The sequence below is a fragment of the Dendrobates tinctorius genome, unplaced genomic scaffold (genome assembly GCF_039654945.1).
Source record: "Dendrobates tinctorius isolate UK_male_01 unplaced genomic scaffold, ASM3965494v1 ptg000158l, whole genome shotgun sequence".
In the NCBI taxonomy this organism is placed as follows: domain Eukaryota; kingdom Metazoa; phylum Chordata; class Amphibia; order Anura; family Dendrobatidae; genus Dendrobates; species Dendrobates tinctorius.
In genome coordinates, this window is record NW_027361825.1 from 6913688 (window position 1) to 6985776 (window position 72089).

Sequence of the window (72089 nt, forward strand, 5' to 3'; positions counted from 1 at the left end):
CATATATATAGTGCTGAGCAGCCCACCTGCTAATACTATGGGCGTCATTAATAGGCTGTTCAGATGCTTTGCACTGCACTTATCTGTGTGACTGATGTCCTATGCAAGCCCTATTTGTGTGCACTTTTTCCACTAGGCAGCCAGACCCTTTTGGGTTACTGGCTGTTCTCATCAGTGGTTTGCACCTGTGCTGCCCCAGCCTTTATCAATGGAAGTCAGCTGCATCCTGCTAGTGCATTAGTCAGAGTTTTGGTGAGTCAACCTTTCAAATGTGTTTTTTTCACAGTGAGATTTACACTGTGTGAGAGAGAATTAGGCCGGGGTCACACTAACCGACGCAAAATACGGGCTGTATTTTACATGCGTAATACGGATGACAGACCCCTTAATAGTGCTCCGTATGTCATCCGTAATCAAGGTGTGGTCGCGTATTTTGTGCATGTCAGCATCCGTATGTAATCCGTATGTAATCCGTATGGTGAGATTTTCTCGCAGGCTTGCAAAATGGACATATAATGGAGCCCTATGACAGGGTTTATAACAGAAACCAAAGAATAGATATAGACACACAGAATGCATATATATATATATATATATATATATATACATATGTGTGTATTCTATGAGTATATATCTATTCTTTTGTTTCTTTATTAAACCTGTCAGTGTGAGTTTACTGTATAGCGCACTGAATTGCCGGCTTTGCTAAAAGACACCGGGTGCGTATTTCTCGCAAGTCACATGTGTGTTCCGTGTGTAATCTGTATTTTTTGCGCACCCATAGACTTGCATTGGTGTATTACGGGCGTAGTACGCTGACAATCGCAGCATGCTACGACTGGCACGGAGCGTAGAATACGGATGAGAAATATACGGCTGTTGGGAGCTGCCCCATAGAGAATCATTGGTCGGTGTGTAATGCGTGCTTTTAGCGCCTCTCACTCGGCCGTATTCCTCGCCAGTGTGACCCCGGCCTTAAAAGGGTTATCCAGGCTTCGGATTCAAGTCGGCAGTCATATAGTGACGTGTGAATTCTCAAAGCGCGCACACTACGAGCTGTCAGGATTTTCTGACGCCGGCGCCGGGATCCAACAGACATGTGTCCTCGAGTATGCAATTTGCATAATTTCAGTCTCATTCTGATTAGACATGTCTGACCTCGCACAATTCACTTGTGTATATCTGGTCTGCAAGAGACCACATTTATGCAAATCACATACCTGCGTTCACGCACCAACCCGCTGTTGAAGCCAGACAATCCAGGCAGCACGCACATAGATTGAACACCAACTTGTACCCAAAGCCTTAACAATTCCTTTAAAGCTGAATATGAGAGTTCAGCAACATGGTAGTGGATTTAGGTAATAAATAGGAGCTTGCTGGAAAAATTCCTGTAGTTTATCAATAGTGAGTTCTCAGAGAGATATAGGGGAGTGGAATTGTTGGGTCGCAATGTGTGTGTGTGGAAGGGAGCAGAATCAGAGGTAGCATTAAAGAAACTAGATTATAGAAGTGATTGATATGTTCCCAATCATGGCTGGAACATCACTGATGCCATGAAAAGTGGATCAGAGAGGAAGGAGGGTTCAGCTGCATTGGGTAAGGGTACGAGAGCCCAGGAAGGTATATATGTGGGTTTGTGGACTCTAAGACAGCAAAGGAAAAGACTGGGGCTGAAGTTATGTGCAGACCAGATCTGGAAGCATTCATGAAAGAATACTGGACTTGCTAGGCTGGGGCAGGAATACTGCTCAGAAGAAGGCTGTGGGCTTGTAGGAGGATGAACTGAGATGACATCAGGAGAGCATTAGGACTCTGCTGCTGCATGTCTGGGCTGAGAGTGAAAGACTGGGAAACTGTGTGTGCTGGGGGGGTGGGGCCTAGTGTCTTCTGTATAGGACCCTGGGAAGTGATGCTTCCAGAAGGAGAGAGACTGCCATGTGAGACACTGTGTGTGAGGCAGCTGATGAGGAGCAAGGAGACTGGACTGTATGCTTCCAGTGTGTTTGTGAGAGTGTTAACCCCTTCCTCTTGTGAACCTGTGGTTCTGCTGTGGAACAAGTACAGAGTAGTCTTGACCACTGTATAACTGTGGAGCTCTGTGGAGTCCCTGCTGTGCTGAGCTGAAAAGCAACAGAAAACATTTATGCTGTGCAGATACACGCAGTTTGCTGTCAGGAGAATTTGTGAGTGACTGCTGGAGGGAGAGGGTATCCTGTACCATCTGTACTGAGAGGGATCCCGACAAGCCCCGTTGAAGTGCTATTCCGGACCGTATCCCGAGGCTTCAGAACTGTAAGCCACCGCGTGTGGGATTGGTATCTGCCAACAAGACGCTTAACCTTGTTTTCCTGTGGTTGTTTTGGCGCCGAAGATTTTAGGACTGGCTGCAGCCGATGCAAATTATATGCCTGAGTAGAGACTCACCTCAGGCTAACGGTACCATAGTAAAAGATACCTGGGTATCCCCAGATTAAGTGTTTAAGAACTTCTGTTATATTTATATGTATTGTTATTGTGGGTATTTTGAACGGTTTATACTCAGTGTGCCATCCCTGGGGGTTCCATAATACCACCTCATCCGATTTATACCTGTTTTCTTAGTATCTGGTTGGACCATTTGGACAGGTATATTTATTCCAAATCTGTTTAACACACTCAAAGCGGGAACTTTGGGATTGGCATATTGATTTCAGGTCTGGCTGATTGAGTGTAATTAATCAGGGAATTTCAGCCTGTTTTCTTCAATACTAGATCTCACTCCAACTGTCATTTTAATAAAGACAGTATTGTTATTTCTGCCTCAGTCTTGGTTTGCGACCCACTGGATCTTATTAGGACCTCTGGTCATTACAGGCTGAAGACTAGAATGATGCCGAATTGTATGGAGGACTCAGATCAGCTATGCCCTATATTTGAAATGTTGCTAAGGCTGGATTCACATTTGCGGTTGTGTCCGCAGCGTTTATGCCGCATTCATTCGCATGCGTCGTGTTTTCCTATCTATAACGTTGTGGACGCAGGTATATGGGCTCGTATGCTTTCAGCCACTTTTCACTATGCATGCGTCGTTTTGTGTTTTGCGGCAGGGCACGGCTAACGCAACATGTTGCTATTTTAGGGGTGGCAAATTGCCATATGCATACGGCCACTTGTGGAAGGAATATGTCGAAACAATGCATTACAGTCTATGAGAACACATGTTAACGCTAGTACCCACGTTCGCTAGCGTTTCCGTACATATGTGTTTTTCCTGATTAAACCTGTCTAGACACTGGTTAGCCACCCCCACACCTAGATAGATAAAAAGAGGGACTGAGCAGTCATTGTCCATTACTCTCAAGACACTGGAGACAGCAAGACTAAAGAAATTCAAGACTTTACATCACTGAATTCCAGGCAAATGTAAGTATGCAACCTAATGTCTGTGTCTTTTGTAATTTTGCTCTCTGCTGTCTGTAATGTTCTGTCTCTTTCTTGCAGCATTCTTCAGCATGACCTCTAGCTCTGAGCAGACAGGACAGGATTCAGAAGTGACTACCTTTGCAACTATGGTTGGTAAGTATCACTGAACATATGTGCCAAAATCATGTTTTTTGTTTTACAGAACAGTTCATCAAGTGTCCAGGATCCAGGCCAGCAGGAGCAGGACCAGCAGAGGGAGGCACAAGGACCAATGGGCAGAAGGACTGTATTTTTTTTTTTTCTTGGAGTGTTGCTAGTTTTTCTGCCTTTTTTTTAGGGGGGGATTTTCCTTGTTTTATCTTGACAACAGTAATGTTTTTTTTCATTTCTAGGTTCCACAATGGGAGGAGGACTACATTGATAATGACATCCTCATCTCCCTCGTTGAGGAGGGAGTCACCCTGTGGGACACCCGGCATCGTGACCACTCGGACATGGTGGTGCTTCGGCGGCAGTGGAATGAGGTGGCCAAAGAGCTGATGGATGACTGGGACAGCGCTACGCCAAGAGCCAGAAAGGACTTTTGTAAGTATTGCAATGTTGTCTGACGCGGCAGTGAACCAGTAAAGGCCGGGATCACACAACCGTGTGTGATGCGATAAACTCCTGCTAGTTTCTCGCATCACACATGGTTGTGTGCTCACGGCATAAAGTGCATTGTTTAACCCTTTTTGTTATCCCCCTTCACAGTGACCAAAGTCAGAACCCGATGGCGTTCAATGAAGGATCGCTTCAATAAGGACCTCAGGGAGGAGAACCAGGCTCGCAGTGGTGGTGGTGGTATAGCAAGGCTCAGGAAGTACAAGTATCACCGTATGCTGGCTTTCCTAAGGCCCGTCCTTGCTCAGAGAACGTAAGTATTTTTGTGTTACATTCCATTGTGTTGTGTTCCCTAATCTGATTTTTTTTCTATTCCACAGGAGATGGCGCTTGTACAATTTATTGTTTTGTGGTACTAATGTTTAGCTTTTCTTTTCACAGCAACTGGAGCAGGAACCTGGTTCGTCCTCTGGAGCGGTCCTTCAACGAACAGCCTCAGAGCAGTCCCAGCCATCTACCAGCGACGCAACAAGTAGGTCGGTATCACAAGCTGAAGAACAGTCAGCTGGCTCATCAGGTCTTCCCCTGTCCCAGGCCTCCTCCGTCTCTTTTTTTAATGTTGGGTCTTCCCAACAGCGGCAGAAGGCCTCGGACAGGACAGTCATGCCCGAGTTTCTACACTTGAGCTCGGTTTTCCATGATGGCATGAAGTCGATGGTAGATAGACTGGAAAGTGTTAGGAGCCATGTTGACACACTTTTCCAGTCTGTCTTCCAGTGACTTTACCATCTGGAATCCAACATACAGAGGACAGCACATCATTTTTTTACGGCCATTGAACAGGGCATGGCGGAAAACCTTACGCCGTGAACTTCAGCTGAATGTGATGCAGGCCTGCAATGCTGCATGCATTCAGGCTATGCAGCAGACTCAGTTGTACCCGCTGGCACTCGTATTTCCCACTGTGCCACCAGTTATCCAGTTCACAGCTCTACCGAGTTCTGCTGCATACCCCTGTATGGCCACCACCATGCCCAATCCTGCTGCAATCCACTACAGCGCCTCCACCATGTCGAGTGGAGCTGAGAGCCACTCCACCATCATGCCTAGTCCTGCTCCTGCGTGGATTCCCACTGCCACCATCACCCGGAGTCCTGATCCTGCCCAGCCATCCATCGCCACAAGCACGCAGGTTCCAGTTACATCTAGGCAGTCCACCAGCTCACACATACCAAGTCCTGCTTCGTCCACTGCCACCACGCCTTCACATCCCACCACTCTAAGGAGAAGAAGGACAAGCAGCCACCCAACACATGGGAGACAGAAAAAAAAGAAAAGGGAACCGAGGTAGGAAAAGACGGTGGTGCTCCCTCCACCACCCTCACCTCCCAATGTGTCTGTTAAGTTCAATCTGTCCCTTCCTTCTAATGTGTCTCTCCGGTCCCATGTTTCCACTCCTAATGTGTCCACCTCCATCCGTAATCTTCCAGACCCCACACATCTATTAGCCCCTTCCCCTGGAATCCCTTCAGCATCCACCCCAAGCCAATCCTCCCATCTGCACACCCCCCTGGTTCGTAACATTTCCCCCTCAGTGTGTGAAAAAAATAATTTTTTATTTTTGTAAATAAAAATGTTTGTTTGCTCCATACCACTGTTTGTTCTTTGTCTCTTTCTTCGCCGGCAACATACACCGTGCCCCGTCAACACACAAATCGCCATATACACACACTCTGCTTTTTTTTCCACCTCATAGCTCTATGAAACACATTTTTTTTTTTTGGTATTGTCTCTGTCATGTAAAAGCTATGAGGTGAGAAAAAAAACCAAGAAGGCCTTATACTCCTCACCCCCCAAAAAAGGTAAACAACAGAAATGGTCAAGGGTTTGCAGTACTCACCTGCCCAGGTGTAAACACTATTACAGTCAGGATGCTGTATTTTTTGGCATCCTGATTGCAGTAGTTCTGACACACGGGCTGGTGAGTAAAGATATGAGGTACATTTCCTCCATCATCACCAAGTAAACACGTGTTGTTCAATTTTTTTTTTTTATGTAACATAAAACATTTAAAATACAGGTAAACATTCAAAAAGCCCTAACATTACATACAATTTAAATATTAAACCATTACATCTTGCCATGCCACGCATCCAACATCAGAAACAAAGTAGTCCGCGAATGTATCCCTCATTTCAGCAACTTCCCTTGTTGTTATCAGAGGGTGATGCTGGTAATCTGGCAATGAGTTAGCAACTGGTTCGTCTAGTTCAAAGGATGGTCGCCCTTTAGCTATTATATACCGCATTTTCCGCTTTGTAAGACGCACTTTTTTTCCCCAAAATTTGGGGGGAAAACGGGGGTGCGTCTTACAAAGCGGACATGCCTTACCTAGGCTGTGATCGGGGACATCCGGCGGTTGCTGGCCGGTGCTGCGGGTGTCTCCGGTGCCGCGTTGTGTGCCCGTCGATGCCCGGGGCTCTGCCGACATTGTGCGACAGGCCAGAGCCCGGCATTTCCTCGGTTCCCTGTGTGCCGGTAAAAAAATGCCGCCGCGCATGCGCAGATGGGATCTCGGGACCCAGTTCTCGAGAGATGAGATCTGAAATCTCATCTCTCGAGAGCTGGGTCCTGAGATCCCATCTGCGCACACGCCGGCGGCCATTTTCCCTGGGTTCCCTGTGTGCGCACGTTGGTGCAAGTAAAAAAATGCCGCCGCGCATGCGCAGATGGGATCTTGGGACCCAGCTCTCGAGAGATGAGATTTCAGATCTCATCTCTCGAGAACTGGGTCCCGAGATTCCATCTGCGCATGCGCTGGCGGCCATTTTTTTTACCGGCACCACAGCGTGCGCACACAGGAAATGCCGGGTGCTCTGGCCTGTCGCACAATGTCGGCAGAGCCCCGGGCATCGACGGGCACACAACGCCGCACCGCTGGGCACCGGAGATACCCGCAGCACCGGCCAGCAACCGCCGGACAAGCGGAGGAACCCGGCAGCAGCACAAGACCCTGCAGCAGCAACAGCACACATTGGAGCCCCCCTCATCCCTGAATGCGGCCTGCAGCATCACTCCTCACCTGCCTCCTCCAGCAGCGAGCCTGGGACCCCGTTACACCGCAGCCACCAACCCCGGTAAGCAATAAGATACAAGGATTATAAGAGGCACCACCATTTTATTAAAAAATATTTTTTTCTTATCTTTCTCCTCTAAATTTGTGGTGCGTCTTATAATCCGGAGTGTCTTATAAAGCGATAAATAAGGTAATTGTGGAGAACCACACTGTCACGCCACCGTCAGACGCGAGGCCTGCTGTTCCACCCTCAGCCACCAGGAGGCGACGGACTGTCACGCCGCCCTCGGGCTCGGGGCATGCTGTCCCAGCCTCGGCCACCAGGAGGTGCCGGACTGACACATCACTGTCGAACTCAGGGCCTGCTGTTCCTGCCTCGGTCACTGAGAGGCGCCGTGGTTCACGCCTGAGTGATGGCGGCAACAGTGAAAGGGCTTCTGCGCGAACGTCTAGTGGACGCAGACGTCTATTATTTAAGCCTAAAAAAAATCACAATCTCCAAATAATAAAAAAAAAATTTTCTCTACTCCATATAGTCTCCAGTATAACAACATAGTTTCTATTATAAAGAAATATATTCCTGTGTTAAGCCAGGATCCAAAACTAAAACAAATTATTGCAGAAAACCAAATCACTTATGTAGCAAAAAAAGCACCTACTTTGCAGGATAAACTATCGCCCAGTCTGTATTTGAATTCCTCGCTGGAAACCAGTGACACCTGGCTGAATTTAAAGGGGTTTTTTAAATGTGGAAATAAGAGATGTACTTGTTGTCAATATGCACATAAAATCAACAAATTTTCCTCATTCCATAGCAATAAAGAATATTCTATTAACAGTTTTTTGAACTGTAATTCCACCTATGTAGTATATTTGATTGATTGTACACTATGTTGTAAACAGTATATAGGTTGTACAACGGGAAAACTGAGGAAAAGAATTAGAAGACACATCTCTGATGCTATTAACCCCTCCAGCTTCAATCCATCAGCGGTCTCCAGGCATTTTTCACAACATCATTCTGGCAATTTTGATAGCTTCAGGTTTAAAGCAATAGAATTAGTAACACGGTCTACCAGAGGGGGCGATAGAAAACGTAAACTACTTAACAGAGAATCTGCTTGGATTTTTACCTTGGAAACTAGGATGCCAATAGGCTTAAATAATAGACAAGATTTAATTAGAATATATTAAAAATCCTAAAATTATGATTCTTATGCTAACAATTATAACCTGCTCTGTCTGAAGTTCATAAATATATGTTTTTTTGAGTAAAAATCATATTATGGAAGTATTGTGGAGGATAACATGAAAAAAATCTCTGTATACATATTCTGTTATATCATGTATTGTAAAATATTTGTAAAATGTTTGGAAAAATTACTGCTAGCGTATTAGCTTCAGTTAGGGTTAACACTTGTTTTTAAATAGTTAATCTTATAGGTGGATGCTCACAAGTGTGATCTATTAACGCTTAATCAACTATAGCACCACCTATCTTAGGATCTTTTCCTTCATATATCCCAGAAAAACAGCAATGTGTATTATGGCAATGATAAAGGTTTAGCCGAAACGCGTCTTGCCGTGCGCTTTACAGCAGTAATTTTTCCCATCTCTGCCTATATTTATAATATGCTGCTATGGATAAATATTTTTAATCTACGTTTGAAATAAAGAAAAAGATTTTTTACGTACTTCAAACCTGGCTCGCTGGATTCATCTCTTTTTCGGATATATTCTTGGTTCCCCTGCATGCTACTTTGTGATTTACTATAGTTGATTCTGACCTTTGCCTGGATTTCTGACTCTGCTACTGCCTAACGATTCTGTACCTCTGCCGTCCTGGTGGTTTATGATTCTGACTTCGGCCTGAATTTGACTTCGCTATTGCCTGCCGCTTTTGTACTTTTCCTGCCCGCCTGGTTAAGATTCGGATACCTGACTTCGCTTTTGGTCCGTTTTTAACCCCTCTCTGGCGACCGTCCTGCTCTGGCCGCTGCTAATATTCAGACAGCGCCTCCTGGGCTCTGCTGTAAATCCAGATCCCTGTATAGGGGTAAAGGGTATCGGGGTTGCTCGGAGTGCTGTCTTACTGCAGCCCAGACTTGCAGACGGACGTCAAACACACACCCCTTGACCACCTCATCGACTGAATTTAAAGATTAATTGCTGTCCCTAGAATGCGCCATTTTGAGACAAGAATACCAAAGGCACACTCAACAGTTCTGCGGGCCCTGGTCAGTCGGTAATTAAAAATCCTTTTTGTGTGGTTCTGTTAGAATCTGTTCAGTTTGTGACTATCTGCCATTTTCTTCTAGTGTTCTGGCTGCTGGCCTTTTTCCCCTGGTGCTGGGTTTGTTTTTGGTCAGGTGATTGTATCACCCTTTATTAACCTGCACCTGTCTCCCATTCCTTTCTGGATAACAGTGTTAATCCGTATGAAGTCTGGCTTGGAGCCTTGCTTTGCTTTCTGTGTGTTTAATTAGTGCAGTTCTGGGACCTCTGGTTCTGCTAGTCTTAGTTTCTGTTTCCAGTTTGTTTCTGCAGCCTTCTCTTTGTTTTCTATTAGGATGTGACCCGTTTTTGTACGCAGTCCTCTTTCAGGGACCCCCTTCTCCCTATCCATAGGTCTTTGCTTGAGATTAACCTAGGATCGTCGGTTGGTCTAGTCACAAGGAATGGGTTGCCAACTCTATCGTAGGGTATCAGCCTAGTCGCAGTGCAGGGTCAGTTTTCCCCCCTCCTACCCTAGTCCTGTGCTGCAGAACTGTAACAGTTTGTCCAGCCCGAGAAAGTTAAAAAAAAACAAAAAAAAAAACAAAACCCCTCCTGGATTTCTGCAATATGAACAGCGTTCAGGATCTTGATCAACACATGCAACGGTTAACGTTGGAAGTTGCCAGCTTGCCTGAATGTTTTTCTGGTAAACGGCACTTTTAAATGAAAAAAGAATCGTGCATGTTTACTTTATTTTCGGCTTAGACCCAGGTCTTCAGGAGCTGAATTACAGAGTGTGGGGATTATTATGTCCTTATTGCGAAGGGAGCCGCAAGTTTGGGCATTTTCATTGCATCCAGATGACACTTGTTTGTCAGTAGAAGCGTTTTTTTTCTGCTATGGGGTTAATATATGATAATCCAGATCGTGTCGCTGATCCAGCATTCAAAAGTCAGTTTTTAGCAGGTTTGAATGACAGGGTTAAATATTTACTCATTGTATACCCTGCACCTGCTACACTTGAGGCTGCAATGCAGTTAGCCATCAGGGTGGATAGAATATTGAGAGACAGGCAGAATGAGGAGAAGGTTTCAATTCTGCTGGATCTTGTCCCTCAAGAGAAACCGTGGACTATGGGGAACCGATGCAACTTGGCGCGATGTCCTCTCGTTCCCAGGAAAGGGCGAGAAGGTTCTCTGAGGGGCTATGCGTTTATTGTGGTAAGACTGGCCATTTTATCAAGCAATGTGAAGGTCGCATAAATCAGGAAAAGAAAAAAAAAAAAGGGGGTCAGAGTAACTCTCCCGTTCGTATTGCATTTTTTACGGTCCGCAGGAGTTTTTTTTTCTGGCAGTTCTATCTGTCATGGTCATACTATGGATTTTCAAGTGATGGTGAACTGTGGGTCTACACTGAATTTGATCGATCAACAATTTCTAGACAAGTACAGTATAAGATTGAGTCTGTATCTTTATCATTCCCTTTTCCTGTAGTGGCGATTGACAACACTCCGCTAGAGCATGGGTGCGTTTCCCGAAAGGTCACCGGATTTCCACTCACTGTGAATATGGAGCACGAGGAATCTTTAGATTTGTTTGTACTTGATAACTTGCCTTTTCCAGTGGTTCTGGGGTTACCTTAGTTAAAAGTGCACAATCTTGTACTGGACTGGTCGTCAAATACTATAAGATCCTGGGGTCAGGGGTGTTATGGGAAATGTTGTGATGTACACATCGCTGCTGTGGTGAAAAATGAGCTACCTGAAGCCATTCAGGAATTCTGGAAAGTATTGAAGTTGAGTCACAAGCGCTACCAAGCGCTACCACCGCATAGAGATTATGATTGCGCTATTGAGTTTGTCCCAGGTGCTATTCTCCCTAAGAGTCGTTTATTTAATCTGACGATTCCCAAAGGAATACCTGCAGACTAGTCTTGCTGCAGGTTATATAAGACCCTCCAAGTCCCCTGTGGCTGTGGGTTTATTTTTTGTTATAAAGAAAGATAGGGGTCTTAGGCTGTGTTTGGATTTCAGGGAGATTAACAAGATCACTGTGCGCAATCCTTACCCCTTGCCGCTTATTCCGGATTTGTTTAACCAATTAGTTGGAGCCAAGTGGTTCTCTAAGATTGATTTCCGTGGGGCATATAATTTGCTGCAAATTAAAGAAGGCGATGAATGGAAGGCAGCCCACGGGCATGCTCAGTAGGCAAAATACAGGACTTAGTCCCTAGAGCATCTGCTTGCTGCTGACTCAAGCATGGTGTTACAGCAGAGCCTGAAGGAGCAATAAGACGCCTAGCATTAGCCTGGGCAAGACGCCTGGACCGACGCCTCTGCTGAGCTGGAATCTCTGCGGCTGCAGAGGAAAGGGAGACCGCAGAGGACATGGCTTGAGATTCCCCCTGTGCAGTAGGGGAAACTTGATGCCTAACATTACCCCCCCGAGCCTCGCTACGCTCAAAGGCCGCAATGAGTAGTGGAGCACGGATGTTCTGCACTGTTCTCCACTGGCCCCCAGGTCCGATCCTCTGGGCCATGACCCCTCCAATCCACTAGATAATACTTTTTTCCACGTACCACCTTGCAGCCCACAATGGCATTCACCTCAAACTCATCCGAGGACAAGCTTGATGTCCCGGCGGATGACTCGGAGAACCGTGACATGTGAACGGGCTTAAGGAGGGAAACGTGGAAGGTACAGTATCAGTGAAACCCAAGCGTGGGGGAAGGGCCAGCCTGTAGACTACAGGGTTGACCTGTTCCAGGACCTTGAAAGGACCAATGTAGTGAGGTGCGAACTTAGTGGACTCTACCCGCAGCCTGATGTTACGGGCGGAGAGCCACACTAAGTCGCCAGGGGAGAAGGTCGGAGCTGGGTGCCAGTGTGCATCGGCGGAGGCCCTCATTCTCTCCTTGGAGGCCCGGATGGCATCCTGGGTGCAGTCCCAAATGTCACGTGCATCCACCACCCAGTCTGCCACCCTAGAATCGGTGGAAGACACAGGCATGGGAACAGGGGGGCGAGGATGCTGGCCATAGTTGAGGAGAAATGGGGTCTGACAGGTGGAATCGGCCACAGCGTTGTTCAACGCAAACTCCGCCCATGGTAGCAGAGGTGCCCAGACATCCTGCCTTGCCGAGACAAAGTGTCCTAGCTATGTGACCAGGGTCTGGTTGGCCCTCTCTGCCAACCCGTTCATCTCGGGATGATAGACCGTGGAGAGATTCAGCTCAATGCTGAGGAGACTACAGAGTTCTCTCCAGAACCGAGATGCAAACTGGGGACCCCGGTCACTGACTACCTTATCCGGCATACCATGAAGGCGAAAGACATGTTTAATAAACAGCGCTGCCAGACCCCGTGCAGATGGTAACCTCACAAGAGGCACCAGATGCACCATTTTGGAGAAATGGTCCGTGATAACCCAGATAACCGTGCTGCCCCTGGACTTGGACAGCGCACATAGGAAAAAATTCCCAAAAATTAAAAAAAACACATTTGAAAGGTAGACTCACCAAACCCTGACTAATGCACTAGCAGGATGCAGCAGACCTCCATTGATAAAGGCTGGGGCAGCACAGGTACAAACCACTGATGAAAACAGCCAGTAACCCAAAAGGGTCTGGCTGCCTAGTGGAAAAAATGCACACAAATAGGGCTTGCATAGGACATCAGTCACACAGATAAGTGTGGTGCAAAGTGTCTGAACAGCCTATTAATGATGCTCCTTTATCAATGGAGGTCTGCTGCATCCTGCTAGTGTGGCGCCCCCAGGAGTATGGTCGCCACAGTGGCATTGCCTTCCTCCTAGGGAGTGTGATGTCATGCTTGGATGCAATAAAGGATCTCTCTAGCAGTTAATCACAACACACAACACCGTTTCCTTTCCAGGTCAGCAGAGGGAACTCTGAACCAAAACTGGGGGAGGAGCTACTCTCTGGGGGCCAGGAGGGAAAATTGGAGGAGTTCGTGTGAGGAGGGCAACGTGTGTGGATGTGGAGAAGAGCTGGGAGATTGAGCAGGGAGTTCAGGCTCATTCCCAGCTCTAGCGCATGATCTGGAGCCCGGTCTCCAAGGCTATACGGACACTGATGGTCCTGCAATAGAAACCGGAGGAATAGGAAGCTGTAAATGCTCTATTCCCACCTAAGACTCAGAGGCACAACAGCAACGTGTGAGCCAGAAGAGGAAGGCTACAGCTGTCTGCCATACGAGGGAGTTCTAAAGAGAATAAGCAGGAGGAACTCCAGTGTAACTCAGTACTGTGAGTACTTCACCACAAGCGCTAGGACGGAGACTACACAACCCATCTGCTTAGAGAGATTCCTAAATTGCTTCCAGGCTAGCCAGCTCCTGTGCCATCTGTTATCTGGACCCTGGACTGCATTTGCCAAGCAAAGTAAAGGTAAAGAAACTGCACCCTGTTGTGTCCTTGCCTTCTTCCTGCGCCAACACTCTCAGCACTGCTACATCTCTGTACCTGACACTGCACCATCTACGTCTTTCCCCTATCTCTTTATCTACACTGCCCTGGGACTACTGCCCTACCTGTGGAGGGCCACAACATCATTGCTGCACCACACCATCTGTCCCAGAGGATCTGTCTGAAGCGTTGGCTTAATATCTTCATTGCCGATCACCACAGGTGGCGTCATGAATCATTCACTCATAAACTTTATTCCATCACTTAACCCCTTTTACATGGGCGCCCAGGGCCACGGACTGGGTCACTGCTGCTGTGACATTTCCCCTTGAGAGACTGGCCCGGTACAGGGTACCCCACAGTCCTGGAGAGCGACCCACTAGTGCATTAGTCAGGGTTTGGTGAGTCTACCTTTCAAATGTGTTTTTTTTTTTTTTTGCCAGGAGACGCACGCCCGAATGTAGTCTCCGACGTCCCGGGCCATATGCGGCCACCAGTACGATGTCGCCAGGAGCTCAGTTTTCCGCTTCATCCCGAAGTGGCCACCCACCCTGGACGAATGAGCCCAAGAGAGGACCTCAGGTTGCAGACGGGCAAGGACAAAAATCTTGCCCGGGGTACAGACTCAAGGGCGACAAGTGCCATGGTCCTCAGGCTTTCAGATGGGACTATCAGCCGAGGCTCCTCCTCCTCGGGTGACACCATGGAGCGGGAGAGAGCATCGGCCCAGACGTTCTTATCCCCGGAGAGAAAATGCAGGGTGAAGTGGAACTGAGAGAAGAACAAGGACCATCTGGCCTGGCGAGAATTTAACCTCTGGGCTGTTGGTAGATAAACCAAGTTCTTGCGGTCGGTGAACACCTGGAAAGGGTGGCGAGCCCCTTCCAGGAGGTGTCTCCACTCCGAGAAGGCCAACTTCATTACTAGCTACTCCCTGTCCCCGATGGAATAATTCCTCTCCGTCGGTGTGAAGGTCGTGGAGAAGAAGAAGCATGGGTGCTTCCGACCTTGCGAGTCCTTCTGGAACAGGACCGCTCCAGCACCGAAGGAAGTGGCATCCACCTCCAGAATGAAGGGTTTATCCACATCGGGGCAATGTAGAATGGGAGCACTAGCGAAATGGGACTTAATAGAAGAGAAGTCCTTGGAGACAGGTTCCGACCACAACTTGGGGTTTGCACCCTTCTTTATGAGGGCTACTGGGTCTCCCGCCAGGGCCGTGGGGTACTCGGTACCGGGCCCGTGGGTTTCAATGGGAGTTGTCACAGCGCCGGTGACCCGGTCAGTGGTCAATTCAGAGATTCTTGGGGTTTGCTAATTACTACAGATTTTTCTGTTATCGCCAAACCCCCTACTGATCTGACTAAGAAGGGTGATAATACTATCCAATGGTCCACTGAGGCTGTTAAGGCCTTTGAGCATCCCAAGGAGAAGTTTAGCTCTGCTCCTGTGTTGTTCCAGACAGATGAGACTAAGCCCTTTCTGGTAGAGGTGGATGCCTCATCAGTAGGTGTGGGGGCTGTTCTGTCACAGGAGGGAGAGGATGGGGTACATCCCTGTGCGTTCAGTTAGGTCGCCCTCCCAGGGCTGGCGGGGTACTCGGTACCGGGCCCGATGAGCTTCAATGGGAGATGTCACGGTAGCTGGGACCCGGCCCGTGGCCCTGGGCGCCCATTGTAAAAGGGGAATGTTCAGTGTGCTTATGATGATTAGAGTTTGTGAATGAATGAGTCGTGACGCCACCTGTGGTGTTCGGCAATGAAGATGTTAAGCCAACGCTGCAGACAGATCCTCTGGGATTGATGGTGTGGTGCAGCGATGATGTTATAGCCCTCCACAGGCAGGGCTGTAGTCCCAGGGCAGAGTAGGTGACGTAACACGTAGATGGTGTAGTGTCAGGCGCAGGGGATGTAGCAGTGGCTGGCAGGTTGATGCAGTAATAAGCGGAGGACACAAGGGCATGTAGTTCCAAAGCTTTACGCAGTCTTTTGTGGCACAAGAGCCCGCATCCGTGCCGTGTCCTCCGGGTCAGGAGCTCAGTCAACTTCCAGGCAAGATGAAGTACTCCTTTTCAACACTACACCAACATATGTGCCTTTTCTGAACGTCTCCCTCTTAGCGCCTTTAGTGAAGTACTCACAGTACTGAGTTACACTGGAGTTCCTCCTGTCAGATGTTCCTATGAACTCTACTTGTACGGCAGACAGCTATAGCCTGCTTCGGGGACTCCTTACTACCTAGTCCCGGCTCATTCACGTTGCTGTTGTGCCCCCAAGTCTTGTGTAGGAATAAAGTGGTGACAACTTCTATTCCTCCGGTGTCTGCTACAGGACCATTAGTATCCATACAACCTCGGGGACCGGACCCCGGCCTTGTGCTTAGAACTTGGGAAGGGTTGTCCTCTAACCCTAATCCCTAGTCCTCTTCTTCTCCTTACGTTCCGTACTAATCTTTTCCTTCTTATGGAGAGTCAGGCTTCCTATCAATGTTCCTTTCCTGTGCCAGCGGACCCAGGTCACTGAGGTCGGCTGCAGCACTTCCTTCCATCCATCCCACTCCGGGGATCTCCTCTCACAGACTGACCTCGTCAGACTCCTGAGACAAAACTGACTACAATCCTACACTCTTCCCGCTCTTTTTGGGTGCAAAACTAAACTCCACCCGCCTCCCAGCACGCTTCGTGTTCCAAGCAGGGAGCCACCAAAGGGTGCTTTGCTACACTACTATGTTGTGTGGGATGCAGGTGTTGGAGCGTGGTCAGGTGTCTCCACCCTACCTGGATGGTGGGGTACCACACCTCAGGAGGAGGTGCAGTACCTCTGTGGCGACTGAACCCTCAGGGGCGCCACACTTTTCTAAGAAATTTTCAGAGGCGGAGCTCAACTACGATGTTGGGAACCGATAATTGCTGGCTATTAAGCGTGCATTTGAGCATCTTTTAGAGGCCGCTAGACATCCTATACAAGTCTTTACTGATCATAAGAATTTGATCTATCTGGATGCTGCTAAACGTTTGAATGCTCATCAAGCTAGGTGGGCAATGTTTTTTGCCCTGTTCCATTTCTCTGGACATATATCCCTAGGACAAGGAATGTTAAAGCTGATGCTTTGTCTCGAAGTTTCTCCTCAGAGGTTAATACTGAAAAGGAGAAATCTATTCTGCAGAAAGGAGTGGTAGTGGCAGCTTTAGGTTCTGAGTTGAAAAATAGCATTCTTAAAGCCCAGGATGCAGCAACAACCATCACTCTGTATGGCAAATTATATTTGTGCCTAAAACCTTGAGGAGAGCTTTGTTTATGGAATGTCATGAGTCTTCTTTGGTGGGTCATCCAAGGATTGCCGAAACTAGAAAGTCGTTTGGTCGGAATTTCTGGTGGCCGGGGTGGCTGAGAGAAATCGTCAAGTGGGTGCATCAGTGTACCATGTGTGCTAGGTCTAAAGCATCTCATGCTCCAGCGGCAGGGTTGCTGTGCCCATTAGAGGTTCCTGGTTCCCCATGGACGCATCTTGCAATGGATTTTATCACCGACCTGCCGGTCTCTGAGGGTTTTTCTGTCATCTGGGTTGTGGTAGACCGGTTTAGTAAGATGTGTCATCTGGTCCAGTTCAATAAATTACCCTGCATTAAGACACTTGCCAGGGCATTTGTGAAAGAGATTGTCAGACTCCATGGTGTCCCCACGGACATTGTCTCCGATAGGGGACCACAGTTTGTGGCTCGATTTTTGGCGTGCCTTTTGTGACAGACTTAAGGTTCATTTCTCATTTTCGTTGGGTTATCATCCGGAGTCCAATGGACAGACCGAGAGGAAGAATCAGGACGTTGAGCAGTTTTTGAGATGTTTTGTAGCAGACAATCAGGAGATGTGGTCGGAATATCTACCATTAGCTGAATTTGCTCTCAATAATCATACGTCTTCTTTGGCTGGATGCTCTCCTTTTTTTTTTGTTGTACTGGGAAGCATCCATCTTTCAGTCTTTTCTCTAGGATTAGGGCAGCAGTGCCTGAGGAGGAAAGTTTTTCTGGAAATTTGGAAAGGGTTTGGACCAGTGTGCGCCATAATCTGAATCAGGCTAATAGGAGGTCTAAGAAATATTTTGACAAGAAAAGAAGGCAGGCTAGGTTTGTTGTTGGGGACATGGTTTGGTTGTCCTCTAAGAATCTGCGTTTAAAGATCCCTGGTTCAGATTGTCACCTCGGCAGCGGTCAGATTGGACATTCCTTCGTCCTGGAAAATTAATTCAGTTTTTCATGTATCTTTGCTAAAGGAAGTTGACATGCCTGATAAGGTGGCTATGCCATCTGCTTCTCCAATTAATGAGGACTGTGAGTTTCAGATTTCACGCATTCTTGATTCCAGGTGGCACAGAGGCGGCTTACAGTATCTCATGTCCTGGAAGGGTTTCAGTCCCGAGGACAATTCCTGGGTAAAAGCTGTGGATGTCTCAGCCTCAAGATTAATTAAGGCTTTTCACAGGAGATTTACGAATAAGGCTCGGCCTAGAGGATCTGGGGGATCCTGGTTAAAGGGGAGGAACTGTTAGAATCTGTTCAGTTTGTGACTATCCGCCATTTTCTTGTAGTGTTCTGGCTGCTGGTCTTTTCCCCCTGGTGCTGGGTTTGTTTTTGGTCAGGTGATTGTATCACCCTTTATTAACCTGCACCTGTCTCCCATTCCTTGCTGGACAACAGTGTTAATCCACATGAAGTCGTCGGTGGGTCTATTCATCGTAGGGTATCAGCCTAGTCGCAGTGCAGGGTCAGTTTTCCCCCCTCCTACCCTAGTCCTGTGCTGCAGAACCGTAACAGGTTCAAGTCCCGACTGTAGTATGGCTTGAGTAGGTTTCCACACATCTGAAAAGCCTCATCACCAACCACAACAAATGGCATTGGCGGGCCTTGAGTGTTGTGAAGAGGTCGTGGGAGGGGGAAATTAAAAGTATTGGTATACAAGCGTTAGCCCATGTCCGAGTTTTTAAAGGTTTGGGACTAGTCATTTCCACGGCCAATAGAACCAATGTCGACAGCAATGAAACTACAGTCTGCAGCTACTATGGCCATGAGCACTATAGAGAAGCATTTTTTATAGTTAAAGTACTCGGATCCACTTCGAGCCGGTTTTGTTATCCTATTATGTTTCCCATCCACTGCTCCCACACACTTGGGGAAATTACAAGTTTCCCAGAATTTTTCAGCTTTTGCCAGCCAGATTTCCGTGTTGGGTAGGGGGATAAATTAATGATGAAGCACATCCCACAAAGCCCGGCAAGTGTCCGCAACAATCCCAGAAAGGGTGGAAAGGCCTATCCGGAACTGGAAATGGAGTGATTATAGGCTCTCTCCGGTAGCCAGGAATCTGCCAAACAGAGAAAGAAAGTTTTTAATGAATAATAATATTAACGCCAAGGGGTTTTGCCCCCCCAAAAGAGGGACATTGCAGAACAATACTAATTATGATGGGCGTGCGTTTATTTTTAAGTATTACGTACCTTAGTGTCACCAGCAGACGTTCCTCAGCTCTACGGAGTTGGGTGTCCTGTCTGCTGATGGTTTCTTGTACACGACCCACCAATTCCTGGAAGTTTTCTTGAGACATCCTCGTGTAATCAAAATATTTGTCCGGGTTTTCACGGAGCTCACTGAATAAGGAGTGGTAGGCTCCAAGGCTCTCCCGGACTTCAAGAATGGGATGTTGCCAAAAGCGCTGACGCCGTCTTCTTCTCCTTCTTTCTCTTTCCCTTTCTTGCTCATAAGGCAAGAACCAATTTGATATCCAAATCCAGTTTAAACAAGAAACTCTCCTTGGAAATATCCATCTTGACGCAGGATACAGCCTCAAAATAGTCTGTTTTGTGCGGGGACTTACTCAATACATGGAATGAAGTAAGGTTGGACACATATAGTTGGAGTGTGGCTGGACCATGCAAATCGCACAATCACATGAGCTCTCCCTCTAAACAGCAGCACCAAAGAATCCTGACAGAGAGAACACTCATATGGTGGGAGTGCACAAGTATAAAAGCACACTAATCCCACATCAAAAAACTTTCACATATAATATAAAAAGTTAAGGTGGCAATTGTTACCCAAATTCTGTTTTTAAACATCTTGCCTACTTCCAATTTTTTCACTCAAAATGTAAAAATGTGAAATCTATATTGCAAGTGTTCTGGGCTTCTTCAACCTCCACCGCTCAGCCTTTGACTCCTGGCTTCTGCTTGGATAGAAGAAATCTTCCATTTGAGGACTCTAAATTCAAGAGGATGTGGCAAACATAGAGAAACTTGTGCAATAACCTCCCTGACAGCATTTATTGAGACCACCCACTCCCTAGAATGAATTTACATAAACTACTTGCCTATATTTTCCTACATTTAAGGAAACCTATTCCGAAAAATTTTAGCCCTGATTGCATGCTTTTAAGTAAGAAAAAAAATATGGTTGCCAAAGGTCAGCAAACCCTTTAAAAGGTTTTTTCCCACCAACAAAAGTTGATTTTAATCAATAGTTCTTGTAATATTCATAATTTCCACAATTGAATCTTATAAAAGTGTCCCTGCTGTGTAATGGTCGTGTCTGACCGTACAGGAACATGGTCTGATCATAACACATCTCCTGGGCAGGAGGGCAAGCAAAAGAGTATACAGACAGGACAGCATGGGATCACAGTTGATTCATTCTTCTGAGGTAAAACAATTCCCTGTCTGTTTTCAAACAATGTTTTACTTCAAAGAAAAATTTAGCTGTGATCCCATACTGTCCTGTCTGTATACTCTTTTGCTCCCCTGTGATCCCGTGCAGTAATGTCTGTATACTCTTTTGTTCCCCCTGCGATCCTGTGCGGTAATGCCTGTATACTCTTTTGCTCCCCCCTGTGATCCTGTACTGTAATGCCTGTATACTCTTTTGTTCCCCCTGCGATCCCGTGCTGTAATGTCTGTATACTCTTTTGCTCCCCCCTGTGATCCTGTGCTGTAATGCCTGTATACTCTTTTGCTCCCCCCGTGTTCCCATGCTGTCCCCTCTGTATACACTTTTACTCCCCCTGCGATCCCGTGCTGTAATGTTTGTATACTCTTTTGCTCCCCCCTGAGATCCTGTGCTGTAATGTCTGTATACTCTTTTGCTCCCCCCTGCAATCCCGTGCTGTAATGCCTGTATACTCTTTTGCTCCCCCCTGCGATCCCGTGCTGTAATGTCTGTATACTCTTTTGCTCCCCCCTGCGATCCCGTGCTGTAATGCCTGTATACTCTTTTGCTCCCCCCTGCAATCCCGTGCTGTAATGTCTGTATACTCTTTTGCTCCCCCCTGCAATCCCGTGCTGTAATGTCTGTTTACTCTTTTGCTTCCCGTGCTGTAATGCCTGTATAATCTTTTGCTCCTCCTGCAATCCCATGCTGTAATGCCTGTATACTCTTTTGCTCCCCCCTGCGATCCCGTGCTGTAATGTCTATATAATCTTTTGCTCCCCGCTGCGATCCTGTGCTGTCCTGTCTGTGTACTCTTTTGCTTCTCCCTGCTCAGGAGCTGAGGTATGATAAGACCATGTTCCTGCACAGACACAGCCATTACACAGTACACAGCAGGGGCACATTTTTAAGATTATCTCAGCAGAGGAACATTTTATTTAAACGCATTCAGTTGTGGAAGTTATTATTATTCCAAGATCTGTTGATATAAATCAACTTTTTTTCATGGAAAAAATCCTTTAAGGTTAAGGTCTTCTGTATTTGTAAATTATTGGATAGCAAAGAATCTAAATAGATGATAAGCAATGCATTTTAGAGACTGGGGCGTAGCAATTATTCTGTAAATGCCAATTTCCTTGTGCTTTATGACATGGATCATTACATGTCAGATTCACTAATATTTACTCATTCTGCTTACATTATACTCAGGCAATGGAGTGAAGAATGGAACAATCTGCAATCCTCTACTGGACCACAAGAGTGCCTGCTAACACTACAAACTATAAGGTATAGCTCCCAGGTACAACTGTCAATCCTCCCTGGTTCTTTTAACAAGGTCATGACTGTGCTATTTACCCCTCTCCATGACCAGGCACATTTTCAGATTTTATCGTGCATGCGCTTGTAATGCCACTGTAATTTTTCATGTTCAGATATTAACCTCCTCATGACCGGAGCTTTTTTCGGATTTGCGTTTTTGTTTTTCACCCCTTCTTCCCAGAGCCATAACTTTTTTTATTTTTCCGTCAATATGGTCATGTGAGGGCTTATGCTTTGCAGGAAAAGTTGTACTTTTGACGACACCATTGGTTTTACCATGTCGTGTACTAGAAAATGGGAAAAAAGTTCCTAGTGCGGTGAAATTGCAAAAAAAGTGCAATCCCACACTTGTTTTTTGTTTGGCTTTTTTGCTAGGTTCATTAAATGCTAAAACTAACCTGCCACTGGGATTCTCCAGATCATTACGAGTTTATAGACACCAAACATGTCTAGGTTCTTTATCTACGTGGTGAAAAAAAATTCCAAAGTTTGCTAAAAAAAAAAAAAGAATTGCGCCATTTTCCGAGACCCGTAGCGTCTCTAATTTTTCATGATCTTGGGTTGGGTGAGGGCTTATTTTTTGAATGACGAGCTGATGTTTTTAATGATACCATTTTGGTGCAGATACAATCTTTTGGTCACCTGTTATTACATTTTAATGCAATTTCGTGGCGACTAAAAAACGTAATTCTGGCATTTTGATTTTTTTTCCCGCTACGCCATTTAGCGATCAGGATAATCCTATTTTTTATTGATACATTGGGCGATTCTGAACGCGGCGATACCAAATATGAGTAGGTTTGATTTTTTTTTTATTGTTTTATTTTGAATGGGGCGAAAGGGGGGTGATTTGAACTTTTATGTTTTTTTATTTTTTATATTTTTAAAACTATTTTTCTTTTACTTTTGGCATGCTTCAATAGCCTCCATTGGAGGCTAGAAGCTGCTATAGCCCGATCGGCTCTGCTACATAGAGGTGATGCTCAGATTGCTTCTATGCAACAGAATTACAGACTTGCTATGAGCGCCAACCACCGGGTGCTGCTCATAGCAATCCGGCATCAGCAACCATAGAGGTCTCAGGGAAACCTCTGGCTGTCATGCCGACACACCCGCGATCATGTGGCGAGGGTCACCCGTCACCTGTGAGCGTATTTCCGGCTTGATAGCCGGAAGCGCTTGTTAAATGCTGCTGTCAGAGTTTGACAGTGGTATTTACCTAGTTAATAGCCACAGGAGGATCGCGATTCCGCCCACGGCTATTGTGGGCACATGTCAGCTGTTCAAAACAGCTGACATGTCCCGGCTTTGAGGTGGGCTTACTGCCGGAGCACACATCAAAGAGGGTGATACTGCCATCGGACGTACTGTACTGTCCGATGGCAGTAAGGGGTTAAAAAAAGTTTGCTTCTTTTTTTGTGTTTTTGTGACACATGGGACTTCATTTTTAGATTTTTTTTTTAGCTGATAACAAACAGGCAATCTCTGCATGTGTTGCGGCTGTCGAACAGCCATGAGACAAGCAGCCGCCGGGACTCAAATATATTTTTCGATCACGCTGTAATCATTTGGTTAGCACCCAAGCAGGCTTGGATAACACCTTATCTGAGCACATTGGCTCATCACTATTATATATGTATATTTTTGCTTTACTCTCTTATATAGCTCCATTATTTCCACAGCGCTTTACATACATTATCATCACTGTCCCTATTGGGGCTCACAATTTAGATTCCTTATCAGTATGTATTTTGTAGTGTGGGAGGAAGCCCACGTGTGGCGCCCCTGAGGCTTCAGTCGCCACAGAGGTACTGCACCTTCTCCTAAGGTGTGGTACTCCACCATCCAGGTAAGGTGGGAAATCCTGACCACGCTCCACACCTGCATCCCACACACAGGATAGTTCAGTGGGGCCACCTAGCAGCTTCAGGCTGGGGGTAGCAGAGCACCCCTCGTGGAACCCTGCTTCGTAACACGAGATGTGCTGGGAGGCGGGTGGAGTAAAATGATACAAAAGAGTGGGAAGAGTGAGGATTGCATTTAGTGAGTAGTAGTCGGTTAGAGAGAGAAGATGGATGTTTGAAGGATGTGCTGCAGCAGGTCCCAGTGATCTGGGCTGCTGGCATGGGAAAGGAAGAGAAGGAGACTGACAAGACTGATAACCTAACCTTCCAGAAGAAAGAACAGATCGGAACGAAGGAGAATAGAAGGACGGTGGGAAGCGGGTTGAAGAAAGATAGATAACCCTTCCAGTCCAGAGCGCAAAGGCCGGGGCCCAGTCCCCGAGGTTGATCGGATCCTTAATATCCAGCAACAGACACCGGTGGAGTAGTGAGCCGCTAACGCCTTGCTCCCATCATAGACTTGGGACACAACAGCACTTGGATAATGAGCCGGGACTCTGGAACCAGAGTTCCCCGAAGCAGGCTACAGCTGTCTGTCATACAAGTGGAGACTAGGAACACCTAGAGAGAGGCATTCCAGGGTAACTAAGTACTGGAGTGCTTCGCACCTAAAGGCGCATTGGAGGAGTCGTTCAGAAAGGTACATGTTGGCGGAGTGTGGAAAGGAGAATCCCATCTTGCCTGGAGGTTGGCTGGAGAACACGGAGCGGAGGCAGGCATTTGTGTGAACTGTAAACAGTGAGTAAAGCTTTGGAACCGCACACTCTGGTGTCCTCCAGTTATTCCAGCACCGCTACACCTGCGTACCTGCACCTATACCATCTGCGCCTCCCCGCCATTATTTCATCTACACTGCCCTGTCACTACAGCTCCGCCTGTGGGGAGCTTTACCACCTTAGCTGCGCACACCATCAGTCCCAGAGGATCTGCACGCAGCGTCGGCCTAACACCACACTTGCCGAGCACCACAGGTGGCGTCACGAACTATTCCTATAACTGTAATATAAACTTCCACCATTACTTGGGCGCCCAGGGCCATGGACCAGGTCATCGCTGCTGTGACACATTCCCCTGACACCGGCCCGGTACCGAGTACCCCACAGCCTTGGGAGGGCGACCCACACGCAACCTGGGAAGAACATGCAGACTCTTTGCAGATGTTATTCTTGGTGAGATTTGAATCCAGGACTCCAGCGCTGCAAAGCTGCAGTGTAGAATGGAAGACCGGGCTGCTACGGCTACTGAAGCGTCGGGTCCGGAACTGCTGGTGCCGAACCTCCTGTTTCTGGGGGAACGAGATTGCAGCCGGCGTGAGCCAGTAACCAGGATGAAGGGGGCATGGCCAGTCAGTGTGAAGTAAAATGGGTTGAGTGGGAATTGAAGTGGTCTTCCCGCCAGAATGTCAATGAGGGGCAGACCGCAACCGCTGTGAAGGGAGCGACAGGCCGTGGCGTGAAAAGAAAGGGCGACATAGTGAGGAACTCACCGAAACTCACCGATCGACAGTGTATCACAGTACGAACATCTGGGTGTTGGCTGATATCCAGAGAGGTGCATGCCAAGTAAAGCATTGCAGCGCAGCCCTTCAGGTCATGGGGGCTGCTCAAGAAGACCCGCGCCAAGAGGAATCTTTGCGGAGAAGTCTACTCTCTTACTCCACAAATATATGGACTAGGGCAGGGGTCTCAAACTCGGCAGAGTAAATGGGCTGCGCATAAAGAAAAAATTGAGCTGGCGAGCCGCATTCTTTTTAAACTTAATACACCTCGCACACACACGGCTCTGCTCCATCCACCTCATAAACACACAGCTCCACTCCATACAAACACAGCTCCTCTCCATACACACCGCTCCATACACATGCGGCTCCGCTCTGTATACTTGAAGTGATGGCCGGGGGACCATCACAATGCAGGGAGACTACGGTACACAAGATGAGGTGCAAACAACACAGGGTTAATTTATTTACAGGCAAGGAATGCAGTGTTTATGAAAATGCAGAAATGGGGGTATGCTATGGAAACAGACAAGGACAATATATTCACTAGCTGGGGCGTCAAACAGCACGGAGCACCAACTATCACAGCTCAGTGTATTTATCCAACTGGCAAGACAACACAGTAAAGGAATATATGATGCTACACTAACTATAACCTATCTGGCCTTTGCTGACCTGGCCACACGGCTGCCATGCTCTATCTATTGCAGACTATTCAAAACCCTAGCATGTGCACAGAAGAGGTTAACACTCACAGTATTGTTGATATCTCAGTCCATTCCTGGGGGCCTGCAGCTTTGCAAGATGGTGCGCACATCTTCCGGGAAGCTCTGGCAAATGTGGTCTTTTCCTTGTGTGCAGGTCCTGTGATGCTCCTAGAGACAGTAGATTCCCTCCACTGGATTCCTTTCTTGTCTTTTCTTTGTGGCTCCTCAAGGCAACATAGGAAAGCCACCTTGTTATCCCCAAAATAGTTTACAAAGTCTTTCCTTCACAGCTCAGGCACTTCTCGTTCCTGCAGAAATCTCTGCTCTCTCCCACACACAGAAAAGCAGCCCCTCCCTTCTCCAGTGCTGGCAGAAGAGACCGAAACAGTCTTTACAGCAGTGAAGCGCAGAATGTCCCACTGCTCTAACCAAGGGGGTGCTGTCTTTTAAAGTGGCAGCTTGTCTCTACGGGCCATAGCAACTCCACCCCCTTACACCCACAAGGCTCCTCTCCATACACCCTGCTCCATACACTTCATACACACACGACTCTGCTCTGCACACCTCGTACACACACGGCTCCGCTCCGTACACCTCGTACACATGCGGCTCCACTCCGTACACCTCGTACACATGCGGCTCCCCGTTCGTACACCTCGTACACACGCGGCTCCGCTCCGTACACCTCGTACACACGCGGCTCTGCTCCATACACACGCAGCTCCGCTCCGTACACCTCGTACACACGTGGCTCTGCTCCATACACACACAGCTCCTCTCCGTACACCTCGTACACACACGGCTCGGCTTCGTACAGTCCGCTCCGTACACTTCATACACACACGGCTCCGCTCTGCACACACACAGCTCTGCTACATCCACCCTGTAAACCCTTCCTGAGCCCACACATAAACTTACCTTCATCCAGCACCATGACAACCAGCAGACAGCAGCGTCCTGCATACACTGAGGCCCCTGATCATGTGACCCCTGACTCCTCCCCCTCCTGTGACCTTATCCCAGGTCCTGTGCATACAGAACAGCCATTGCGCACTCCTGAATGCGTGCCTTCCACCTGCCTCAGGGAGTGAGACATGTGGTGCACCGCAGGCCGTAGATGCCTGCCTCAGGGGCCGTATGCGGCCTGCAGGCCACGTGTTTGAGTCCTCTGGACTAGGGGCTCAGCGGGCAAAACTGGAGACCATCCGCTCAATGCCGACTTTTATTGCCCATTGACTTGCATTGGGGTCGGGTTTCGGACGAAACTCAGACTTTTTTTGCCCTAGTCGGACCAGTTTCATCCGACTCAAATTTTGTTTCATTCGGGTTTCATGAAACCTGATCCGACCAAAGTTGCTCAACTCTACCAAGTTGTATTGAGAGCAGGCTTCAGCTCGTCTGCATTGTTGGGTGTGGTGTCTTATCTTCCTCTTGGCAATACTCCATAGATTCTCTATTGGGTTAAGGTCAGGCGAGTTTGCTGGACAATCAAGCACAGTGATACTGTTGTTTTTAAACCAGGTATTGGTACTTTTGGCAGTGTGGACAGGTGCCAAGTCCTGCTGGAGAATGAAATTTCCATTTCCGAAAAGCTTGTTGGCAGATGGAAGCATGGAATGCTCTAAAATTTCCTGTTAGATAGCTGCTTTGACTTTGATCTTGATAAAACACAGTGGACCTACATCAGCAGATAACATGGCTCCCCAAACCATCACTGATTGTGGAAACTTCACACTAGACCTCCAGCAGCTTGGATTGTAGCCTCTCCACTCTTCCTCTAGACTCTGGGACCTTGATTTCCAAATGAAATGCAAAATTTATTTTCATCTGAAAACAACACCTTGGACCACTGACAACAGTCCAGTTCTTTTTCTCCTTGGCCCAGGTAAGACGCTTCTGGCGTTGTCTATTGGTCATGAGTGGCTTGACACAAGCAATTTGACACTTGTAGCCCATGTCTTGGATATGATTGTGTGTGGTGGCTCTTGAAGCAATGACTCCAGCAGCAGTCCACTCCTTGTAAATATCCCCCAAATATTTGAATGGCCTTTCCTTGACAATCCTTTCAAGGCTGCGGTTATCCCGTTGCTTGTGCACCTTTTTCTACCACACTTTTCCTTCCACAGAACTTTCCATTAATATGCTTGTATACAGCACTCTGTGAACAGCCAGCTTCATTACCAATGACCTTTTGTGGCTTCCCCTCCTTGTGGAGTGTGTCAATGACTGCCTTCTGGACATGTCAAGTCAGCAGTCTTCCCCATGATTGTGAAGCTACTGAAACAGACTAAGGGACCTTTATAAACGCTTAGGAAGCCTTTGCAGGTGTTTTTTGTTAATTATTCTAATTTACTGACATAATGACCTTTGGGTTTTCAATGGCTGTAAGCCATAATTATCAACATTAACAGAAACACTTGAAATAGATCAATCTGTATGTAATGACTAGAGTTGAGCGAAACAGGTCGGTCAAATTCATAAGTCGCCGACTATCGCTAAAGTCGGGTTTCATGAAACGAAACCCGATCATAGCGTGAGGTCGGCCATGAGGTCGGCGACCAGAGCGCCAAAGTCTCGTTTCAAATGATGCTTCCAGTGCCCTTTTTCAGCCAATGATGGAGGACGCACACTGTGGGCAACGCGATGACATGGGCAGCGGTCACCACCATCTTTGAGAAGGGCATGCAAGTGATTGGCTTGCTTTGTGTGGCATCACAGGGGCTATAAAAGGGCGTGCACGCCGACCGCCATCTTACTTCTGCCGATCTTAGCATAGGGAGAGGTTGCTGCTGCTGATTCTGAATAGGGGAGAGCGTTAGGCAGGGAAGAAGAAAAAAAAACTGCTTCTGCTGGTAGCGATTTTCACTGTACAACATACCAGTTTGTGTGCAGTGACAGGGGAGGATATATTTTTGTGCATCAGCTCTGTTTGTTATTAGGCTGCCTTATAAGGCTCCCTGATAGCTGCATTGCTGTTTGCACACTGCTGTGCAAACTGCTTTTTTAAAAGCAAAAATACTTTTCTTCCTCTTTTCTGCACAGTTACCAAGCGTTCATTTTTCCACACTTTTGTGTGCAGCAGTCCTGCTTATTAGGCTGCCTGCTGCCATACTGAGAGCATTATTGTCAGCCTCCTAAAATCTCTAGGGAGATTCAAATTCTCCCCAATACTATATACACCTTGTACCTTGTCATACACCAGCCAATTTCAGCCTGTTAAATTGAGGTGTAATCTATAGTGGGCCTGAGATAATAGTTCAGCCTCCTAAAATCCCTAGGGAGATTCAGATTCTCCCCAATACTATAAACACCTTGCACCTTGTCATACACCAGCCAATTTCAGCCTGTTAAATTGAGGTGTAATCTATAGTGGGCCTGAGATAATTGTTCAGCCTCCTAAAATCTCTAGGGAGATTCAAATTCTCCCCAATACTATATACACCTTGTACCTTGTTTTACAGTACCATATAGCTGGTGGTATTTTGGGTACATTTTCCCAAAAATGAGGAAGTATGGTGTAAGAGGTCGTAGACGTGGGCGGGAGTTGCCAGCTGGTACTAATGGTGGTGGTGGTGGTGCATCTGCTGGTAGTGGCAAAAGCACAGTAGCACCTAAGGCAGGAGGTGTTGAGCCTGCGTCATCGTCTGGCTCCACAAGGCCATGAAGGCTCCCTTTTCTGGGAGTAGGTAAACCGCTTTTAAAGCCGGAGCTTCAGGAACAAGTTTTGGCTTACATTGCTGACACAGCCTCCAGCTCTATCGCCTCCTCTTCTGAAGTTTCAAAAAATAAAAGCACTAAGTCATCAGTGGAGGCTCCTGGTCAGGAACATCACCTTTCCTTGTGTCCTTCACCCCTACCAAAAGTGAAGGATGCGGCAGGCCACACTACAGATTACTCCATTGAGCTCTTTTCACATACCATGCCTGGGTTATCAAGTCAAATCGTGAATTCCCCAGTCCAAGATGAAGCTGACATGGAGTGCACTGATGCCCAGCCACTGCTAGATGATTCTGCTGGTACATTGACCCAGACCACTACATTCCCCTCGCAGTCTACACAGCCAGAATCTGACCTTGATGAAATTCAGGTTCTCCTTCCCGCATACTACACCACCTTACATGGTGACAAAGAGGAAGGTGCAGATGAAAGTGCAGGTTCCTTGAGCAGGTGGGGGGGCATACTCATGGGCGACGGCACTGGCACAGGGCCCCTCATAGTACGCAAAAGTGTCTCTGCCGGTGGGAGGGCCCACCCGCTGTCAGACATACCGCCGTACTATGAGGGGCCCTGTGCCAGTGCCGTCGCCAACGAGTGGGCCCCCCCCGCTTGCTCAGGATCACAGCACTTGTAAAGTTGAAATACCTCTCCCTGCTCCACCGCCGTGACGTTTTCCGCGTTTCCTGACAGAGACATTCTGGTCAGAGAGCGCAATGACATCAGGTCTGTACGCCCTCTGCCTAAACGGTCCAAGTGCAGAGAGATGGAAGATGGGGACGACGAGGAGTCCAGAGTACAGGGATTCCCTAGCAAGGAGACTTATTTAATTCTTTTAAAGGTTGGGGGCAATTTTTGGGGAGCACTATACTCTGGAGAATGATATATGGGGCCCACCATACACTGGAGCATTCCAAAGGTGAACATCAGACACTGGAGCAGCATTTACAGGGCCCATTATACACTGGAGCATTAGAAATGGGGCCCATTATATATGGAGCATTATTTAGGCCCATAAGATACTGGAGCATCATCCATGGGGCCCATCATATACTGTAGCATTGTAAATGGGGCAGATTATATATGGAGCATTATTTGGACCAATCGTACACTAGAGCATCATCTGTGAGGCCCATCATATGCTGGAGCTTTCCAAATGGGGGACATCAGACACTGGAGCAGCATTTACAGGGCCGATTATACACTGGAGCATTAGAAATGGGGCCCATTATATATGGAGCATTATTTGGGCCCTTAAGACAGTGGAGCTTCATCCATGGGGACCAACATATACTGTAGCATTATGTGGAGCTCATCATATACTGTATCGAACATTATATGGAACCAATGATTCTGTATGGAGAAATATATGGGCCTCATTACTCTGTATGGCGTACTATGCGGTGGCCATAATACTGTATGGAATAATATACTGTCGGTTTTTGGAGCTATTGGAGAATTTAAAATGGATATCAGTCATGTGATGTAAGAAGTGAAGTATTTTTCATTGTACTATACCGCTATTTCTCTGCCGTATCAGAGGATCATGAATTGTGGCATGTGTTAAAGGAGCCCAGTGACACTCTTTGGCCCTGAGCCCACGAAAATCTGGAGCCAGCCCTACTACCCCACAACTTTAGCCAAATAACCCACAGTTTTCAATGCCTATTATTATAAAGTAAATTAAGGTTGACAAGCTTAAGTAATAAGAATTGATGTTTTTGGCATTAAAATGAGCTCTGTAGGTGTACTTCCTGTCCTCTACTCACTGCCGACTTTTCTTCCCCATTTACTTGCATTGGGTTTAGTGTTTCAGTCGGCCTTCGACTTTTCACGATAATCGGCCGATTGCGTTCGACCCGACTTTTGCGAAAGTCGGGTTTCATGAAACCCGACTCGACCCGAAAAAAGGCAAAGTCCCTCATCTCTAGTAATGACGCTATATGAGTTTTACTTTTTGTATTGAAGAACTGAAATAAATTAACTTTTTGATGATATTTTAATTTTGTGAGATGCACCTGTAGCAGGATGTACATATTTTTTTCATCTAGAAACAGTCATTTAAACTGGAATTGTATATATATTTTCTATTTCTTTTTATTTTTTAATTTTTTGCTTTGTTAAATTATATTTGTGTAATATTTATTTAGTCATCTTTTCTTTCATTTCTTTTGTACACTGTGCTCCCATAAGGTCTTAATAGATATTTAGGGAGGGGCAATTTAACATATCCATGCATTTTTGTTTTTTCTTATTTTCCCTATAACTTGTAAATTAGCCCCAGTTACAGGGAAGTTCGAACATTCCGTGAAATATACTGAGAGTGGTAATGCTCCTGGAAGGCCTTAATTAACCTGTTCTTCCCAAATCCTTTGTCTCCTGAGCAATATTCCGCTATACTACAGAGGCTCACACTGACAGAATTGATTTGGTAGTAAGGACACTTCCTTTTAGGTAATGGTAACAGTTATTTCCAGGAGGAGTAACAGAGGAGCAACACAATGTAATGAGGCTCTGCTTTTGCTATTTCACTGAGAATACATTTGTTTACTACATGCCATAATATTTAGATTTTGAATGGATTTAGCTTTATCCCTACTATGAAATCAGCACGGGCATGAGCCACTGGAATAACAGCCTAGCAGCTGAACTTTATTAGAAGATTTCTGTGCCTACTGAGGATAAAATCACATAAACATGGAATAATTTAGAGAACTGCACTGATAGCTTAGTAGTCTGTGACCCTAATCTAATATATAAAGCTCAATGTGTGTGTGTATGTATGTATGTGTGTGTGTGTATGTATGTGTGTATGTCCGGGACTGGCATCTGCACCGTCGCAGCTACAGCCACAAAATTTGGCACAGTCACACATCTGGACCCTGAGAGCGTCATAGGCTATGTTGTGAGGTGAAATTTTAACCCCACGCGTTCCAATTCACCAAACAATTTTGCCCCTATCTACATAATGGGGAAAAAGTGTATGTATGTTTTGGCATCTGCACCGTCGCAGCTACAGCCACAAAATTTTGCACAGTCACACGTCTGGACCCTGAGAGCGTCATAGGCTATGTTGTGAGGTGAATTTTTAACCCCGTGTGTTCCAATTCACCAAACAATTTTGCCCCTATCTACATAATGGGGAAAAAGTGAAAGGAAAAGTGTTGGAGGCAAATTGACAGCTGCCAGATGTGAACAAGGGGATAAAGAGAGCGATGGCGCCAAAGAGTATATGCCGTGCAGTTGCTAAGGTGGGGCCCTGACATGGGATACTCACCACACACGGGGATATGAACACACACAAAATGCGCCACACACTACCACGTGCTTCAACACATATACCACCCGCAGCACACATTTCACCACACATACACCAACCTCACCACATAAAAGTCGCCACTCAAAACTCGCCACGCTGTCCCAGAGCTGTTTAAAAGATGAAAAATGAGCTGTGATTGGTTGCTATCAGCAACAGTTTCTTTGTAGACAGTTGTGGTAACTGAGGCCTATTATTCTTATCATTTCTATGGTGGTATCGTCCTTCTGTAAAGCTGGAAATAACACAATTTATTACCGTGCCAACACAGACCACCCTCTGACACAGACTGCAGGGGGAGCCCAGTATCACACAGGATAGGATTAGATACACGGCTCAGAAGTCAGTATCACACAGGATAGGAATAATAAATCCAAAGGGAGTTCGTAGCTATATTCCGCGCTGCCGCTTTAGACAAATTCCAGGAGAATGCTGTATGATTGCAGTGGTTTTATTCTACGCGTTTCAGGGGTCTCATGCCCCCTTCATCAGTGGCATGAGAACCCTGAAACGCGTAGAATAAAACCACTGCAATCATACAGCATTCTCCTGGAATTTGTCTAAAGCGGCAGCGCGGAATATAGCTACGAACTCCCTTTGGATTTATCATTTCTTCTGGTCACAGAAGACCTGTGGATCTGCTGCAGCCGCTACCTACACGCTCTTATCTCATCCTAACCAGGTGAGCATATTTCAAGATATACTGTCCTTTGTAACGTGGATAAGACCCTATTGCGCTTTTGTCTCCCCCCCTTTTTTTTTGCAACAGGATAGGAATAGATACACAGCTCAGCTGTCAGTATCACACAGGATAGGAATAGATACACAGCTCAGCAGTCAGTATCACACAGGATAGGATTAGATACACGGCTCAGCAGTCAGTATCACACAGGATAGGATTAGATACACAGCTCACCAGTCAGTATCACACAGGATAGTATTAGATACACGGCTCAGCAGACAGTATCACAGGATAGGATTAGATACACTGCTCTGCAGACAGTATCACACAGGATGCAATTAGATACATGGCTCAGCAGTCAGTATCACACAGAATAGGATTAGATGCACGGTTTTTATGTGCAATATAATCATTACAATTTGTTATAACTAACCACAGTTGGTTACTATGCCCAGACGGGCTCATCAGCTAGTATATCATATATAATACAAGATACCTGCTTCTAGAAATAGCACCACTCTCATCTGTGGCTAAATGTGGTTTGCATCCTATTCGCAATCAAGTAAATGGTTCAACAAATATGGCAGAGACAAAAGAGTCTTTCTGGAGACTAAATGTTTAATTGAAGAAAACGTGGAAATCATACAATGGTTTAAAGATTCAGCAGCATCAATTTAAATACTTTATGTAAACTTCACATGGAGGAGACTGAAGATGTCAGAACGGTGAGACCCCGGCAAATAGATAATGATAGTGGATGAGTGGCAAGACGGTCGTCTTCTTTTCTGTAGGTCACTTCAGTATGATGATATGCTGGGATCACTGTTGGTGGCTCCGGCAGCCCATATTCTGCAGGTAAACATCTCCGCTGCTCTGTTGCGCCTTGCACCTGCTCTTCGACCCACATGCAGCCTTAGAAAGCATGCATGAAAAAAGTGATCAGTGAGTGCATCACATAAAAAGCAAAGGTAAGAGCACACATCTGTAAGGAGATGGACATGCTGCTATGTACCTCCTTGAAGACACATGTACTGTTGCAGTGTATTGTAGTGTGTAATGTATATTGTGACATTTGTTATCCCTGACAGTAGGGAGAGATAGGGCTAATATTTGGGACTAGTCCAGAGTAGGAGGGGCTAAGGTGAAGGAACAGTGATAGTTTACGGACAGGAAGTTAGATAGGGTCCATTGAGCAGTACAAGCAGATCAATGTTATGATTAGTGAGCAGAATCGTATGATGTGGGTGTCCCTGAAATGCTTGGTGACAAAGGCAGTGAATAGAATGTCGCTGAGTATAGAGAGAGGGGGAAAGAGAGAAGTGAGCAAAGGACAGAGCAATGCACTGGAGACAGAACACCTAGCAAGTACAGTCCAGAGTTCATAACCCAGAGACATAAGGGGCCAGGATGGAACAGGGAACGTGAGACGAAGAGAGGGTCTCGGGCAGGAGGTTCCAGGTGTCAGAAGAAGAGAAAGTAAGTACCGACCATAGTGGCAAGCTAATTCCCTCAAATGGGAATAGGAATTGAGGTTAGAACTGTCACATAAAGGACTTTAGTAATATATTGGGTGGTGGTGATGATATAGGACTCAGTGAGGCAGAATCAGGTTATTCTGAGAAGGACAGGAAGAATGTATGAAAAGATGATGAAGATGCTCCATGTGTTAAAGGAAACATTCGTGAAATATTGCACCCGCCATCTACTGTATTGCTGTTTAGTAAAATACTGTTTGTTATTGGTTGGTGGTCTCCCTCATTGAACTGTTCAACATCCGGTCCTGGCCACCCAAAGTAACCAGCATCATGCGACCTCAGGGGAGTAGCAACTCATAGACGAAGTCCACGCACCCAGCCAGGACCCCCATCTTCATATAATGTGTTGGGACATAAGAGACAAGTACCTTGCTCATGACTACTGCCCCACACCACGTTACACTTCGCACCTCAAATCAATTACTCACCATGAAGACAAAGCTAACTATAATCAGGAACAGAGCGATACTGAGCATGACTATTACAGCGATCTGCCAGGGACAGGGGGCATTATTGCCTGAGGAAAAGAAAGAGTGCATGTTACTAGTAATATCTATCTATCAATTCAAAGAAGCTTTTTGGCAGGACCATATAAACATTAGTTTTACCAAAGCACATGTACAGTAAGAATAGCTACTCGGGGTTGGGGGTTGTGGAAATCCATGACATGTCATAGTTCTCTTCATCACAGCTTATGGCATGCACTCACATACTGGTCAACTCTCTCCCCCGCACTCACCTACTACGCTGCTGTCAGGACTCGAACCCAGCAGCTGTTGTGCACCAGGCAGCAGCTCTTCCCTCTTAGCTATTCAGTTCACAGGACAGTTCCTTGCTAAACCAGATACTAGTACCTTTGTTCCTGATTATCTCCACCATGAATTCATGATTGTCTCCACCCTGAGTTCTTGATTGGCTCAACCCTGTGATCTTCAGAACACCCTTACTTATACCTGGCACTGCATTTCCTTCCTTGTGAGAATATTGAACTTCCAGCCTTTAGTCTAGCCTCTTTCCACCTGCCGCTTATCTTCAAGATTCTACTGCTCCTCCGTGTACCAACCTCTGGCTATTTTCTGATTACGATGCCTGCTTATCCTCCTAATTATACTGCTGCTCTGTGTACTGACTTCTGGCTATTTCCTGACTACGATAACTGCTTATCCTCACAACTACACTGCTGCTCTGTGTACCGACCATTGGCTGTTTCCTGACTACAATACCTGCTTATCCTCTCAACTATGCTGCTGCACCATGTTAGGACCTCTGGCTATTTTCTGACTATGATACCTGCTTATCCTCCCAACTATACTGCTGCACCGTGTACTGACTTCTGGCTATTTCCTGACTACGATAACTGCTGATCCTCCCAACTACACTGTTGCTCTATGTACCGACCTTTGGCTGTTTCCTGACTACAATACCTGCTTATTCTCTCAACTATGCTGCTGCACCATGTTAGGACCTCTGGCTATTTCCTGACTATGATATCTGCTTATCCTCCAAACTATTTTGCTGCTCCGTGTACCGACCTCTGGCTCTTTCATGACTATGATACCCGCTTATCCACTCAACTATACTGCTGCACCGTGAAATGACCTCTGGCTATTTCCTGACGACACTACCTGCTGATGCTGCCCCTAGTGGGTGCAATATCACTACTCCAACTCAGATCAGTCTATAACATCTGCTATCTCTACCACACTCTCTTCTTCCTCCAGCAGGATAAAAAAAATTTCTTCCTCCTTCATGGAGTTGAAATCCGGGAAGAGATCAGAAAGTCCCCTGAAGTGAGTGTGCCTCACTGCTGAGTATTTGGTGCAGTGTAGCAGGAGATGGATCTCATCATCCAGTGCTTCCAGGTCACAGTGTGTGCACAGTCTGTCCTTCCTGGGCTTGTAGCTCTGTCTGTATTGGTCGGACTAGATGGCCAGATTGTAGGCACTGAGTCTATACTGACTGAGGATCTGGAGGTCTCTTGGTCCTGGAGTTTCTCTAGATATGAAGCCAGTCTATAGTCTCTCTGTAGACTCCGGTACATGGTCAGTTCCTGAGAGATGCTGATATTGTTCCTCTGGTCACTGACATACCTCTCCTGGCCCTCGTTTACCAGCTTCCTGATTCTGGCTTTTGTCAGGCTGCTGTGATTGGTGTTTCGGTCCGATTGGATTAGGGTGAGCTGTTCCGGGGGTTCTGGTTCGTGTGGACCACCTATATGTAGCATGGTTTTATGGTGATGATAGCTTGAATTACTACACAATAGGTGAGCCTGCAAGGACAGCCCCCTCTAAAGAATTGCTAGCTGCAGTGGGAAACAGCTCAGCTCAGGCCAACAGGTACTGTTGGTGGTGCTCCGATGTACCTGGAGAAAGGGCTTGAATTCCAGGTAGAATATTTCTTTGGGGATGAAATGCCACCTTGACCAGTCTAGGTATGTGTGAGGACCCCAGACTTCATTGCCGTACAGGAGGATTGGGGCGATGATGGCATTGAATATTTTTAGCCAGACCCTCACTGGTGACTTCTGATGGTAGAGTTTCCTTTGGATGACATAGAAGGTTTTGCAGGACTTGTCCTTCAGGGTCTCTATGGCCTATTTGAATCTCCCTGACAGGTAGATTTCCAGGCACAGATAGGTGTATTTCTCCATTCCTGTAAGAGTACAGTTTGGCACAAATGAAGGGTGCTGGTCCCATCTTGGCTTCCTCCTCTGGAACAACATGATGCTGGATTTCTTTGGGTTGATCAGTACTGTTGTGCAAGTGTTGAGCTGAATTTCTCCAAGATTGTCTTGGAGACCTTTTTTGGTTGGTGAGAGAAGCAGTAGGTCATCTGCCTACAGCAACAATTTCATAAAGGTGTCATGAAGTGTGAGACTTTGTGCAGTGGAGAATTCCAGAACGATGGCCAGCTTATTGATGTAGAATGTCGAAGAGCATTTAACTTAGGTTGCAGCCTTGTCTGAGGATCTGCTGCAAATCAGACGTTCTACCGTTCACCCTCATGCTGCAGCGGTTTTTGGCGTAGGAGCTTTTGGTGACATCAAAGAACTTTTCTCCTATTCACTTCTCCAGCAGTTTCAGAAATAGGTCCTGGTGCCATACTGAGTCAAAGGGCTTGATTATCTATCTATCTATCTATCTATCTATATATCTCTCTGTTATCTATCCATCTGTTATCTATTTTTCTAACTATCTATTTATGATCTTTCTATCGATCTATCTATAGTTCAGTCTACACATCACTGATAAACTTGTCAATACCCTCACAAACTCGAACCAAACCTCAGCGAAATCTGGAGTTAATGTCTTGATCACTTATCACACCCATAGCGATATATTTCTCATTCTCTGATAAATATATATACACATCAACACAAGCTCTTCTTACCAACTCCACACTGGCACCATCCTCCTGCAATGCAAAAGAAGAGTATTAGAAATGATTAATATCCCTCACACACATCTGTAGAAAAGCCTTCAACAGGTCGTTATCTTTAAGGCTATGTTCAGACGTTGCTGCGTTTTGTACTGCACGCAAAACTTGCTCTCTTGGCAGTAAAGGAGGGTTTGCTGCATTTTTTGGTGCATTTTACATGTCATTTGTTATAGTACATTATTAATAAAGTTAGTTTTATGCAACAAAAGCGCATTGAAAACTCAATAAAAAGGCAGGGTTCTGTTTTTTTCCAACTTTTTACATTTTCTAATTACTTTCTGTGGTGAAAAAATGCAGTCAAAACGTTGAAAGACATGACTGATTTAATAAAGCAGCAGCTTTCTAATGCAGTCAGGAAAAAAACAGCAAATGTATACACATGAGCCTTGTGAAATCTCATGGCTTTTACTGGTACCATGAAAAACATCTTTTAATCTTTTAATTTTCCATTAAACAAAATGCAGCAACAATGCAATGTGTGAACATAGCCTTAATCTACGTCTTCAGGAATCAGACTTACACAAAGTAAGCTTAAAGGGTCAGGTGACATTATTATTTAGAAACAGCGCCGCTATCATCTATGGATAGAAGTGGCTTTGCTTCAAATTATTGAATCAAGTAGCCCATGGGTTTTTTCAGTCAAGATGGGGAGCAGAGTGTACATTAATGAGAAAAAATGAACTTTTTTGAAATTACCAAATGGCTGCAATGAAACAAAGAGTGAAACATTTAAAGGGGTCTGAAAACTATCCATACTCACTGTATCTATCTATCTAAATAGAAAAGACAGCAGCACAAACTTGAGCAGATTTTGGGTGCAATACTTCCTGAGTAATGCGGTTGTCCAACGCAAAATATAAATGGAAAAAAAATTATAGATGATAGATAGATAAATGGGAAAATCAGGCAGCACTCCAGTTCAATGAAAAATTGTAGGCTTTAATCCAGCACCAAGTGGTGCAACGTTTCGACCTGACAGCACGGTCTTTGACAAAGACCGTGCTGTGAGGTCGAAATGTTGCACCACTTGGTGCTGGATTAAAGCAAAGACCGTGCTGTGAGGTCGAAACGTTGCACCACTTGGTGCTGGATTAAAGCAAAGACCGTGCTGTGGGGTCGAAACGTTGCACCACTTGGTGCTGGATTAAAGCAAAGACCGTGCTGTGAGGTCGAAATGTTGCACCACTTGGTGCTGGATTAAAGCAAAGACATTGCTGTGAGGTCGAAACGTTGCACCACTTGGTGCTGGATTAAAGCAAAGACCGTGCTGTGAGGTCGAAACGTTGCACCACTTGGTGCTGGATTAAAGCCCACAATTTTTCCTTGAACTGGAGTGCTGCCTGATTTTTTTCCTATTTATATTTTTTCCTATCTATCAATCTGTTATCTATCTATTATCTACTTATCCATTATATAGCTATCTAAGTAATATCTATCTATTATCTATCTATTTATCTGTTATCTATCTATTATCTATATATTATCATCTATCTATTATCTATCCATCTATCTATATATTATCATCTATCTATTATCTATCCATCTATCCATGTATCTATCTCTATCTAGCTATCTGTTATCTATCTATCTATCTATTTAAACTGCAAAGCGCTGCGGAATATGTTGGCGCTCATAAATAAAGATTATTATTATTATCTATTATCTATCTATCTATTATCTATCTATCATCTATCTATTATCTATCTATCTATTATCTATCTATCATCTATCTATTATCTATCTATCTATTATCTATCTATCTATCTATTATCTATCTATCATCTATCTATTATCTATCTATCATCTATCTATTATCGGTGGCTCAGTGGTTAGCACTGCAGCGCTGGGGTCCTGGGTTCGAATCCCACCAAGGACAACATCCTCAAGGAGTTTGTATGTTCTCCTCGTGTTTGCGTGGGTTTCCTCCGGTTTCCTCCCACATTCTAAAGACATACTGATAGGAATTTAGATTGTGAGCCCCATTGGGGACAGTAATGATAATGTGTGCAAACTGTAAAGCGCTACGGAATATGTTAGCGCTATATAAAAATAAAGATTATTATTATTATCTATCTACAGGGTGGGCCATTTATATGGATATACCTAAATAAAATGGGAATGGTTGGTGATATCAACTTCCTGTGCTAGCATTTCTTCTGCGGTGTTGCTATCACTGTGTCAAGAGTGGGAGAAGAGGGTTGCATTGACAATCCAACACAATGGGCAGCACTTTGAACACATTTTATAAGTGGTCATTAACTTGTAAATAACTCAGGAAAGAATAAAGAAGTTATGTTAAAACCAAGCACACCTTTGTTTTGCTTTTGAAATTCTCAATAAGGTTGATGTGTCATGTGACCCTCTTCCCATTGAAAAAAATAAAGTTGGATCCAAAATGGCCGACTTCAAATTGGCCGCCATGGTCACCACCCATCTTGAAAAGTTTCCCCCCTCCCATATACTAATGTGCCACAAACAGGAAGTTGATATCATCAACCTTTCCCATTTTATTTAGGTGTATCCACATAAATAGCCCACCTTGTATTATCTTTCTATCTATCTATCTATCTATCTATCTAGCTATCTATTTATAATCTATTATCTATCTATTTATCTATGTATCTATCTATCTATATCTATATCTATCTATTATCTATCAATTATCTATCTATTACCTACCTCTTATCTATATATTATCTTTCTATCTATAGCTATATTATCTATCTATCTATCTATTATCTATCTAGCTATCGATCTATCTATCACCTACCTCTTATCTATCTATCATCTATCTATTATCTATCTAGTATATATCTATCTATTATCTATCTATTATCTATCAATTATCTATCTATTACCTACCTCTTATCTATCTATTATCTATCTATCTATAGCTCTATTATCTATCTATTATCTATCTATTACCTACCTCTTATCTATCTGTCTATTATCTATCTATCTATCTATCTATCTATCATCTATCTATCTAATTACACCTTTATTATCTGGTAAATAAACTTTGCTAATCTGAAAAGTCTGTTTATAACCACTTGACCACCCTCTTTCTACTCCATGCTCAGCTCTGCTACATCCGGCCTCTAGTTCTGCAGTGAAGGACCTACCTGTGAGCTGGAGACAGATCAGAAGAGCTATGGGGAGGTATGAAGTCATTTTGAAGCTGGTGTTGTCCAGAGTTGTTTGTTTGTAAATAACTTTTTACAAGCGTTTATAAAGCCGTCAGCCTCTTGGCTATCGGTCCCTCCTCTCCTGGGATCAGGTAGAAACAGGTTTCTCATCTTCTGTTCCCTGGCTAATTCTGATTTCCTAATAGCTGCTGTTTGGTGATGACATAAGCGTGAGATAAGGTAACATGCCATTCCTGACAGTCACCTGCCCCCCATCCTAGCATCACCCCACATTCTCTGCATGGTTTTTCATCATTAGCCTATCTCCAAGTGTCAGATATAATTGGTATTGCTTAGGTATCAGTGATACTCCCTAATAGCAGCATTTAATATAATTAGAGCGTGTGATATGCCATACCTTATAGCGGGATGAGAAATCATACAGCGATGGGATTACTATAAAATAAACAGAAGTAGCTTCATTTTTCTTTCTAGCAGAGCAAAACAATGTGAAGGAAAATAGTAAAATTACTGTATGGTCCAAAAATGTTAATACAGCAAATACAAACCTTCGGCATCTGCAATTTCAGAACAAATATGCTCTGAGGCTGCTACTCATTGATGAAAGTGCAGCAGCTCCATATGGGTTTACCAGAGAAAGGATAGTGATTCTGCAAGGTAGAGACAGTGACCCCGCAGGGGAGGGACAGTAGCTCAGCAGGAGAGGGAGAGTGGCTTAATAGGCGAGGGTCAGTGGCTCAGCAAGGGAGGGACAATGACTCAGCTGTGGAGGGATAGTGGCTCAACGGGCGAGGGTCAGTAGCTCAGCAGGAGACAAAGTCACTCAGCAGAGGGGGGAAAGTGGCTCAGCAGGAGAATGACACTTGCTCAGCATAGAAGGGACAATTTCTCAGCATGGGAGGAACAGTGGCTCAGTAGGGTAGGGACTGTGGTTCAGTAAGGGAGGGGCAGTGTTAGGCGTCGGGTTCCTGCAGCTGCACAGCAGGAATCCAGAGCCATACATCCAGCGGTCTCTCATTCCTCTCCGACCGCTCAAGGACCTGCACAACAATCTCGGTGATCCAGGCGCCCTGCTCAGACCAGCTCTCTGGGTCTGAATGTTGCTGCCACCTCTGGACCAGCAATGGTAGCGCAACCTGCTTTGCAGGAAACCACTCCAGAGGCTAAGTCTTCTCGCCGCACTACTGGGCATGCCCACGAGACGATCTCCCAGTGGAGATCGGGGGTCACGTGCTCAGGTCCTTGTCCTGATCTGATTGGCCCATCTCAGAGGTCTGGAAGGTCCCGGAAGCGCATGGCTATAAAAGGCCCACCATGCGCTAGTATAGACTATTCTTGCTAGATGTGTGAAAGGTGACAGATGTATGATTCTGGTGACTGACTCATTTGAAACCCCTTCCCTCTGATATTACACATGTGGTTAGGGAATTAGAGTTATAGTCAGCGCCAGTCAGTGGCAAGCCATACGCCACAGTGCATACCGCACCGCTACACTAGCGTCCGATAGTGTGATGCCTCACGGCACTGTTGTACAGCGGCAGTAGTTACTGCCGCGCTGCAGTTAGCAGCACTTACTGGCATCCGTGGTAGCGACGCCGCACGCACGGTAGGTCAAGACGGACACCGACCTCGGCCTTGGGCCGTGTCTTGTGACCATATACCGTGTGTGCACGCCAGCTGAGACCTGACAGGCTCGGCGTTTATGCTTTATTTGTACTAAAGCGCCTCTGTGAGTTTAACAGAGTCCGCTCTGTGCACCTTGGGTGACTTTTAACCCGAGCCCAGTATACCGCCATATAGCTAGTCTGCCATTACTCAGCAGCGGTTGTTACTCCTACTGCACGGTGGACCCCGGGCGGTGAACGCACTTCCTATTATTTACATTTAGTGCGTTTTGCCGTCCCTAACATTATACTAGCGCCAGGGTCTGGCTAGTAATGGCGGACCTGCTGCAGCGGTACATTCGGCAGCTGGAGAGCAGGTTGGCGGCTATCGAGAGCTCCACCTCAGCTGCGAATGCTATGGTAGCCGCTGCTCAGGCAGTCGCAGAGGCTGTCTCACGCGTGCCCACACTCACGCCTATGCCGACAATATCTCGCCTCCTGCTCCCTGACAAGTTTTCGGGTGACAGCGCCACCTGTAGGGGATTCGTGAGTCAGTGCTCTATCCAGCTTGCGTTACTGGCTGCACGGTTCCCTACAGAGTGGGCTAAGGTGGGGTTTATTGTTTCTCTTTTGTCTGGCAGGGCATTAGAGTGGGCTACGCCATTGTGGGAGCGTGATGATCCCGTGGTTCAGGGGGCTGCTCAGTTCCTCGCGGCTCTGAAGCAGGTATTTTTGGGACCATGGATCACATGCAAAGTATGAGATCTGTTTAGGCTAGGTGAGAGGCTCTGGACTGAGATCTCAGGGGTAACATTTCTCTTTGTGGAGAGTGACATACCAGCTCTGGCATGCCAAGATAGACTTTCAGATTCATTTCAGACTCGAGAGTTGTTGAGCTGAGATTCTCCTAGAGATGGCGCCAGTAGCCTGCCCCATGAACCTGCCGTGATCTGCAAGCACTAAATTACGTAATCACAAATGTTTTCAGACTATTATTTATTTACATGTTTTCTTTTCTAAATATGACTTGTGCAACTGAGCATTATCTCCGTAAGGGATAATTTACATTCAGAACTATGAAATGCTCTGAGGTCCAACCCTAAGGTTCATTATCATGAAGGTGATTATTGTCCTCTGCATGGTAATAAGCCCTTCATATAAAAAATCAGTACATTATTTAAAAAGAAACTCTGTGTTATAATATGTGGTTCTATATTGGGAACATACAGTTGACCAGTACAGTTTTTCATTCATTTTATCTGGTAGATTCCCACCTGTTGGTCCTTCTCACCAGTTTCCTTGTTAATTCATCTGGCTGAGGTCATTATGTGACTTCATGGGGCAATGACGACTGCTGTGCTGATGTTCTATCCATGCCATTAATTTTGCAGTGCTTTTAGAGACATCATCATTACTGTCCCTACTGGGGCTCACAATCGCATTTCCCTATCAGTATTTCTTTGTAGTGTGGGTGGAAATTCCCACAAACACGGTAAGAACATACAAACTTCTTAAAGATAGTGTCTTTGGTGAGATTTCAAACCAGGACCCCAGTGCTGCAGATATCATATGTATCTTCCGCTCCTCGTGTACTTACCATCTGACCAGATTTTAGAATCAATTAATTGATTTTAATTTGAGTATGATTAATGAATGTGGAATAACTACATTTTCTTGCACATCACAATTCATTAGACAAAAATATGTAGGTCTAAATGGGTTATCAAAAGTTGTTAAAAGTGATTAAAGGGGTTCCAATAAGAAATTCAAGATGGCCACTTTTACCTATATAGACTGCATCCACTCCTAAGCAGGTATTAGGACCGGATTGCAGCAAGAAGAAATGCTGCACGAGACAGATGTGTCTGAACCAAGGGCATAGCCATCACAGTCAAAGAGTTTGCGACTGTTAGTAGGCCCGTGCGGGATGGGGGCCAGCCAAATCAGTGCATACATCAGCTTCAGCTGCAATACGGGCCGCTGGCCAATCAGAGGCTGGCAGCTGATGTAGACAAAACAGTCAAAGTGTCATGATCCCAGTGCAGGTTTTTGAGCTGCACGTCAGGGGTTAATGTCTGGAGCTCAGTGCAGGTTTTGACCTGCACAGCTCGGGTTAATGATTGTGGCCTCTTTTTGGTTCTGGGAGAGCTTCTTAAACCCCTGGGAATCTCCAATCTATGATATAGGCAATAGAGAACTTCTTGCGGTCAAGCTGGCGTTTGAGGAATGGAGGCACTTTTTGGAAGGGGCGGCTCACCCTATCACGGTTGTCACGGATCACAAAAATTTGGCATACCTTGAATCTGCTAAGAAGCTTACTCCTAGACAAGCCCGTTGGTCACTTTTTTTTTCACGATTTCAGTTCTCCATTACTTTTCGACCGGATGCCCTGTCCAGAAGTTTTGACCCGGTGTCTCCCCCCGAGCAGCCATCCTCCATTCTTCCCCCAAGGGTGGTAGTGGCGGGGGTCTCATCTGAGTTGGAACAAGAAATTATAAGGGCTCAGGCCCTAGCTCCGGCAACCAGGCCAGGCGATAAATTGTTCCAGATTTATTGCGGTCTAGACTTCTGCAGGAGTTTCATGAGTCTAGGCTGAGTGCTCATCCAGGTATCACGGCCACTAGAGAGGCAGTAGCCAGGGGTTTTTGGTGGCCTTCACTAAGGTCCGACGTCAAGAAATTTGTTTCTGCTTGTGGTGTGTGTGCCCGTTCCAAAAGCTCACAGAACCGGCCGGCTGGGGAACTCATACCTTTACCGATTCCTGATAGGCCATGGACTCATCTTTCCATGGATTTTATTACCGGCCTTCCACCTTCCAGGGGCAATACCATGATTTGGGTGGTGGTGGATAGGTTTTCTAAACAGGCCCATTTCATTCCCTTGGCAGCATTACCCTCAGCAGAAACATTGTCAAGGTTGTTTGTGCAGCATGTGGTCCGATTGCATGGGGTACCCCTGAATGTGGTGTCTGACAGAGGTGTGGAGTTTGTGGCCAAATTTTGGAGGAGGTTTTGTATGAAATTGGGCATCTCACTCTCCTTCTCATCGGCATATCACCCGGAGAGTAATGGTCAGACAGAATGCACCAATCAATCCCTGGAACAAATTCTCAGGTGTCTGACCTCCGCCAGACAGGAGGATTGGTGTGATGCGTTACCATTGGCGGAATTCGCTTTTAACAACCGGGTGAGTCAGTCCACCAACATGGACCATTCCTGATTAACTATGGGTTTAATCCACATTTTGGGGAGTTTTCATGGGTGGATTCCGGTTGTCCAGGGGTAGAGGGGTCCGTTCAATGGTTAAAAAACCTCTGGGCTGAAGTCCAGCGTAATATCTCTTGGACCCAAGGGAGGTACAAATATTTTGCTGACAAAAAGAGAACCTCGGGAGACATGTTTCAGGTGGGAGAGAAAGTTTGGCTTTCCACACATAACATCAACTTAAAGTTACCATCAGCTAAGTTGGGACCAAAGTTCATTGGTCCGTACGAGATTATGGAGATAGTCAACCCAGTTGCATATAGGTTGCGTCTCCCTGCCTCCTAAAAAATATCCAATGTGTTCCATAAATCTCTGTTGAAATCCGTAGGTTCTGTCAAAGAGGACTCCGAGCCTGTTGTTCTTCCAGTGCTGGTGGAGGGTCAATTGGAGTATGAGGTCGGACATATTGTGGACTCTTGGCGGGTGCGCCGCTCTTTGCAGTATCTGGTCCACTGGAAAGGATATGGACCAGAGGAGCGCTCATGGGTCCCTGCTCGCTCTGTACATGCAGATCGCCTGGTTCGGGCTTTCCATGCCAAGTACCCGGGGAAGCCTGTGGGTCCAGGGGCCCCTCGTTGAGAGGGGGTACTGTCACGATCCCAGTGCAGGTTTTTGAGCTGCACGTCAGGGGTTAATGTCTGGAGCTCAGTGCAGGTTTTGACCTGCACAGCTCGGGTTAATGATTGTGGCCTCTTTTTGATTCTGGGAGAGCTTCTTAAACCCCTGGGAAGCTCCAATCCCTGTCAGTTATACTTTTGCCTTTGGCCGAGGTGTGGTGACCTCCGTGTGCCATTGCCTGTTCGTTGTTATAGCTTGTTTATATGGTTCTGACCCGGTTCTGTTTCCCGTTGTGAGTTTGCCTGTTGATTCTGTACTGTGCTACCCTCTCTGTGTATGACTCGTTGCCTGTTATCTGACTACTCTCTGCTCGCCCCTCTTGTACCTTGCAGCTATCTCTGTGTATGACTCATGGGCTATGTCCTGACTATCCTCCCTGTCTATGCCCCTTGGTAACTTTGTCTCACAGTTACCCTGCTAGGAGTTCTCTTGCAGCTCCTAGCTCTCTGGAGTTTAGGCCACGCCCCCAGCAGTCACGTGCTTCAGGTCCTGCTGTTCTGAAGTACGCATCTATTCAGCTGCTGCCTGCTCCACAGGTATCTTTGAACACAGTTCGCTTTACTCAGGACACGCGCACTGGCTCAGTGAGCAAGCTCAGTGCGGTGTTCCTGACACAAAGGTGGTAAATGGCAGTGCCTGTTACTTGCATGCAGAAGTCAGCTGTTGCCTTCAGAAAAGGACGCCTAACGGCGGGGGAGCAGAGGGAAGGAGATTAGAATCTATTTTTTTATGTGTTAAAGAGGAGCAGCAAACCAGGGGACATATATACCATGGGAAACATAACTAACAGGATTGGTGACATACAGTATATACCAGGATGGACCCAGGATGGAGGACACATGTAGCAGAATGAGAGACACATTGTATGTAGCGGGATGGACCCAGATGGGGTATACATCTAGCAAAATGGGAGACACATTATATGTAGCAGGATGGACCCAGATGGGAGACACATATACCAGGATGGACCAAGAATGGGGGACACATCTACCAGGGTGGAGGATATATATTCAGTGGCATGTAAAAGTTTGAGCACCCCTGGTCAAAATTACTATTATTGTGACAGTTAAGCAAGTTGAAGATGAAGTGATCTCTTAAAAGCCTAAAGTTAAAGATGACACATTTCCCTTGTATTTTAGGAAAAAAATTGTATATTTTCATCTTTTACATTTTAAAAATTACAAAAAGGAAAATGGGCTGATGCTAAAGTTTGGGCACCTTTGGATATTTGTGTTCCCAGATAACTTTGATCAACATTTCAGACCTTAATTAGCCTGTTAGGGTTATGGCTTGTTCATTATCATTGTTAGGAAAGGCCAGGTGATGCAAATTTCTCAGCTTTATAAAAACCCAGCCTCCTCTAACTCTGTGCCAAAAACCAGCAGCCATAGGTTCTTCTAAGCATCTGCCTAGCACTCTGAAATGGTGGAGGCTCACAAAGCAGGAGGAGGCTATAAGAAAATAGCAAAGTGTTTTAAAGTTGCCCTTTCCTCAGCTCAAAATGTAATTGAGAAATGGCAGTTAACAGAAACAGTGAAGGTCAAGATAAGATCTTGAAGACCAAGCAAAATTTCAATGAGAGCTGCTCATAGGATTGCTAGAGAGGCAAATTAGAACCCCTGCTTGACAGCAAAAGACCTTCAGAAAGATTTAGCAGACTTTGGAGTTGTGGTACATTGTACAAAAATGGCCTTCATGGAAGTATCATCAGAAGAAAACCTCTCCTGCGTCCTCCCCATAACATTCAGTGTGAGAAATATGCAAAAGAACATTCATATCTGGACCTATGAGGTTAAAATAGAACTATTTGGCCACAATGATCAAAGGTATGTGTGGAGAGAAAAAGGCACAGAATTTCAGGAAAATGAAATCTTGCTAACTATTAAGCATTGGGGAGGATCAATCATGCTTTGGGGTTCTGTTACAGCTGAGAACTTTGCATGAGTAGAGGGAAGAATGGATTAGATTCAATAAAACTTCAACAAATACTTGATGAAAACAACACCATCTGTAAAAAAAAGCTGAAATTGAGAATGTCTTCTACAAATGGATAATGAGCCTAAACACACGTCAAAATCCACAATAGACAACCTCAAAATACGCAAGTTGAAGGTTTTACAGTGGTTCTCACAGTCCCCTGATCTCTACATCATTGAAAATCTGTGGCTAGACCTCAAAATAGCAGAGGATGCAAGGCGACCCAAGAATCTCACAGAGCTGGAAGAATTTTCCAAGGAACAGTGGATGAAAATCCCTCAAACAAGAATTGAAAGACTCTTGGCTGGCTACGAAAAGAATTTACAAGCTGTGATACTTTAAAAAATGGGGTGCTACTAGGTACTAGCCATGCAGGGTGCCTAAAGTTTTGCATTGGCCCATTTTCCTCTTTGTAGTTTTTAAAATGTAAAAGATAAAAATATATACTTGTATTTTTTGGATTATATGACGCTCCGGATTATAAGATGCACCCCAAATTTTGAGGAGAAAAATAGGAATTTTTAAAAAATAAAATGGTGGTGCTTCTTATAATCCATATGTCTTATTGCTTACCAAGGGTGGTGGCCGCGGTGAAGCGGAGTCCCAGGGATGCTTCTGGAGGAGGCAGGAGTGGGGTGATGCTGCAGGCCGCAGGCTGGAATGAAGGGGTATCTGATGTGCAGTGCAGGTGTCTGGTGCTGCGGGTGTCCGGCAGTGCTGCTGGGGTATCCGGCAGTGCTGCTTGGGTCTCTGATACTGTAGGGGGCTCTGCCGACATTTTGTGAAAGGCCAGAGCCCCCCGCAGTTCAGTGGTTTCCTGTGCGGTGGACTCTGGGAAAATGACCGCCAGGGGGCAGCGCATGCGCAGAAGGAGATCTCGGCATCAAGATCTCGGGAGATTTCAGCACTGAAATCTTATCTCCCGAGATCTTGATGCCGAGATCTCCACCTGCGCATGTGTCGCACCGCCTTCTGGGATGCAAGGCCTAGTACCTCGGAAGGTGGTTCAGTCACGGTGACTCCGATGGCTCTAACAATCCCTAGGTCAGGTGGCAATTAATAAAGGGGAAGTAGACGGATATATGAGACTGAGTGTTATGTTGATGCCCGCAAGATATGAGGCCGCGGACGTGTAGGGTTCTAGCAGGTTCTCAGGATGCAATGACGAGACACGAGACAGGGTATGACTTGTATAATAAACTTTTATAAATTGAAGCCACTGGGGCTCGGCTGACCGGGCAAAACGGGGTAACAAACAATCTGTCCTCGCAGGGACTCAATAAGATAAACAATACTTTCTGTGTAACTGGGAGTAACCCGGCTAGTCCGGGTGTCAGAGGCCAGAATATGGCCAAACTAATACACTTATTTCTAATGTCCACTTATCCTTCCATGCGTTGCTTGGGATTGCAGATGCAGCCGCTTAGAGGTCATTGATGCAGTTGCCTTGACGCCTCGATCTTCCGGGAAGGTTTGGGCTCGTCGGGCCCTGAAGAAACTGTACCGGTGGGGCGCAACAGGCCCTGAAGAAATGATGCCGGTGGGACACAACAGGCCCTGAAGAAACAGTGCTGGTGGGGCACAACAGGTCCTGAAGAAACAGTGCCGGTGGGGCACAACGGGCCCTGAAGAAACGGTGCCGGTGGGGCGCAACAGGCCCTGAAGAAATGATGCTGGTGGGGCGCAACAGGCCCTGAAGAAATGGTGCCGGTGGGGGGTAACAGGCCCTGAAGAGATAATGTTGGTGGGGCGCAACAGGCCCTGAAGAAATTATGCCGGTGGGGCGCAACAGGCCCTGAAGAAATTATGCCGGTGGGGCGCAGTAGTGACTCAGTCTCTAAATCTAACCGCTCACCAATCTCGGCCCAGAGTCCCTCAGCAAACCGGACGGGGGCCTCTACGGACGCCTGTAGCAGGGTGGCGCCCCCTGGGGCCGGTGATGACGGGGCCGCAGCTGTGGGAGAAGGCAGGGGGGTAGTGCCCTGGACGCTGTAACGGAATGATCTCGCGTTGCAGCGGTCACTTGAGGTAGCGGCCTTGTCACAACAGGGTGGGAAGCAGCGGGAGTGGCTTTATGCGACCATATGCGGGGAGTGGCCGCCGGCGCCAATCTCTCACTTGTCGGTAAATCTGTAATTTTCCCCTCACAGACCTCTCCCGGTCTCTCCAAAACACACCGTCCGCTCCCTCGGTCCTCTCTCTTTCACACGGCTCCCTGTCTGTTGTCCGGCTCTCTGTCAACTGCCACTTCAGCGCGCCCCCTGCTCCTTTTCAGCTTGCCCCGCCCCCTGTTTCCTTGACATCTCCAGTCAAGTTTTTCCTTTTACTGTCGCCCCAGTATCATTCCCTCAGGAACCCTGATGGTGGTCCCCTGGGTACCTGCCCATTCACTGTCTGGGAGTCCTCCTCCCCACAGACGAAAGAAGCATACACCGAGGGTCTCGTGCAAACTTGAAAGATGAACTTTCCTGCGTACTTGTAACAATTCTTAGGTTTTTCAATACAACAGTCTTGGATAGCAGATACAATTTTCCTTACACTTTGTGTCAGTCAAAGCCTTTTCTCGGACCCGGCCTTAGGAGGATGGCAGTAACTTTTCATTTGACTAACTGTGCTGCATGAAGGCGGAGGATTAGCTGACCTTAATCGGATGGTTGTATCCAGAAAATCTGCTGCGCAGCTCTGCAGCTCCTTCTCTTGTCCGAGCACTGTGTTGCTGTAAACACGGGGCACTTCAAAAAAAGGTGATATTTGTACTACCCACTTGTCCTAGATGAGGAGCCTCAAATTTCTACCTCCTCTCACCACCAAAACTGCACGTAACACGACCTTTTCAGTCTCCCTTACACCTCCAACTGCCATTTATCTTCAAATCAGTAAAACAAGTTGCAATACCAAACTAAGGTAGAAGAGGGCAGCATAGTACTACAAGTTGTAATACCAAAACAAGGCAGGAGAGGGCAGCATATTATGAAATAATTTACCTCCTCCCAAGGCAAGATGGGAAACCGTTGTCACAAATGCAATCATGTAAGGGATAGAGAACACACCATATGACAAATAATATACATTAGTAATGGTTTTTCTGATCACTACACATGCTCCACCCCCTGGCGGCCATTTTCCCAGAGTCCACGGCACAGGAAACCACGGAACTGCGGGGGGTTCTGGCCTTTCACAAAATGTCAGCAGAGCCCCCGCAGCATTGGAGACCCCAGCAGCAGCGCCAGAGACCCCAGCAGCACTGTTGGTGACCTCAGTAGCACCACCGACACCCCAGCAGCAACTGTATCGGTAAGGTATATACGCATTAAAAGACACACCACCATTTCCCCCCCAAATTTGTGGGAAAAAAGTGTCTTACAATCCGTAAAATACGGTATATATTTTTCCTGAAATGCAATGTAAATGTGACATCTTTAACTTTAGGTCTTTTAGAGATCATTTAATCTTCAACTTGTTTAAATGTTTACAATAACAGTAATTTTGACCAGGGGTGCCCAAACTATTACATGCCACTGTACTAGGATGGGGAACATATATACCAGGATGGGTTTGTGGGCCTGGAAGGGGGACAAATATACCAGGATGGGCCCAGATGGGGGACATATATACCAGGGTGGGTGACATTTATATCAGGATGTCCCCAGATGGGGGACATATATACCAGGATGGGGTACATATGTACCAGAATGGGTCCAGATGGGAAATGCATATACCAGCATGGACCGAGATTGGAGACATATATACCTGGACGGGCCCAGATGGGAGTCATATATACCATGATGTGGCATATATACCAGGATGGGGGACATATATACCACAATGAGCCCAGATGGGGGACATAGAGCAATGGGCGAAAATGTTAGAATCTTTGAAATTGTTTCAGAAAATGAAGAATTACTCCCAGAAAATTATTGCAATTACACATGTTTTGCTATACTACTTATATTTCATTTGTGTATATTGGAACAACACAAAAATACACAGAAAAAAGGAAAATTTGGAAAAAATTTCATTCAAAATCTCCACGTGGGCCAGGCAAAATTGTTGGCACCTTTCCAAAATTGCGGGTAAACAATTTTGTTTCAGGCATGCGACGCTTGTTCAAACTCACCTGTGGCAAGTAACATGTGTGGGCAATATGAAAATCACACTAGAACACAGATAAATCTTTGCATTGTGTGTCTGTGTGTGCCACACTAACCGAGAACAGAACAAGAAGAGAACTGTCTGAGGATTTGGGAACAAAAATTGTTGAAAAATATCAACAATGTCAAGGTTACAAATCCATCTACAGAGATCTTGATGTTCCTTTGTCCGCGGTGCGCAACATAATCAAGACGTTACAACCCATGACACTGTAGCTAATCTCTCTGGACGGCAGAGAAACATTCATGAAAGGCTGCAATGCAGGATAGTCTGGATCGTGGATAAGCAGCTCCATTCAGGGTGCCTCCGTATCAATGAAAACTATCCAACGACATTTGAATGAAATGAAACGCTATGGCAGGAGACCCAGGAGAATCCCACTGCTGACATAGAGACATAAAAAAGCTAGATTGCAGTTTGTCAGAAGTAAGACATAATCTGTTAGGGTTGGCAGATTGCACTAAATAAAATATAAAATCAAGTGGAATTGCAACCCGGGGTCCACCGTGCAGAGATGTAACCTGCTGCTAGTGTGAACGATGACGGAACAAAGCAGCAAGAGTTCACATTACACACACTGTGTTAATGCCATACAGTGGGATAGGAACAATGAGTACCAAGCTCTGTTACTTCACAGAGAGGTACTGCTCCAAGTATGCTAAGTACTAAGCCCTGTTAACATCACAGAGAAGTTAACATGTGGATTCAGCTAACTTTGCAACTAAACTGTGCTAACCGCACACATAAATGAAGCAGATGCTGAGCCGAAAGAAGGAACATTTATGACGCTAGGTACAATACCCTGTTGCCTTCAAAGAGAAGTATAGCACAAGGGTTGAGCTTGCTCGGTAACTGAACTGTAATATCCGGACACAAGAATGAGACAGTTGCTAAGCCAAGTGGCTAGTTACCCCAGTCCTGATGCTACTGAACTTGTGCCTGACCGGCACCCTAAGCATCTAGCAGACTAGAGACTCAGGCATTGAGCCATGGGTACAGAACAGTACAGGTGGTCTACCTGCCTGCTAACGTGCATAGTCTTCAAGCACAGACAGACACCGAACCCCCAGCAGGAGTCCCAAAAATCCGGACCATACACACAGGTTTTAAAAGAGACACATGGAAAGTGTCGGTGATATTCATGTGCGGTGGAAGACTGAAGTGATAAACTACAGGATTCACCTGCTTAAGAACCTTGAAAGGACCTAAGTAGCAGGGAGCAAATTAGTGGCCTCTACATGCAGCTTGGTGTTATGAGCTGACAGCCACACTACGTAAATCTCCTGGAGCAAAGACTGGAGCGGGCTGACGATGCACGTCGGCGGAAGCTCTCATTCTCTCCTTTGATACTCTAATTGCAACCTGCATGCGGTCCCAGATGTCACGAGTCTCCACTGCCCAGTCCACCACCCTCGAGACGGAAGACGAGACATGCATGGACACAAGGACACACGGATGCTGACCGTAGTTCAGGAGAAAAGGAAAACAAAGAACTGAACTGGAGTAGACTTGAGTGACATGCATGATGTAGAGGCATGTTCACACTGGCCATAAAAGCAAGCAAATCCAAAAGGAAAATACATTGTGTATATATTCTAATGAAAATAAATAAGTAAACAAGCAAGAGCATTAAATAATTAACATAGGGTACTTGGTAAACACTGTTTTGATCAAAAAAGTATAAAGCTGTCCCATCACAGCAAAGTGTACCCATTTGAGACAGTAACTACACTAACGGTAAAACCTACCTAGTGTGAATAGTGGCAGAGAGTCTCTGGGTCCCAAATGGATACCCAGCTTAAGAGGGACTATAAGTGAACTACACAGTTCAGTAGAAAGGAGGCCACACCCTATTTGTATTGAATACAAAAATGCTAAAGAAAAACAAAAAACTGAACTGGAGTAGACTAGATGATTTTTATGGTCCGAAAACCTTAAAAGGATGCAAGGCTCCCTCCAGGAGATGTCTCCATTCCAAAAAAGCCAATTTCATGGTGAGCAGCTCCCTGTCCCCAATGGAAAAATTCCTCTCAGCTGTTGAAAAGGTCTTAGAAAGAAAGAAACCTGGATGTTTCTGACCCAGAGCATCCTTTTGATACAGGACTGATCCAGCACCAACCTCCAAGGTGAAAAGCTTATCAACATCGGGCCGATGCAGAACTGGCGCCCTAGCAAAATGGGACTTCAGGGAGGTAAAGACCTTGGAGACCTCCTTAGACCAGTGCTTAGGATTAGCTCCTGTTAGGCCGGTGGCCATGGGTGCAAGAATTGACCCACTGGACCATGGTGCCAAAACTTCCCCAATCGGGTATGCCAGGTGGGACCAACCACTATACACCATGGTGGCCAGGACAAGGGGTCAGCTCAGGAAGATGTGCAGGCACTGAGGGGAGACTGGAGATCCGGGAAAGGGTCCTGGAGGAACGGAGTACGGGAGGTGGAGCAAGTAGGAAGGAGTATGGAGAGGTGGGACTGGAGACCAGAGGTAAGCAGGACTGGTGCAGGTACTGGAAGAAACAGAGGAAACACACGGGATTAGGAGAAGGCAAATGACAGCAGCAAGCAGAAAATAGCGGTGGCTAGCGGCTGCAAGCGGTGGCTAGCAGCGGCAAGCAGGGGCCTAAGTACCGAGAAGGAACTCAATAGTCAGGCGCCTCCACTAAGGGAGGGCGGCCTGAAATACCTGGTGGTCGTCTCTGGTAGGTCCGGGGGTGCTGCCGGTTCAGGTCATGCCAGGAGGCATAGGCAGAGCAGAAGCGCGCGGCCTGGCCCTAAGGTGCATGCGCAAAGGCATTGTGCACGCAGCCGATGGCAGAGGGAGTGGACACAGTGACGGACCCCGGGCCGATGGCAGTGAGCGGGGAGCAGGCAGCAACAGATCCCGGGCCAGAGGCGGTGAGCAGGGAGCAGGCAGCGGCGGATCCCGGGCCAGAGGCGGTGAGTACCGGACTTGCAGTGGGGCCGGGAGCAGCGCTGACAGCTGCCTTCTTGGTGAGGGCTACCAACAGAGCTGTTAATGTGGGGAATGAACAGCTTCTGAGCCATGGGTACAAAACCGCACAGCTGGGCTACCTGCCTGCTAATGTGCACTGTTATGAATGGGTCACCGAGGAGGAAAAAACCTAAACATGCTAAGCCCAGAAAAACCAGAGAGGTTGGTAACTATGCAGATTGCAGATCCCTGATCCTACCACACAACTAGCAGCAGCCGTGGAGCGTGCCTGCGATGAGCCTAGACGCCTCGTCACGGCCCGAGGACTAAATAAGCCTAAAGCAAGAAAAAGGAAAACTAACTGCCCCAGTGCAGACCCCAAAGGAATAGACAGCCCGCACACATGTATTGACAGTGAAACAAGATGAAAACGCAAACACAGATAGGAAAATAGGCTGAGCACACGATGGGGCCCAGACTAACTAAAAAGGAGAGGAAAGGAAAGACACTGTCTGCAATCTGCCCAAAACACTACAAAATAATGTCCAACACTTCTGATAACAGAATTAACCCTGAAGTCACTAGACTTCTCCCACTATATCAGCACTCTGAAATATTCTGAGACAGAGCAAAAAGAGGCCAATCTAATAAGGAACCAAAAGCAAATTGGCAAATACAGATAAATAAGAGTGGAAATTCAGCACAGCCCAAGCGGGGCTTGGTGACCATACAAAAAACTGAATAGAACAACAAAATCAAGTGTGAACATTAGAAAGAAACTTAGCTTGAGCTGACTGGAACAGAGCTAAGAACCAACACCTGACAAGCAGAAGGAATCACCAGCACCAGTGTAGGGCGTCGGCTGTCTTAAATCCAATCTGAGATTCCTGAGGTCCAATCCTCATCCTCATTATCAGGTGGCAGATCTCTACTGATTAAATCAGCCTCACTACCTCCTGTTACCACCAGAGGGAGCCTGACTGGTAGACCAGAAAATGAACTCACAATAGTACCCCCCTTGAGGAGGGGTCACCGAACCCTCATCCACGCCACCAGGCCGATCAGGATGGGCCTATGCCGGTTGGAAAATCGCTGGGCCTTTTCCTGAGAGAGTGACAACTTATCCACCACTTGGTCCCATATCTGCTGCATTCTCTCAACCACAGTGTCCACACCAGGGCAGGACGAAAATTCCACTTGCCCTGAAGAGAATCGAGGATGAAACCCAAAATTACAGAAAAAGGGTGACATCAAAGTGCCAGAACTAGCTCTATTGTTCAGCGCGAATTTAGCCAAGGGCAAAAATGAGACCCAATCATCCTGATCAGCAGATATAAAACATCTTAAATAAGACTCCAAGGTCTGGTTTGTTCTCTCAGTCTGTCCATTGGTCTGGGGATGAAACACGGAGGAGAAGGATAAGTGAATTCCCAGACTAAAACAAAAGGCTTTCCAGAATCTGGAAACAAACTGAACTCCTCTGTCGGGCACAATGTTCTCAGGAATCCCATGTAACCGAACCACCTGTTGTAAAAACAAGGGCACCAACTCAGCGGAAGATGGCAACTATGGGAGTGGTACAAGATGGACCATCTTCGAAAATCTATCACAAATCACCCAGATAACAGTCATTCTCTGAGAGACAGGAAGATCAGAAATAAAATCTATTGAGATATGGGTCCATGGCCTCTTGGGCACCGGCAGGGGCATCAGCAACCCACTAGAATGAGAACAGGGTTTAGACCGAAAACAAGTCCCACAGGACTGTACAAAATTCCTGACATCACGAGATAAGGCAGACCACCAAAAGGACCGACTCACCAAATCTCTGGTAAATACTTGGATGACCAGCCAATGCGGAGCAATGAATATCAGACATCACTCTCTTTCTCCACTGGTCAGGAACATACAATTTTCCCATAGGGCAACGCTCAGGTTTATCCTTTTGAAATTCCTCCAGGGCACGTCTCAAATCGGGCAAAATGGCAGAAAGAACTACCCCCTCACCTAGGATGGTAGTAGGCTCGGTCACATTAAGAGAATCGGCAAAGAAACTCCTAGAAAGGGCGTCTGCCTTAACATTCTTAGTGCCCGGAAGAAAAGAGACCACAAAATTAAAACGCGTGAAAAACAAGGCCCATCTAGCCTGTCTAGGATTCAAGCTGTGACACATCCCGCTGACACTGGCCCAGTACCAAGTACCCCACAGCCCTGGGAGGGCGACCCACATGCTCGGGAAATCTCGAGTAACGAGTATATTCGCTCATCACTAGTGCTAACACTTTTGACTATGACTGTATATACCAGGATAGGCCTAGGATGGGGGACATACATAACAGAATGGGTCCAGATGGTGAACATATAGAATAGGATGGCCCCAGATGGGTGACATATATACCAGGATTAGCCCAGATGAGAATCATATATACTAAAATGGGACATATATTCCAGAATGGGCCCAGATGAGAGTCATGTACTAGGTCCCAGATGAGAAAATATATACCATGATGTGAGACATTTATACCAGGATAAGCCCAGGAAGGGAGACGTATATACCAGGATGGTCTAGATGGGGGACATATGTATGAGGATGGGCCCAGATGGGGGACATATATACCAGGATGGGCACAGATAAGAGACATATACTGTAGATACGAGTTGTCCAAATTTTTTGCCCCAAGTGATATTGTAAACTGTTCTAGCAGTACGATTAATTCTTTTAAAGCATCTAGCGGCTAATAAATGTACTTATATATTTAATGAAAAAAATAAGTTGAGTTTAGAATGCAATGTTTTTTTTTTTAAAAAATCCATATTAATTATGCAATATTTTGCTCTCCAACACTGTCATATCTACCACTTTGTTATACAAACCTCTGGAAAAGTGACCTGGCAGGAAATTTCTCCACATGGTATCATGTAAATGCACTGTCTCAATTTCCCAGAAAGTTGCAGTATAAATCAAGGATCCTAACAACAAAAAAGTGATGTATCGCTAGTATTAAACGATGTTTTCTGCAAATTGTCTCTTCACAGAGGAAGAGGACTTGAAATCTATTGACACCTATTGGAAGTAGCAATCCTAAAAGTCAACATCAACCATTTAACGAGCCTTGTCACATTACATAGTATAAGAGACAAACCAGAATGTCATTATAAAGACACGTTTCGGTGTGTTGTCCCTCCTCAGTGCAAGGCATGAGATCAGTTTTAGCGCTATGAGAGGCCAAAGGGGTAACGTTTCTCCTTTAGGAAAGTGACATGCCTGACATGCTAGGGTAAGTAGGCTTATAAGCCATTCAATATTCCTCTGTCATGTGTTGTACCACTGATGGCTATGACTTCTACTGATGACAAAAATACAGGGTCTGTGTCACTTGATGGAGTGCTGCAGCCCTTTAATACAGTAACCACTGTTGACCTGGAGAATGAAACAGATCGCAGTGTGTCCATCAGGGATCTGGAGCAATGTAAACACTGATGATATCAATATGTAATAATGAAAAAAAATTGCAGAAAAGCAAGACATACAATAATTTTAATCAATGGACATTTTTTTATTTTTACATTTTTCTCTTTGAGAAAATTCTAACAATAGTAATTTTGTAATTAGAAATGCCATATATATTATGAACCTCATCATGCTGAGAAAACTGACACTGAGCATGCCCATGAACAGATCAACTTCTTCTCTAGTGACATCCTTGTGAGTACAGAATGAGGAGATAAAAAATTGATGTAACCTTGATTTGAATGTTTAGGGAGGTGAGAGTGGCTTCTGACAAGTACTCTGGCATCAATTCTATGCAAAAGTCAATGACGCATTTACAGTCCACTTCTGACACCAGTTCATTATCATTTGTTCTTCTGCTTTTAGACAGTTTGCTTAAACTGAAAATTCAGTGTCACCCAACTTGAAAATTGTCACCTATTTCATGGATATATTTCTCTTAGTGATTGCCCTAAGCAGTGATAAAAAGATTAATAAATCTAGAGAATTATGAAAGATTGAAAGAATCCCAAAAATTTAACGTGAAATATCATTCATGGACTTCAACATTTGATTTTTATCCGTAGAAAGCCTCAAGGAAATCTGTTGCTGCAACATTCCTTCATGTAGAATTATTCTTGATGTTCCTCATCTTTTTTCATCGGTGTCTACGTCGAAGAGCAAGCTGGAAGATAAAGATGAAGGCCGTGAATACCAAATTTCGTTCTTGAGAGATGCAAATCGTGGCACAAAGCTTACAAACAATGGCAAGGTAAAATGACAAATATTGGGCTTCGAAAAATATTTAGGGTGAAAAATGTTTTTGGCGGGAAGAATGGTTCTTCAAAAATAAGATTATCACATGGTAAATACAAGAGTGGGTCGTGGTGGTCTACCAGCAATGATGAAATGAACTAAGGGGGTGATTGGTAGAAGGAAAAGATCTTAAACACCAACATTTTTCTGCCAAGGCCAATATTTCCAAAGAACCCTTCCCAGAATATTATTTTGTTTCACACCATGGAAGTCATTGTATGAGCAGTGGTCATTTTGGGAACTCCACTTTATGAGAATATAGGCATCTCTTGATTCTATACAGACAATGATAGGGGAAGGAGTATTCATGGATGGTTGTGGCTTACGCTTGGCTGTCTCCATAAGTCCCAAAGACTTTGATTAGTCCAGAGGCCTTCACAAATTTTAATCCATCCCTGGATTCTAAAGGTGAAGGGAGGGAGGGCCGAGTATCAGAAGGATCTAGTCTAATTTTAATGGGTGTTTTAAAGAAAATACAATCAAGAAAACCCTCAAAAATGTTTCCTTTCTTGTGACAATTTCTATTTAACTTACTACGATGGCAAAGGCAATGAATATCAGGACCAGCACTGTACCCATGAGCGCCAGACAAACAATTCCCCATGTTGGGACATCATCTGTATTAGGAAAAAGGAAAGACAAAAACATTATAGTCATGTAAGGAAAAGACTCGCAAAGAAGTATCTCAATACCAATTTCAGACACAAGCTGGAGACATACAAGATCCACTCATCTGCTTTCATTCTCAGATTAATGGATGTTCAGAACTAAAATTTGCAATCAAATGTTCATTTTTTATGTGGTATGGGGTAATTATTAGTATTTTAATTATTAGCCCATAATCTGTTTGATTTATTAAAATTGTCAATATTTGTTAAACCGGTTTTAGTGAAAAGATGTCCAGAAAAAGCTGACTGAGGTTATTTAGAAAGGGGTTCCTAAACTCTTCTCAAGGTTCTTACTAAATAGACCATATCAAAATTAAACATAATGCTCAATTTGTTTTTTTTCTCTCCTGAATTTTGTTTGTAGGTTGTAATAAGCTTTGTGAAAACTGTAGCCTCGTCAGAGTGACACTCCCGTCAAGATTAAATTTCACCGTTAGAGATGGGCGGACACCTGGATGTTCGGATCTGGCGTGTTCGGCCGAACAGTTATAAAAAGTTTGGTTTCGGGTACCAGAACAGTACCTGGACCCGAAACCGAACCCGGATCCCATTCACTTGAATGAGGGGCTCGAACAGCCAGTGTTTACTGTGCTGTAATGCGTGGCAGACACCGTTTCTGAGTGAAATCCTCCTCGCTGGACAGAGAGCTGCGGCTCCCACTCTGTCAAAAGACAGAATGAGTGATCAGCTGTGATCAAAAGTATAAAGCTTACCTCCGGTCACTGGTGTCAGCTGATGGGACTGATGTTCCCATCATCTGACACCTGCAGCCACTAATTACAGTGAGAGCAGGAGCAGCGGATGGGAGTATTCAGCAGCCACTCCTGCGCTGTAAATAAATAATAGAAAAAAAACTGTGTGGGTTCCCCTGTATTTTTGCTAACCAGCCAGGCAAAACTCACAGCTGGGGGCTGCAACCCTCAGCTGTCAGCTTCAGCAAGGCTAAATATCAAGAATAGACGCCCAAGCTGTTTTTTTAATTATTTAAATAAATAATTAAAAAAAAAAAAACGGTATGGAGTCCCCTCATTTTTGACTACTAACCTTGCTAAAGCAGACAGCTGGGGGCTTGTATTCTCAGGCTGGTAAGGGGCCATGGATAATAGCCCCCCAGCTATAAAATAGCAGCCCGCAGCTGCCCAGAAAAGGCACATCTATTAGATGCGCCAATTCTGGTGCTTTGCCTGGCTCTTCCCACTTGCCCAGTACCGGTGGCAAGTTGGGTTCATATTTGTGGGGTTGATGTCACCTCTGTATTGTCAGGTGATATCAAGCCCATGGCTTAGTAATGGAGAAGCGTCTGTAAGACACTCATCCATTACTAATCCTATAGTTGTATGGTAAATAAACATACAGCCAGAATAAAGTCCTTTATCTGAAATAAGACTAAACACAGTTTTCCATTTTTATTTAATTGCCTAATTCCAGCGAAGCCCTTGTTCTCCTGTAATAAAAGTAACATTAAAAAAAACAATATACCATACCTGTCTGTTTTATCCCACACCGTAATCCATGTCTGGGGGATAAGCAGTTTTCAACCTGGACGGTGCTAAGATGCGATCGTCCAGGCTGACAACCAATGGTGAATGAGTGGCTGTGAGCGCAGCCTCAGAAACCGGTGGTGACATCATAGAAGTTACGTCCGGTCACTGAGGCTCCGTTTCCAGATGGCCTGAACTATCGTGACCTCGATAAGATTCCCGAGTTTTTCTCACCATGCCGCTACTGCTCTCACTGTTATTAGCGGCAGCAGGTGTCGGATGATGGGATCAACAGTCCCATCCACTGACACCAGTGACCGGAGGTAAGCCTTATACTGCTGATCACAGCTGATCGCTTCCGCTGTCTTTTGACAGCGTGGGAACCATGGGTCTCTGACCTGCAGGGATGATTTCACCGCCAATCAGAAGCGGTCTTTGCCACACTGCCATGTACATGACAGTGCGACAAACACCCGGTGTTCAGGGAGGCCGAACCTGAACATGCTTCCTGGTGAATCCCGTGTTCGGTGTCCGTGCCCGAACAGTAGGTGTTTGGTGCAGACGCCGAACTTTACTGTTCGGTTTCGCCCATCTCTAGTCACCCTTGTTTTTCATTCTTGATTATTATAGGGGACAATAATGTTAGTGCATTCTTTGTAAAGTCTGAGCGAATATATTGGTGTATGTTGGTCAATGCTAATAAATAACTTTTCACAATTCACCTTTATTAGCTCCATAGATATATTGTGGGCAATTAGTGTTCAATATATCTTTAAAGTGAAGAAGAGGTAACCAATGAAGAAAATAGGATAATAAAGTTTTAAAAAGGAAGAAGTAGTACATTTTCATCTATTATGCTTTCTTCTATGAGTCTACATGACATGTGTTGCATGACCCCAAAATCACATTGTGACATCGCAACTAATGATTTCCTATGACGTTGCACCGTAAAGGGCAACTTCTTGCAATTGCGGCACAGATTCACAAATGTTTCCAAAAAAAAAAAAGAGTAGACAACGAAGGAGTAAAAGTAACGTAAGAAAAAGTAGATGACAGTAGAAAAAAGATTAGTAGAAGATATAAAGGAAATAGGAGTAGAAAAAGAAGAAGGAAAATTAAAATAATTCATAGAAAAGGTAGCAGAAGAATGAATGATAAAAGAGGGAGAAGAGGAAAAAGGAGAAGAAAAATGAGAAGCACATTTGAAAGAATGAGTAGAGGAAATAGAAGGAGAAGGGTTAGCAGATTGAGTAGTTAAAAATAAAAATTGTGAGAAAAATGTGTTAAATAAAGCAAAACAAGAAGTAAGAGAAGGAGCCGAAATAAAATTACAAAAAACAATATTAGAAAATAAAGAATGATAAGAAGTAGAAAAAGAAAGAATTGACAAAGAAAATGGAGTTAAAGAAGAAGGAAGCTGAATCCCACATTTCCTTTGGCTCTCAAATTTTTCCTCTCAATTCGTAAGTTTAGTTCAGTAAAAGGGACGGAAGTCCATGCATAATGTGATCCCAAAATGCTTTTGAATTAAAACTTTTTTTTAGTTAATGGGTCTTTAAAGGGATTAAGGCCGGTTTCACATTAGCGCTTTTTCAGCGCACGCACGGCCGGGGGTAGCTCCGCCCCCGAGTCGGCTCTCTGCCCGGCATGCCCGCCCCTTCCTTGTAGCGCCGCCTCCTAGCGCACAGCGGCGCCTGCGATCGGCGCACCCTATCTTTAGCATAGGGTGCGCAGATCGTGCGCAGGCCGTGCGCTAGTTGCGCTTTGACCTGCGCTGCGCACTTTTGACGGTGCGCCGTGCGCGCCAAAATCAAACTTTTCGGATTTTGGCGCGCACGGCGCACCGTCAAAAGTGCGCAGGTCAAAGCGCAACTAGCGCACGGCCTGCGCACGATCTGCGCACCCTATGCTAAAGATAGGGTGCGCCGATCGCAGGCGCCGCTGTGCGCTAGGAGGCGGCGCTACAAGGAAGGGGCGGGCACGCCGGGCAGAGAGCCGGCTCGGGGGCGGAGCTACCCCCGGCCGTGCGCGCGCTGAAAAAGCGCTAATGTGAAACCGGCCTAAGATAGGCTTACTTATTGGAGGGGGGTCGATTGCTGGAAACTGCATTGACTGGTAGAGCGAGGATCTTTTGTATCTGATAATGCACTGTCTGTGACAATTTGAAAATTCTGACACATCAATCAGAAATGTTATGAGAGTCACATTGTATGGTGCAGTAGTTTTGACATTTGGAAATAAATATGAAATAAGAAGAGGTCATATACAGGTTTTCAAGAAATTGGGATCTTCCATGTGCAGACTATTTTTTAATTAAAATTAATGGGAATTACAAATATTGATGAGTAGAGGCCCTCCAATTGATTTATACAGAATCATGGCGATGTATAAACCAGTCACGTTCTGTAGAAATCAAATTTTTAGTTCTTGAAGTCAAGAAGATTCCAGTTGCCGAATCCTAACCAATGCAGTTATAACATATTTCTACTGTCTTGTATACTTACTGTATGAATAACAAAGAGACCCTGTAACACAGAGAAGAGATGGTATTAGTCATTAAGGAAGAATTTTGAAGATAACATAAAGCCTCTCAGAATGTCAGTATGTGGCCACCAAATTATTTATACTTTACTGGCAACCTTTGTGTGATGAGAATATAATAAGGCTGAAATATCTGGGTATTTCCAGGTGGTTATACATGCTAAAATTGCATTTTGGGTAGTACAATTTCACTTGTTGTCTAAAGTTGGCAATACACATGAGAGCGATGTTGGCAGTGAGCTCTCTCTTCCCACTTCCCCATAATGTGAGAACTCGTTTTTGTGTTGTCACAGACACTGCTGACTTTACCTTACTTCCTTTGATAACAAAAGGGTTGGACACTGAAATGCAAACTGTCTGGTCCTTCTCTCCCCTGAGGTCCGATATGCATTCAATATTTGGCTGGTGTCGTATTTGGCAGAATTTCATCTAATGTGTATGGAGTCAGTGAGAATAGACTCCCAACACCTGCTCCATCAGCCAAGTCAGTAATCTGTAGTCACTCCTACCTGTAAGTATCCCCGGCTCCCCTTTTGATTAGCCAACCTGGCGGTGTGTCATCATTGGCATTTAATTCAGATGTCACATCACGTCAGGCCAACTAATCAAAAGAAGACCCTCAGATACCTTGAAGTAGGAGGTGATTCTCAGGGCTCCCATCCAACTGCCACCTTATAGAATGGTTCCTGCAAACCCCAGTGTTTATGGTGGTAATCATTTTATTCTTGGGTGTAAATTGGGATAGTTTTTATCAGCCATCTATCCAAGTCATGTTGCTAAAATTCTGCTTTTGATAAGTCATCCTGTACATCACAACCATGCCTTGACAGATCATACTGCAAGTTAAACTAGGTAAACTATGTTCAGCTAAAACTAGGACAACACTCAGATTAATTTTATACATGAAGCAATTTTTTTTTAATTAAAGTAATGAATATGAAAATCAGAGAATGCCTCATCTTTAATAGCGTCCGAGGACGAGCCGTACATCCACATTCCACGCATAATACTGGCATGTATGTTCCTAAGAAATCAGGCCTCACCCTTGGCACAGACCAAAATGGTTCTTAATCAGGTGAATCTTAGCAAACAGTACAGGAATACAACTATGACAAAAAAAAAAACCTGTAGCTTATAAAAATTACAATTTTAGATCTTTATGGACTGGAGAAAACAGTATTTAACTGGTTATAAGTAAGTGGGCATACAGTTATACTCTAAAATATATAAAACAGATGTTCCAAATATAAAAAAAATCTTAAAACTTTCTTAAAATGTAGACTAGACAATGCTTTTATGATTCTCTCCATGAGATATATATATATATATATATATATATATATATATATATATATATATATATATATATATATATATATATATATATATATTTATTATGGCTTACATTGACAGGAAATATCTGTAGTGGCTTTCATCAGTTAAATACTGTAAGCAAAACCTTTGATGGGTTAATGAAACTCTGCTCTGTGAAATACGGGCATGCAATAATAATACCCCCAAAAACTCGAGGTGACTCTACGAAGCCCACCAAATGGACGTAGCCCTTCTCACCCAAATAGCTGATAATGTATTAGGACTCACCAGTGAGTTGTAGACAGACGACCAGGAGCAGCAGGAGGTAAGACATTTTGAAAGGACTGCTGTCACTGTTTCCATTGTGCCAGGAAATCTTTATATATGAGCGAGTTTGCCACACCTACCTTACTTAAAGGGAACCAGTTCTGTACTGTGCCCTGATTTCACCCCTTAACACAGAAAGTGCAACCTGACATTCTGCTTATGTGGTACAGTCATCTTCACAGAGACTTAAAGTTCATTCCAGAACTAATTTTTGTAAAAGTTTTATTTGGAAATGAATCCTACTGTTATAGCAACACCCAAAAAGGCATCTGCAGAGGTGATATCTGAGTACTCACATTTCCCTGCTTCAACAGGTTGGTAGGTAACCAAATTTCTCCTCTTTTGATTACAATAATAGCCACAACCTTGCTTAGTTGCTTAGTCTGGCACATCTTTCTGCTCCTTGGTTGAAAAGAGATAAAAATGGTTGGCATGTTGGGGGCAAAGACTGGTAAATAGATGCATCTTATGACTCGCTTGAGGAAAGTCTGGTTGTTCTGTGGGGTCTTATGATTGATGGGGGCACTGTGGATGCTATGACACCATCGCGACTGTTTTTATAGAATTCCTTGCCAATACAACCTGATGTTAATTGAGAAACCTAATGAATAAAGATGAGAGAATATATTGGAGTTGAATTTACAAATACTATGGCCTCTATATTGTGGAACCTAAAAGGACCATCAAAGGGTAAAACATTTTAATAATAATTATACTCACCTTACTGCTCATCAATCTGGCCCCTCTGATCCTCAAGGTTCCTTGACAAGTCCCCTGCCAGATTGCGGCCCATTGACGTGAATGCCTATTCTGCCTGTATAAGTGCCCTGAGAAGGTAAGAATAATCGCTTGCTTATTTTTAAAGATGGGGATATTATGCTAGGAAGACGCTCAGGATGGGAGACATTGTGAAAGGATGGGGTCAAGGATGGAGAGGGTTATTATTACAGCAAGGGGCCAGGAGATGGGCATTATTACTGGAAGGGGGCCAGGATGGGGAACATTATACCAGGATGGTGCCACTGATGGGGGAAATTATATCAGGAAGGGGCCCAGAATGGGGGACATTGCTATTGGATGAGGGACATTATTACAGAAAGAGGTCCAGGATGGAAGATATTGATTCAGATAGGTGCCAGGATGGGGACATTATTACTGGAATGAGATAGGATGAGGGACATTTTTACATTGGGGTGATTACGCATGTTCTTATAGGTTTTAGAATGCTACAAGGGCCCATACATCTGATGAACAAAAAGGTGGAGGCCCATGTCCAAATTTTTCACAGAGGCCTATCATACTCTATCTGCAAAGTTACAGTTTGTAATGACATCAGGATGTAGTCACCTTACACATGCTGACAGAGAACCGTCCAAAGAATCCTCTAAGGTGGAAATCTGAGCTCCGTGTGAAGAGTCCTGGGGGATTGAGTGCTCTCAGCTGAAATAAGAAGATATGACTAGGACCAGCCAGGCTAATGAGGAGTAGAAAGATAAGAGAGCAAGAAGAGTGTAACCCCTTAACGGACGCCAATACAACTTTTAACGGTGGCTGTTAACGGGCCTTATTCCTGTCGGATGATGCAAAAACAAACTCATTTTTGTAAAATATTGCTTTTAGTGTGTAAAAATAGCAAACCATAAAAAGACATAAATCTGGTATTGCTTTAATCATACCGACTCGTGGAAAAAGTCTGTTTTATTTTTTTTACTGCACAGTGAATGTCGCAAAAAATAAAAACAATAACTGAATTGCTGGTTTTTGTTCATTCTGTGTTTGAACCATGCAAAAATAAAAATAATAATGATTCTTGTAATGTCTATTTGTTCATTCTACCTCCCAAAAAATCAGATTAACCCCTTCATGACCCAGGCTATTTTGACCTTAATGACCGGGCCATTTTTTGCAATTCTGACCAGTGTCCCTTTATGAGGTAATAACTCAGGAACGCATCTACGGATCCTAGCGATTCTGAGACTGTTTTTTCGTGACATATTGGGCTTCATGTTAGTGGTAAATTTAGGTCAATAATTTTTGCGTTTATTTGTGAAAAAAATAGAAATTTGGCGAAAAGTTTGAAAATTTCGCCATTTTCAAATTTTGAATTTTGTTTCTGTTAAACCACAGAGGTATGTGACACAAAATAGTTACTAAATAACATTTCCCACATGTCTACTTCACATCAGCACAATTTTGGAAACAACATTTTTTTTTTGTTAGGGAGTTATAAGGGTTAAAAGTTGACCAGCGATTTCTCATTTTTACAACAAAATTTACAAAACCATTTTTTTTAGGACCACCTCACATTTGAAGTCACTTTGAGGGGTCTATATGGCAGAAAATACCCAAAAGTGACACCATTCTAAAAACTTCACCCCTCATGGTGCTCAAAACCACATTATTAACCCTTCAGGTGCTTCACAGGAACTAAAGCAACGTGGAAGGAATAAATGGACGTTTTAATTTTTCCAACAAAAATTTTCTTTTAGCATCAATTTTTTCATTTTCACGTGGGTAACAGGATAAAATGGATCATAAAATTTGTTGGGCAATTTCTCCTGAGTACATCGATACCTCATATGTGGTCATAAACCACTGTTTGGGCGCACGGCAGGGCTCAGAAGGGAAGGAGCGCCATTTGACTTTTTGAATGGAAAATATGCTGGAATATTTAGCGTTTGCCATGTCGCGTTTGGAGAGCCCCTGTGGGCCTAAACATTGGAGCTCCCCCACAAGTGACCCTATTTTGGAAACTAGACCCTCCAAGGAACTTATCTAGATGCATAATGAGCAATTTGAACCCCCAGGTGCTTCACAAATTGATCTGTAAACAAAAAGACCTTTTTTTTCACAAAAATTTTCTTTTAACCTCAGTTTTTTCATTTTCACATGGGCAACAGGATAAAATGGATCCTAAAATTTGTTGGGCAATTTCTCCTGAGTACAACGATACCTCATATGTGGTCATAAAACACTGTTTGTGTGCGCGGCAGGGCTCAGAAGGGAAGGAGCGCCATTTGACTTTTTGAATGAAAAATATGCTGGAATATTTAGCGTTTGCCATGTCGTGCTTGGAGAGCCCCTGTGGGCCTAAACATTGGAGCTCCCCCACAAGTGACCCCATTTTGGAAACTAGACCCTCCAAGGAACTTATCTAGATGCATAATGAGCAATTTGAACCCCCAGGTGCTTCACAAATTGATCCATTAAAAAAGTCCTTTTTTTCACAAAAATTTTCTTTTAACCTCAGTTTTTTTCATTTTCACATAGGCAACAGGATAAAATGGATCCTAAAATTTGTTGGTCAGTTTCTCCTCAGTACAACGATACCTCATATGTGGTCATAAACCACTGTTTGGGCGTACGGCAGGGCCCGGAAGGGAAGGAGCGCCATTTGACTTTTTGAATGGAAATTAGCTCCAATTGTTAGCGGACACCATGTCATGTTTGGAGAGCCCCTGTGTGCCTAAACATTGGAGCTCCCCCACAAGTGACCCCATTTTGGAAACTAGACCCCCTAAGGAGCTTATCTAGATGTGTGGTGAGCACTCTCAACCCCCAAGTGCTTCACAGAAGTTTATAACGCAGAACTGTGAAAATAAAAAATATTTTTTTCCCTCAAAAAATGATTTTTAGCCCACTATTTTATTTTCACAAGGGTAATAAGATAAATTGGACCCCAAAAGTTGTTGTCCAGTTTGTCCTGAGTACGCTGGTACCCCATAAGTGGGGGGACCACTGTTTGGGCACACGTTGGGGCTCGGAAGGAAAGTAGTGACGATTTGAAATGTCGACTTGATGGAATGGTCTGCGGGCGTCATGTTACATTTGCAGAGCCCCTGATGTACAGAAACAGTGGAAACCCCCCACACATGACCCCATTTTGGAAACTAGACCCCCTAAGGAGCTTATCTAGATGTGTGGTGAGCACTCTGAACCCCCAAGTGCTTCACAGAAGTTTATAACGCAGAAACATGAAAATAAAATTTTTTTTTTCCCTCAAAAAATGATTTTTAGCCCACAATTTTTTATTTTCACAAGGGTAATAAGATAAATTGGACCCCAAAAGTTGTTGTCGAGTTTGTCCTGAGTACGCATGTACCCCATAAGTGGGGGGACCACTGTTTGGGCACACGTTGGGGCTCGGAAGGGAAGTAGTGACGTTTTGAAATGTCGACTTGATGGAATGGTCTGCGGGCGTCATGTTATGTTTGCAGAGCGCCTGATGTACCGAAACAGTGGAAACCCCCCACAAATTACCCCATTTTGGAAACTAGACCCCCTAAGGAGCTTATCTAGATGTGTGGTGAGCACGTTGAACCCCCAAGTGCTTCTCAGAAGTGTATAATGCAGAACCGTGAAAATAAAAAATACTTTTTTCCCTCAAAAAATGATTTTTAGCCCACTATTTTTTATTTTCACAAGGGTAACAGGATAAATTGGACCCCAAAAGTTGTCCAGTTTGTCCTGAGTATGCTGGTACCCCATATGTGGGGGGGCGACCACTGTTTGGGCACACGTTGGGACTCGGAAGGGAAGTAGTGACGTTTTGAAATGTCGACTTGATGGAATGATCTGCGGGCGTCATGCTACGTTTGCAGAGCCCCTGATGAACTAATCTAGATACGTGGTGAGCACGTTGAACCCCCAAGTGCTTCACAGAAGTTTATAAGGCAGAGCCGTGAAAATAAAAAATATTTTTTTCTCCACAAAAATTATTTTTTTAGCCTCCAATTTTTAATTTTCCCAAGGGTAACAGGAGAAATTAGACCCCCAAAGTTCTTGTGCAATTTTTCCTGACTACACTGATACCCCATATGTGGGGGTAAACCGCTGTTTGGGCGCACGTCGGGGCTCGGAATGGAGGCAGCACTATTCGACTTTTTGAACGCAAAATTGGCTGTAATAAATGGTGGCGCCATGTCGTGTTTGGAGACCCCCTGATGTGACTAAACAGTGGAAACCCCTCAATTCTATCTCCAACCCTAACCCCAACACACCCCTAACCCTAATCCCAACTCTAATCATAACCCCAACACACCCCTAACCCTAATACCAACTCTAACCCTAATCACAAACCTAACCCTAATCACAACCCACCCCTAACCCTAGCCCTAACCCTAGCCCTAGCCCTAACCCTAGCCCTAAGCCTAGCCCTAGCCCTAACCCTAGCCCTTGCCCTATTTCTAACCCTAACCCTATTTCTAACCCTAATTGAAAAATAAAAATATT

At 45.2% G+C, this 72089-nt stretch overlaps 2 long non-coding RNA genes across 2 annotated transcripts; one reads left to right on the top strand and one right to left on the bottom strand.

Moving 5' to 3' along the window:
- Positions 1 to 10382: 10382 nt before the first annotated feature.
- On the top strand, positions 10383 to 41712 carry LOC141051808 (uncharacterized). The gene is made up of 3 exons (XR_012220698.1): positions 10383 to 10518; positions 21624 to 21701; positions 41609 to 41712. It is a non-coding gene; the product is annotated as an uncharacterized lncRNA (long non-coding RNA).
- Positions 41713 to 59756: 18044 nt separating this feature from the next.
- Positions 59757 to 66938, bottom strand: LOC141051809 (uncharacterized). Its single transcript, XR_012220699.1, has 4 exons — positions 66819 to 66938; positions 65180 to 65200; positions 61061 to 61143; positions 59757 to 60395 (listed from the first exon to the last, which is right to left on the bottom strand). It is a non-coding gene; the product is annotated as an uncharacterized lncRNA (long non-coding RNA).
- Positions 66939 to 72089: the final 5151 nt, after the last annotated feature.